General features: G+C 41.3%; 1 protein-coding gene across 1 annotated transcript; it reads left to right on the top strand.

The window, feature by feature from the left end:
• The first annotated feature begins 25,131 nt into the window (after positions 1 to 25,131).
• On the top strand, positions 25,132 to 66,105 carry HPSE (heparanase). Its single transcript, XM_019025063.4, has 12 exons — positions 25,132 to 25,480; positions 37,642 to 37,787; positions 40,534 to 40,659; positions 46,740 to 46,913; positions 49,121 to 49,289; positions 49,936 to 49,983; positions 50,519 to 50,612; positions 51,063 to 51,169; positions 53,725 to 53,839; positions 57,776 to 57,894; positions 58,939 to 59,085; positions 64,247 to 66,105. Exons 1-12 carry the CDS (start codon positions 25,254 to 25,256, stop codon positions 64,404 to 64,406), a joined length of 1,632 nt encoding a protein of 543 aa, XP_018880608.3. The 5' UTR covers positions 25,132 to 25,253; the 3' UTR covers positions 64,407 to 66,105.
• The last annotated feature ends 5,984 nt before the right edge of the window (positions 66,106 to 72,089 follow it).

The following is a 72,089-nucleotide window of genomic DNA, read 5'->3' as shown; positions in this document are numbered from 1 at the left end:
ATTTGAAAGGGGCATCCATTTATTCAGGCCACTAGGGCACCATTTAAGAAATTATTATTCCGGTAAATGAGGGTAAATAGGACCCTAGTGACCGAAAAATTTGAGGTTATTTCCAAAAGCACTAATTTGTACCCAGGGAGTACAAAGAAGAATCTGGGTGGAATAAATAGCTGGATAAATAATGCAAAAGCAGAGAGTCTGGGCCAAGGTGGAACCCTATTTGAAAGATCAGGTACTGATGGTAAGTTTTAAAGTGTCTTTTACAGAAAGATGATAATAGCAAATTGATTGACACAGTGCTTTGACATTTGGGTGTCAGTATTTAGGGCAGGTACCGTATGAATTCACAGATAAATTCACAGCTCAAGCTAAGTTTGAATTTGGGACTGAAACCAAAAAATGGCAATGTGAGCTTTGGGCAAGAGGAGCAGGCTCCTGTTCTCACACAGTTCCTGGTATCGATGCTTTCTGCAACCTGCCCTCCTCACTGCTTATCTAAAGCAGATCCACTGTGGCACATATATTGTTAGTGCAAGGGTTTTTTTTCCCTATGTCCACATGGGTGATTTTTGTGCACAGGAAGTTATTTTTATTTAAAAATTAACATTCAAATTGTTCAAAATCTAATTATTTCTTTAGCTTTCAAGAAGTCACAGTTGTTTTTTGTTTTCTGTTTTTAGATGGGGGTCTCACTCTGCCGCCCAGGCTGGAGTGCAGTGGCATGATCATAGATTACTGCAGTCTTGACCTCAGGGACCCAAGTGATTCTCCCACCTCAGCCTCCCAAGTAGCTGGGACCACAGGCGTGCACCACCATGCCCAACTAATTACTTATTTTTTTCATTTTTTTTGTAAATATGGAGTTTTCCTATGTTGCCTAGGCTGGTCTTGGACCCCTGGGCTCAAGCAGTCCTCCCACCTTGGCTCCCAAAGTGCTAGGATTACAGGCATGAGCCACTGCATTCAGTCAGAAGTCACGGTTTTAAAAACATGTAATACTCCTTATAAATCTAGACAATTTCAACACTTACTTTAAAGAACAAAGGTTAATTTAATTGAGTAAATTTCCTTAAATATTTCCAACTATATTTATACATTTAACATATTTGATTTTCCTTTCAAGTACTGCTTAAACAAAACTTTCCCATTTTCTTAGGTAAGTTAATATCTAATAAATTAAACCAATAATATTTCAACTTAAAATCATGAGCTAAATCAATTGCTCAATTACACAGTTTATTGAGAATTACAAAGCTAAAGTATTACTCTAATCGGCCAAATTCTCTTAAATATTTCCATATCAAATATGTACAGTTTCTTTAACCCCAAAATATTCATGTATAGGTGTAATTTCTCGTAAACATTCCTATACTTAATGCTCTCTGAGGTTGAAAGATGCTTACTCACCAAGGAAAAGATTATGTCATTCCACATTCTTGCAGAACAACCAGAGGTTTTAGCTAGGACATTAGGCCTGGACTGCAGACCTCCAGGATGGCTTTCCTCACAAGCCTGACCTAGGTTGAAGTCCCTTTTGTAATTTCTATAGTTTTTCATGCCATACCTTAAAAGGGGCATGGTCACTTACAGGGCTGACTTACTCAGAATTAGGCAGAAGGGCATAGTGTCTAGAGCCTACGATACTTACAGATGCCCACAAATGTGTTCTAATTTTTATTTCTTTTTAAATCAGGACAAAAATTAATAAAATAATAATGCACATATAACATTGAATCCATTTGGATTATGTTTATCTGTATACCAATGCAGTGCTAAAATATAATTTCTAATTCATTTTCCCACAAAGGCAAAAGTGCCCAGAGCCCATGAGAGTCATAATGTGGCCCTGGTCACTTAGCCCACATCCCTGAGTGTGAATCCTATCATGACCTAATTATTATTATTATTATTATTATTATTATTATTATTTGAGACAGAGTCTAGCTCTGTTGCCCAGCCTGGAGTGTAGTGGTGCAATCTCGGCTCACTGCAAGCTCCACCTCCCAGGTTCACGCCATTCTTCTGCCTCAGCCTCCCAAGTAGCTGGGACTACAGGCACCCGCCACCATGCCCAGCCGTTTTGTTGTATTTTTAGTAGAGACGGGGTTTCACCGTGTTAGCTACGATGGTCTCGACCTCCTGACCTCGCGATCCACCCGCCTCAGCCTCCCAAAGTGCTGGGATTTCGTAAAGCAACTTACAGAACTCTGACACCCCACTTAGACTGGCCCATTGTGCCAATGCACTTTGCATTTCTTTGGCTCTGTAGATATTTATGTATCTGAATTCACAGAATTCTGAATTCCTTTTAAATTTTTGCTATCTTGAAGGGTATACAACCCTTATATATGTTAAAATGCTATCCAATTAGCAAAAAATTCAACAGTCATTTCATAAAGGAACCTATTCAAATGGCGAATAAGCACACAAAGCACATTATTAGTCATCATAGAAATGAAAAAGAAAACCACAATGAGGTGGATTATACACCCACCAGAATGGCTAAAATTTTAAAAACTGGCAACATGAAGTGTTGCTCTAATGGAACCACGAGAGCTCTCATACATTGTTCATGGGAGTGTAAAATGATACAACCACTTTGGAAAAACTTTTGGCAGTTTCATACCAATCCTATGACTCAGAAGTTCCACTCCTAGTTATTTACCCTTGAGAAATGAAAACATAGCTCTACAAAAAGAGTGAGATAAGAATGTTCTTAGCAGCTTTATTCATAATACCAAAACTTGTCAACAACCTCACATGCCCATCAATAGGAAAATAGATAAACAAGCTATGATATATTCACGCAATGGAAACTACTTAGAAAAAAATGAATAAACTCAGATACATGCAATAGCCTGAACTAATTTCAAAAAACATTGTGCTGAGTAAAAAGAACTTAACACAAAGAGTGTGTAACCTGTAATTCTTCTTCCTCTTCAAGTTCTAGAGCAAGCTAAACTAATTTATGATGGACAAAGTCAGAACAGTGCTTGCCTCTGGGTATGGGGGCGGGGATTTACTGGGAAAGGGCTTAAAGGGACTTTCTGGAGTGATAGACATTTGGATTTATGAATTTGTCAAAACTCATCCAATGTTACACTCAAGATTTGTATATTTTATTGTAGGTAAATTTTACCTAAAAAGCAAAAAGAACCATAAACAAATGTTGAACTCTAGTTAATAATACGAATGTTGGAGTCTTTTTTTTTTTTCTTTGCTTAGAGATAGGGTCTCACTCTATCACCCAGGCTGGAGTGCAGTGGTGCAATCATAGCTCACTCTAACCTTGAACTCTTAGGCTCAAGCAATCCTCCCACCTCAACCTCCCAAAGCGCTGAGATTATGATTACGGTCAGATGGAGCAAGAACCCTCTCTTAGGAGCCTGTGAGCCTCCAAACATGGAAATAAAGGAAAATTCTGAGTTCCTTCAAATGAAATTCCAGGCACTTAGCTAGCCCTGAGAAGTAAATAAGCAACTTGACAAGCAGAAGGTAACAGTAGCCTAAAACAATAGACAAGGAAGTTAGAGTCAGATGCTTGGTTCCTCTATAGAAACTAAAGATATCAACTTTCTTTTTTGTTTCTTCTTTTTTTTTTTTTTTTTTTTTTGAGACAGGGTCTCACACTGTTGCCCAGGCTGGAGTGTAGTGGCACGATCTCAGCTCACTGCAATCTCCGCTTCCCAGGTTCAAGCGATTCTCCTGCCTCAGCCTCCCAAGTAGCTGGGATTACACGTGTGCACCACCAGGCCTGACTAGTTTTTGCATTTTTAGTAGAGATGGGGTTTTGCCATGTTGCCCAGGCTGGTCTTGAACTCCTGAGCTCAGGCAATCCACCTGCCTCCACCTCCCAAACTGCTGGGCCTGGCCCTAAATATAACATCTTAATATATATCCCTGAGTTGTTTTTCAGAAACCTGGATCTCCACCAAATGGATCCACTGACACATCGACCTCAGATAAGCAGGAACTGAAGACTGAACTCTGAGCACCGTTCTTTGTTCTAAATTTCTTCCTGAGGGGTCTGAAGGGAGTTGCACCCATAAGCCAGAGCTAACATTCTTTTCTGCTGATCCCAAATTTTTAAATAAAGCTTCCCTTCCGGCCAGGCACGGTGGCTCATGCCTGTAATTCCAGCACTTTGGGAGGCCGAGGAGGGCGGACTGCCTGAGCTCAGGAGTTAGAGACCAGCCTGGTCAACATGGCAAAACCCCATCTCTACCAAAAAATACAAAAATTAGCCGGGTGTGGTGGCGCACACCTGTAATCTCAGTTACTCAGGAGGCTGAGGCAGGATAATTGCTTCAACCCAGGAGGTGGAGGCTGCAGTGAGCCCAGATCGTGCCACTGCACTCCAGCCTGGGCGATACAGTGAGACTCCGTCCACCACTCCCACCCCGCCCCCCGAAAAACTTCCCTTCCTTAACCAATTGCAAATCAGAAAATCTTTGAATCTACCTCTGACCTCTAAGCCCCATCCACCCTTCAAGATATCCCACCCTTTTAACGCAAAACCAGTGTGTTACCTTCATGTATTGAGTTACAATTTTGCCTATAACTTCTGCTTTCCTGAAATTTACCCCTGCCTTTAAAAACCCTTACTTTCAAGCCATCCAGGAGGTCAGGATTTAAGCATTAGCTGCCTGATCCTCCCTGAAAATAAATGTCTTCCTTACTTTTTTTAAATTTATTTTTTTAATATGGAGATAGAGGTCTTGCTATGTTGTCCAGGGTGGTCTCAAATTCCTGGCCTCAAGCGATCCTCCCACCTCAGCCTCCCAAAGTGCTAGGATTACAGGCATCAGCTACCACACCTGGCCCACATCTTCCTTGCTACTGCTGTAAAACCTCAGTGTGGATATCTGGTTTCACTGCTCCAGGCAAGTGAACCCCACTTTGCTTCTCTTTTTTTCACCCTTTTTTGAGATAGGATCCCATTCTGTCACCCAAGCTGGAGTGCAGTGGCTCACTGCAGCCTCAACCCCCTGGGCTCAAGTGATCCTCCCACCTCAGCCTCACAAGCAGCTGGGACTACAATCACATGCCATCACGACCAGCTATTTTTTTTTTTCGGTAGAGACAGGGTCTTGCTATGTTGCCCAAGCTTGTCTCAAACTCCTGGGCTCAAATGATCCTGCTGCCTCGGCCTCCCAAAGTGTTGTGGTTACAGGTGTGAGCCACCACACCTGCCCCAAGTTCAGTTCTGTAACAACAGGCATGAGCCACTGCACCTGGCCTGAATGTTACGGTCTTTGAGGGTAAAGTATACTAAGGTCTACAGCTTATAGATATTCAAATATTTCAAAAAATAAGATAGTCGACAAATAATATAAATAGATATTTCCCCCAAAGAAGAATGGCCAATAAGCACATGAAAAGATCAGCATCATTTTTCACTAGGGAAATGTACATCAAAACCACAATAAGATATCAACTTGGTAAAAGAGTTCAGAACATAACGCACCAAAATATACCACTTTTGCATATTGATTATTTTGAACTAAAAGCACTTGAGTAACAGCAGATGTAGGAATTCTCTGATCTCCCCCCGCTTTTTTTTTTCACCAAATAGCAGATCATAAAGCTTCCTGTGAGAAAGTTGTCCTCCTTGTAGCAGGAAGAAAAGAACATTCTTATCACCAGAAACTAAGAGTTACCCTGAAAAGGATCTGTACAATTCTGAACATACTAAAATAGCTTTTATCTTCCACTAGTTTACTCATATTTCCTAATCTCTATACCACAATTTACTGCTCTAGCCCGAGCCCCTTTGTCTTGTTACATCTCCACTAATTTAGTATTCTTTGTGGACAAAGGCATATAAGCTTTAGGGCCCAGTGGCTTCTTTGGGTCTTCATTACCCTTGTGAAGACTCCTATGTACATGTAAACATATTGAATGAACTTATATGCTTTTCTCCTATTGATCCATCTTATGTCAGTTTAAGTATTAGGCCCAGTCACAGAACCTAAGTAGGTAGAAGAAAATTTTTCCTTCCCTACGATGGATACAATTTAAAAAGACACATGATAATAAGTGTTGATGAGGATGTGGAGAAAATAGAACCCTCATATATTGCTGGTGGGATTATAACATGGTATAGTCACTGCAGAAAACAGGTTGATATTTCTTCAAAATGTTAAACGTAGAGTTATATGACTTGGCAATTCCACTCCTAGGTATATATCCAAAAGAATTGAAAATCTTGTACATGAATGTTCATAGGAGTATTACACATAATAGCCAAAGAGCAGAAGAAGCACAAATGTCCATCAACTGATAAATTGACAAATCCAAGTGGTATATCCATATAAATGGAATATTATTCAGCCACAAAAAGGAATAAAGTACTGGTTTATGCCATAACATAGCATAACCTTGAAAACATTGTGCAAAGTGAAAGAAGCCAGACACAAAATGATACATATTGTATGAAATGTCCAGAATAGGCAAATCCATAAAGACAGAAGGTAGACAGCAAGTAAGAATTACTACTAATGGATATGGAGTTTCTCTTCAGAGTGATGAGAGTGTTATGGAATTAGATAGTATTGATGGTTGCACAACCTTGTGAATATACTAAAACCCCTGAATTGTACACTTTAAAATGGTGAATTTATGCTATGAGAATTGTATCTCAATTTAAAAAAATAAGACAGATTGATGAATAGAGAGAGGGATGATTGAATCGATAGACACATAGTTAATTGTAGAATCTAGGTGGCAGTTACAAACTTTTATGTATGTTTGCAATTTTTATTATAATAAGAGGATAGAAATGATAGAAAACTTAAAATGTTTCCCTGTTCCGCAGGGTTGTGTCTGAGTTCTGGGGCACTTGCACAGTGCTGAGGAGTGATGCATGTCAGGAGTGAGGCCAGGAGCAGGCAGATGACAGGAGGAAGTGATCTTCCACTCACCTGTCCAACCAGGTATCACCTGGAACATCTATTGGTCCACCTGCCCCTGGGCCATCTGCAAGCCCTTTCTGTCAATTGCAGCTTCATCACTATTTTACAATATGTAATGTGAAAATGTTCAATTGTATCTAAAATTCATTTACTTTATCACAAAAAATTTCAACATTGTCTTTTTTAAGATTTGACTCTGGGTCAACATTATCTCTCTCATGAAAGAAAGGAATTGCTGTGAGATTCTTTTAATAAATACAACTGTTAAAATTTTTAAAATTGTTTATTACCTACTTGCATGAGCAAAGTTTTTATTAGGAATTTGAAGAGATTATTGAAAATCATTAATTAAGATGGTGGACAGACATTTCAAATACACTGAATATTAAAAAGTTATGTTCTAGCCAGACATGGTGGCTCACACTTGTAATCCCAATACTTTGAGAGGCCGAGACAGGAGGATTGCTTCAGCCCAGGAGTTGGAGACCAGCTTGGGCAACATAGCAAGACCCTGTCTCTACAAAAAAATTTTAAACTTAGCAGGGCATGATGATGTGCACCTGTAGTCCCAGTTACTTGGGAGGCTGAGGCAGAAGGATTGATTGAGCCTGGGAGACTGAGGCTGCAGTGAACCATGATTGCACCACTGCACTCCAGCTTGGGTGACACTGTGAGACCTTGTCTCAAAAAAAAAAAAAAGTTATCTTCATGAACTCAAGCTTTTATTAAGAAAATGTAAGAAACAGCATTTGGAGGTTGTTTACAAATAAAATATTTAGCAAACGTGTGGTCTGTATTTTATGTTTCTTATCATAATTATATAACATACAAAATGTATTTTACACCAAGGGTGTGCGGATTCCCTCAAAAGCATCAGCTTTCCCAGAGTGCTCTACAAATGCTGTCATTTTCTATGTGTGTCAAGGTGTGCAGTAGGTTAGGAAACTGCACCATGGTGAGGTGTTAACTCTGATGCACCTCACAGAATCTTAATGGATTTAGGTTTAGGCTTTTGAAAATAAAAGCTTGTTCTCTGCTTCCCCTCCCCACCCCCCCCCCCCCCCCCCCCCCCCGCTGTGTCACATCCTACATTTGAAACAATGAGCCAAGCTTGCTACTTGTTCAAAAAAGAAGACTAGAAAAAAAAGAGGGACATAGAGTAACATCTCTAAAACAATTCCTAAGATGTGGTCCACAGACCTCCTAAGAGTCTGGAGACCCCTGCAAGGGGTCTGTGAAGTCAAAACTCTTTTCATAATAATATTAAAATGTCATTTGCTCCTTTCACCCTCATTCTCTCCTGAGAGGACAGTGCAATTTTCCAGACACTACATGATGTATTATGATGTAACAAATTTACTGTTGACATTCATGTAAGAATCCAGCCACCTTTTAAGTGAGAATCCAGCCGCCTTTTGTTAAGTGAGACACTAAAGTGATTTGCAGATAAAACAATGCCACTTTTCTCGCTGATTTTCTTGTTTTAAACATAGTTTTTTAAATAAAAATATGCTATTTATATTAATATGAAATGTGTTTATGGCCAGGTGCGGTGGCTCGTGCTTGTAATCCCACCACTTTGGAAGGACAAAGCAGGAGAATCACTTCAGGCCAGGAGTTCGAGACCAGCCTTGGCAACATAGCAAGACCCCCATTTCTACAAAAGATGTTTTTTAAAAATTAGCCAGGAGGAGCAGAAAACCAAACATGGCATGTTCTCACTCATAAGTGGGAGCGGAACAATGACGATACATGGACACAGGGAGACATCACACACCGGTACCTGTCGGGGGGTGTGGGAGCTAGGGGAGGGAGAGCATTAGGACAAATACCTAATGCATGCAGAGCTTAAAACCTAGATGACAGGTTGATAGATGCAGCAAACCACCATGGCACATGTATATCTATGCAACAAACCTGCATGTTCTACACATGTGTCCCAGAACTTTAAAGTAAAATAATAAATACATAAATAAGCCAGGTGTGATGGTACTTGACAGCAGTCCTAGCTACTTGGAAGGCTGAGGTGAGAGGATTGCTTGAGCCCAAGAGTTTGAGGTTACAGTGAATTATGGTCATGCCACTGACCTTCAGCCTGGGTAACAGAACAAGATCCTGTCTCTAAAAGAAAAAAAAGTATTTGTTATAGTTACTTTTAATTATTTAACAAATATTTTTTAAATGTCTCAGTTTTAATTTTTAGTGCATCAAATATTGCAGATGTAACCCATGTGAAAAAAACTCTTTGGAATCCCCAGTAATTTGTAATAGTGTAAATGGTTCCTGGGATCAGAAATTCTGAGAACTGCTGCCAAAGTTTTACGCTGCCACACATCTAATATGTGAAAAACTCTGCAGCTATTAAAATGGAGCATGAAAACATGTTTATTACAATGGAAAGATATCCTTTTCTATTGTTAAGTGGGTATAGTGTGATCCCATATTTAATTGAAATAAATGTGTGTGTTTGTGTATGTATGTGTCTATTCATAGGGAAAAAAGTATGGAAGAACACATACCAATAATGCTAATTATTTCTAGCCTGTAAGATTATGACAATATTTGTTTTATTCTCTATTCCTTTGCTATGTATACTAAATTTTAAAGCTTTTAAAAATCGTGGTAAAAAACACATAAAATTCACCATCTTAACCGTTTCCAAGTGAACAATCTAGTAGTGCTAAGTATCTAGTAGTGCTAAGTATATTCACATTACTGTGAAACAGATCTACAAAACTTTTTTATCTCGTAAAACTGAAACTCTATAACCATTGAAAAACAACTCCCCTTTTTGCCCTCCCCATCATGCCTGGAAATCACCGTTTTACTTTCTGTTTCTATGTATTTGACTACTTTAGATACCTCACATAAATGGACTTACAATACTTGTCTTTTTGCGACTGGTTTATTTCATTTAGCATAATATCCTCAGGGTAGTAGCATGTGTCAGAATTTCCTTCCTTTTTAAGACCGAATAATATTTTGTTGTGTGTACAAGAGGACTTCAAAAAGTTCTTGGGACCATGCGTGGTGGCTCACGCCTGTAATCCCAGCACTTTGGGAGGCCAAGGCAGGCACTTGAGGTCAGGAGTTCGAGACCAGCCTGGCCAACATGGTGAAACCCTGTCTCTACTAAAAATACAAAAATTAGCTGGGTGTGGTGGCATGCACCTGTACTTCCAGCTACTTGGGAGGCTGAGGCAGGAGAGTGGCTTGAATCCGGGAGGAGGAGGTTGCAGTGAGCTGAGATTATTGGATTAAAATACAAAAATAAAAAATGTAAACTTTGACCGGGCATGGTGGCTCACGCCTGTAACCCCAGCACTCTGGGAGGCCGAGGTGGGCAGATTGCTTGAGGTCAGGAGTTCAAGACCAGCCTGGCCAACATGGTGAAACCCTGTCTGTACTAAAAATACAAAAATTAGCCGAGCATGGTGGCACGCACCTATAATCCCAGCTACTCGGGAGGCTGAGGCAGGAGAATTGCTTGAACCCAGGAGGCGGAGGTTGTCATGAGCCGAGATCATGCCACTGCACTCCAGCCTAGGTGACAAAGTGAGACCGTGTCTCAAAAAACAAACAAACAAACAAACAAAATATATATATATAAACTTTATTTCTCAACATAAGCTCCAGCAAAGATACCCTTCATTTAGTTTATCCCTAAAGAACGGAGGGTCCTGGGAATGTAACCATGTCAATGCAGTCTTTTTAAAATTATTGACTGAAGAAAAATGGGTGCCCTTGAAAAATTTTTTAAGATTAGGAAACAAAAAGAAGTTAAAAGGTGCCAAACGGGACTTTAAGATGGATACCTAATGATTTCCCGTAGAAGCTCTCACAAAATTACCCTTGTTTGATGAGAAAAATGAGTAGGAGGATGGTCATGGTGGAGAAGGACTCTGTGCTAAAGCTATCCCAGGCATTTTTCTGCTAAAGCTTTGGCTAATGTTCTCGAAACACTCTTATAATATGTAGATGTTATTGTTCTTCGGGCCTCCAGAAAGTCAATAAGCAAAATGCCTTGAGCATCCTCAGAAAAATGTCGCCATGACCTTTGCTCTGGCCCAGTTCACTGTGCGTTGACTGGACCACTTCATCTCTTGGTAGCCATTGCTTTGATTGTGCTTTGTCTTCAGCCATGTTCCATGTCCTGTTACAATTTTTTGAAGAAATGCCTCAGGATCTTGATCCCACTTGTTTAAAATTTCCATTGAAAGCTCTGCTCTTGCCTGCAGCTGGTTTATGTACACACCAAGTGGAAAGTTAGCTCAACTTTACTTTTTCAGTCAGAATTGTGTAAGCTGAACCAATTGAGATGTCTAATGGTGTTGGTTATTTCTCCTGCTGTTAATCATCAGTCCTCTTCAGTTAAAACATGAACAAGGTTAATTTTCTTTTTTTGCAAATTGATGTGGATGGTCTGCCACTGTGGACTTAATATTCAACACTGTCTCAACCCTTCTTACAACAAGTAGTCCACTTGTAAACTGTTGATTTCTTTGGGGCATTGTCCTCATAAATATTTTGTAAAGCATCAGTGATTTCACCATCCTTTTATCCAAGCTTCATCATAATTTTTTTTTTTTTTTGAGACAGAGTCTTGCTCTGTCACCCAGGCTGGAATGCAGTGGTACAATCTCAGGTCACTGCAATCTCCACCTCCTGGGTTCAAGCAATTCTCCTGCTTCAGCCTCCCAAGTAGCTGGGACTATAGGCATGTGCTACCGTGCTTGGCTACTCTTTCTATTTTTAGTTGAGATGGGTTTTTGCCATGTTGGCCAGGCTGGTCTCACATGCCTGACCTGAAGCGATCCACCCACCTCAGCCTTCCAAAGTGCTGGGATTACAGGCGTGAGCCACTGCACCTGAGTCATACATTTTGTGTCTGTTCTTGTTTCAATTTTTGCAGAATTCATGTTGCTCTGATAGGGCTTGATATGGTCTGACTCTGTGTCCCCACCCAAATCTTATCTTGAATTGTAATCTGAATTTTAATCCTCATGTGTTACGGGAGAGACCTCATTGGAGGTGATTTGATCATGGGGTGGTCCCCTCATGCTGCTCTTGTGATAGTGAGTGATTTCTCATGAGATCCCAATGGTTTTATATGGGGCTTTTCCCCTCTTTGCTCTGCACTTCTTTCTCTTGTCACCATGTGAAGAAGGATATTTGCTTCCCCTTCTGCCATGATTGTAAGTTTCTTGAGGCCTCCCTGGTCATGCAGAACTGTGAGTCAATTAAACTACTTTTCTTTATGAATTACCCAGTCTTGGGTATGTCCTTATAGCAGCATGAGAATGGACTAATACAGTAAATTGATACCAAGGTAGTGTGGTCCTGCTGCAAAGATACTCAAAAAAGTGGCAGCTACTTTGGAACTGGGTAACAGACAGAGGTTGGAACAGTTTGGAGGACTCAGAAGAAGACAGGAAAATGTGGGAAAGTTTGGAACTTCCCAGAGACTTAGAAGGCCCAGAAGGCAGGAAGATGTGGGAAAGTTTGGAACTTCCTAGAGACTAGTTGAACGGCTTTGACCAAAATGCTGACAGTAATATGGACAATGAAGTCCAGGCTGAGGTGGTCTCAGATAGAGATAAGGAACTTGTTGGGAACTGGAATAAAGGTCTTCTTGCTATGCTTTAGCAAAGAGACTGGCAGCATTTTGCCCCTGCCCTAGAGATCTGTGAAATTTTGAACTTGAAAGAGATGATTTAGGGTATCTGGAGGAAGAAATTTCTAAGTGGCAAAGCATTCAAGAGGAAGCAGAGCATAAAAGTTTGGAAAATTTGCAGCTTGACAATGCAATAGAAAAGAAAAACCCATTTTCTGGGAAGAAATTTAAGCCTGCTGCAGGAATTTGCATAAGTAACAAGGAGTCGAATGTTAATCACCAGGACAATGGGGAAAATGTCTCTAGGGCATGTCAGAGACCTTCAAGGCAACTCCTCCCATCACAGGCCTGGAGGACTAGGATGGAAAAATGGTTTCATGGGCTGGGCCCAGGGCCCCCTTGCTGTGTGCAGCCTAGGGACCTGGTGTCCTGCATCCCAGCAGCTCCAGCTGTGGCTAAAAGTGCTCAAGGTACAGCTAGAGCTATGGCTTCAGAGGATGCAAGTCCCAAGCCTTGGCAGCTTCCACATGGTGTTGAGCCTGCAGGTGCACAGAAGTCAAGAATTGAGGTTTGGGAACCTCTGCTTAGATTTTAGAGGCTGTGTGGAAATGCCTAGATGTCCAGGCAGAAGTTTGCAGCAGTGGCAGAGCCTTCATGGAGAGCCTTTTCTAGGGCAGTGCAGAAGGGAAATATGGGGTTGGAGCCCCTACACAGAGTCACCACTAGGGGCACTGCCTAGTGGAGCTGTAAGAAGAGTGTCACTGTCCTCCAGACCCCAGAATGGTAGATCCACCAACAGCTTGCACTATGCACCTGGAAAAGCTGCAGGCACTCAACACCGACCCACGAAAACAGCCAGGAGCAGGGCTGCACACTGCAAAGCCACAGGGGAGGAGCTGCTCAAGGCTATGGGAGCCCACTTCTTGCATCAGCATGATCTGGATTTGAGACATGGAGTCAAAGGAGATCATTTTGGAACTTTAAGATTCAATGACTTCCTTATTAAATTTCAGACTTTCATAGGGCCTGTAGCCCCTCTGTTTTGGCCAATTTCTCCCATTTGGGATGGATGTATTTATCCAGTGCCTGTACCCCTATTGTGTCTAGGAGGTAACTTACTTGCTTTTGATTTTACAAGTTCAGAGGTGGAAGGGACTTGCCTTGTCTCAGATCAGACTCTGGATTTTGACTTTTGGGTTAATGTTGAAATGAGTTAAGGATTTGGAGAACTGTTGGGAAGGCACAGTTGTGTTTTGAAATGTGAAAAAGATGAGATTTGGGAGATCAGGGGTGGAATGATACAGTCTGGCTGTGTGTCTCCACCTAAATCTCATCTTGAATTGTAATCCCCACATGTTGGGGGAGGTACCTCATGGGAGGTGATTAGATCATGGGGATGGTCCCCCATGCCATTCTTATGACAGGGAGTGAGTTCTCACAAGATCTGATGGTTTTATAATGCACTTTTCCCAACTTCATTCTGCACTTCTCCCTCCTGCCACCATGCCAAGAAAGAAATGTTTGCTTCCCCTTCCACTATGATTGTAAGTTTCCTGAGGCCTCCCCAGTCATGCAGAACTGTGAATCAATTAAATCACTTTTTTTTAAATAAATTACCCAGTCTCAGGTATGTCCTTATAGCAGCATGAGAATGGACTAATACAGGACTCTTTTCAAAGTGATGTCTTATCCTTCTTAGTGCATCGTACTAGATTCTGTCCAGACTTGTTATAACAAGTTAGTAGGACTTTATTTTGGTACAAAAAATTCAAAATCTATGCATAGTTTTTTCATAATATGTATTTTCCATGAATGTTTTGAAGACCTTTTATATATACCACATGTTCTTTATTCATTCATCCATCTATTGACAATTGGGTGGTTTCTAAATATACTAACTTTTTTTTTTTTTTTTTTTTGAGACGGAGTCTTGCTTTGTCACCCAGGTTGGAGTACAATGGTGCAATCTCGGCTCACTGCAACCTCCACCTTCTGGGTTCAAGTGATTCTCCTGCCTCAGCCTCCCGAGTAGCTGGGATTACAGGCACCCACCATCACGCCTGGCTAATTTTTTGTATTTTTAGTAGAGACGGGGTTTCACCATGTTAGCCAAGATAGTCTTGATCTCCTGACCTCATGATCCGCCCACCTCAGCCTCCCAAAGTGCTGGGATTACAGGTGTGAGCCACCACACCTGGCATAAATAAACTAACTTTTTAAAAAGAACATGTATTCACTTTATAAACAGAAATAAAATAAAGCTATTTCCATTTTGGAAAAATATAAAACATACTCCCTCACAAAGCACAGGTAACAAAGGGAAAAAAACAGAAGTATATAGGTCTTCAACTTAGTTAATCAGCCCTTTCTGCAGGACTCCTAGGAAGTTAATCAACCATGGTGGGGTGGGGAAGAAAGACTGTCCTGAATCCCAAAATCCATGAAGAAATAAGGGTTTGGGCTAATTTTCTGCATATAAAATCTAGCAAGGCACCTGGAAGCTGAAATTTATTCTAATTTGACCCTTTCACTTTGAATATTGTATTCTCCCTGCTGGCTACTCACTGTAGTCTCTTCTCTCCCATTTAATACAAATAAACCCATCCAGACAGTCACTGACTTTCACACATGCTGCAATGTGTATGACTGAGGAGTCTGTAAAAGTTTTCCGTACTGTAAGGAGGACTCTGTCTCCAAAGAGCTAAAATCATTGTAAAATTCCCAATCGTATCTCACCTTTTAGAAAAGTCTGATGGTGTATTTCTAGCATTCTTTATTAATGGCCATACAAGTTTTTAAAAAATGTTTTATTACAGACAATTTCAAATATATACAAAAGTAATAAACAGAATGGCATAACACATCCCAATTTCATTTATATTTTGCTATGTAACAAGTTACTCCAAATCCATGATATAAATCAAGAGCCATTATGCTCATAGATTCTGAAGATCAGGATTTGAGCTGGCAGAGATGGCTTCTTTCTGCTCCATGATGTCTGGGCTTCCCCTGGAAAGACTAGAAAGGCTAGTGTAACTTGAATCACTAGGACCAGAATCATCTGGAAGTTTCTTCAGTCTTATGTCTGGTTCCTGGGTGGGATAACTTGAAGGCTGGGCTTGGTTGGGACTATGGGCTGGAACATCTACATATGGTTTGTCCATTTGATTTGAGCTTCTTTCTTCCTTAAATAAAGTTTTTCTTTAAAATAACTTTTAAAAGTTTCTTTAAAATAACTTTTTTCTTTTTTCCCTTTTTTTCTTTTCTTTCTTTTTTTTTTTTTTTTCTCAAGAGATGTGGTCTTGCTATGTTGCCCAGGCTGCTCCTGAACTCCTGGGCTCAAGTGATCCTCCTGCCTTGGCCTCTCAAAGTGTTGGGATTATAGGCATAAGCCACCATGCTCAGCATGATTTGAGCTTCTCATAATATGGCAGCTGGGTTCCCAGACAGAGCATCCTCAAAAGAAGTGTCCGGGGAATAAGCATGCCAAGAGAATCAAGGTGGGAGCTGCGTGGCCTTTCATAGACTGGCCTCAGATGTCACATTGTGTTATTTGTTTTACTTTATTGATTAAAGCCTGCCTAATATTCATGGGGAAAGGGCATAGATCCTTGCCTTTCTATGGGATGATGGAAAAGTCAAATTACAGACGAACATGGATGGAAAACATTATTGCTACATTTAAAAAATAAAATCTGCCACAACCATCATGTACTCATCACCCAGCTTCAATAATTGTTCACTCAGAGTCAATCTTGTTTTATCCATATCTGTACCTACTCCCTTTCTCCCTCAGAAATTATGTTGAAGCCAATCCTAAACATCATATCAGTTTACCTATAAATACTTCAGCAGATATCTCTGAAAGACAAGCATACTTGAATAGCCACAATGCCAATTTTCTATCCTTAAAAAATTAATAATAACTTGTTTAATATCATTCAATATCCAGTCCATGTTTCCTTGATTGCCTCATAAATGGTTTTTAATAAGGTTTATTGGTTTGAGTTGGTATTGAAATAGGGTTATTTCTAGCATTCTTGAATAGGTTCTTTAGTATGAGTTTTTCTTCAGAAGTGAAAACACATTTCATTTCTGTTTTAAATCTTGAGTATCAGACCGAGGATAAAGATTTGTCTCTACTAGCATACCTAATGCTTTTCCACCTGGTTGCAATTGAAATAAGTTAATGAGACTCATGTTTCTTATCAATAGCATTTTCCATTTTCTATTCATTTTATAAAATAATGACAAAGTCTAATACAATATTCAAACAATTGGACAATCATGCCTATCTTAGTCTGTTTTATGCTGCTGTAACAGCATACCCGAGATTGGGTAATTTGTAATGAATAGAAATTGATTTCTCACAATTCTGGAGGTTGAGTAATCCAAGATTGAGAAGCCCACATCTGGCGAGCTCATTTTTTGCTGCATCGTCCTATGGTGGGAGGTAGAAGGAGAAGGCGAGAGAATGATTAAAGGGAACTATATTTGTTCTTTTATAACAAGTCCACTCCTACAATAACAGCATTAATCGATTAATAGTCTAATCATCTCTTAAAGGTCCCACCTCCTAATAGTTACAATGGCTATTAAATTTCAACATGTGCTTTTTGGAGGACACATTCAAACCATAACAATGCCTGAATCAACTATTCAATTAAAGTTGTAAAAGCAATTGCCTATCCAGTTCTTTGGCCACTCCAACATGCACCTTGGCTGAATCTGGATGCAAAGGGTAGCCATTACAAGGCCTTAGTCACCAGTGATAAAGGAGATCTTTCAAAAGGAGTGTTTCCTACACAGTCCACTTCCCTTATTGACTCCTTATTTGGAGTCCACAAAACAGAAAGTATTTTTGCCCTACTTCGAAGCACATGTTTCTTGAGAGAACCAAAATACTGACATCTGGCCAAAAGCCAAGCACATAGCAGAAGTCTAGTCTACATATAATGTCAGGATGGGACAATTTCTCCCAATCTACCCACCCCAACCACTTCTTTATGTTCAACGCACTTGGTAGAGTTCTTCCTTCTATGCTGTGATGTTATGATATATACTGGTTTTCATTCATGGTTCCTGGCTCATAACTCCGATAGCCCCTCTTAGAGTCTTTTGTCATAATGTTGGGTGCGTTAGGCCTCAGGGGTAGGCCTCTGACCTTCTCCTGCCCTCGTTTCACCTGACCCAAGGAAGGACCCTAATGTTTCATAATATGGTTTGGATCTATGTCCCCACCCAAATCTCAGGTCGGATTGTAATCCCCAGTGTTGGAGGTGGTGGCTGGTGGGAGGTGATTGGATCATGGGGGCAGTTTCTTATGAGTGGGTTATCATGATCCCCTCAGTGCTGTTCTCATGAAAGTGAGTGAGTTCTCCTGAGATCTTGTTATTTAAAAGTCTATATCCCTTCGCCAGTCTCTCTCTTCCTCCTACTCCGGCCATGTGAAGTGCCTCGCTCCCTCTTTGCCTTCTGCCATGATGGTAAGTTCCCTGAGTCCTCCCTAGAAGCTGATGTTGCTATGCTTCCTGTACAGCCTACAGAACCATGAGACAATTAAACCTCATTTCTTTATAAATTACTGAGTCTCAGGTATTTCTTTTTCCTTTTATTTTCTTTTTCATTCTTAGGTATTTCTTTATAGCAGAGTGAGAAAGGACTTATACATTCTGCCTTTCTGATTGTGGGTGTTAAGACCCTCTCCAGAGAGACTCCTGCGGTATACCTTGGGGGACGGAATGCTGACATCATAAAGTTTCCATAAAAACCCAAGAGGACTGCGTTCAGGGAGCTTTCAGATAGCTAAATGTGTGAGGGTTCCTGGAGGTGGCACCCAGGGAGGGCATGGAAGCTCTGACCCCTTCACGTCTCTTCACCTGTATCCTTTGTAATATCCTTTATAATAAACCAATAACACTTTAAGATTGCTAAATATTGTCTTCATGAGAAGTTGATAAAGAATTTTGGGTGGTTGATCTCTTTCTAGCTGCAGTTTAGTGTATGCTGAGGCCAGATATTTTCAAGCAAAAGTAAGATACCTGAGAAACTGCCTGGCCAGAGGACAATCAGATTTTGGCTGGCTCAAGTGACAAGCAAGTGTTTATAAGCTAGATGGGAGAGGAAGGGATGAATAAACAAATAAATATAAGTAAGTGTTTTCTTGAGTCCTGTGAGCCACTTCAGCAAATTAGTCAAATCCAAAAAGCGGGCCATGGAAGCCCCAGCTTGAAGCAGGTTGGTAAGAAGTTTCAGAGGCCCAGACCTGTGACTAGTGTGGAAGGGGGAGGCAGTCTTGGGGACTGAGCTCTCAACTTGTGGAATCTGACACTATCTCCGGGTAGATAGTGTCAGAACTGAATTAAAGAACACCCAGCTGGTGTCTGCTGCTTGGTGTGTGGGGGAAAAACCACACACACCTGTGGTCACAGAAGTGGTCTTATGTTGATGATTGTTGTGGTTTGAGAGTAGAGGAAGAAGCACGGTTAGAGAGAGAGTTTTCCATACACACATATGCCCTCTGTTTATACTGTATATACATTTACAGAGCCTGAGAGCAACATAAACAATGTCCCCCTCAATTCACTTGATTATGCTTTTTTTGGAATGAGTATAATTAACATCTTGCAGGGCCTTCATATGCCAGAGACAGGTGACCAAACTCGGGAAGTCAGCTCTTTAGGGACTTTTGAATAACCCCTCAGCCTACAGGATAATAATCTATCTGGTTAGAGTGTGTGGTCACTGAGTTTATTAGTTCTTGCTGTAGGGATGCTTCCTGCTTTCGCTGTCATCCTCTAGTTCACTTGCTGATTCCCAGTACCCAACTGCCCACAGGCACAGAGAGAAATAAATATTAATTGTGTGTGTATAAGCTTATGTGTATACATGTGTATGTAGGTATATATATATATACATAAAAGCATAATTTAAAAAATAGAGACTCTATATCTATAGAGAAATGCACATCCATGTTCTATGAACAGGCATCTATATAGCAGAGGAAACAGAACATTTATAGTTTACCCTTTTAAAATATGAATCTGAGGCAGAGTATGATGGCTCACACCTGTAATCCTAGTACTTTGGGAAGCCAAGGTGGGTGGATTGCTTGAGTCCAGGAGTTCAAGACCAGCCTGGGCAACATGGCAAGACCATGTCTCTACAAAAAACACAAAAATTAGCCAGGTATGGTGGCATATGCCTGTGGTCGCAGCTACTCTGGAGGCTGTGGCAGGAGGATCATTTCATCTCGAGAGGTGGAGGTTGCAGTGAGCTGAGATCATGACACTGTATTCCAGCCTGGGTGACAAAGTAAGAGCCTGTCTCAAATAAATAAATAATTTAATTTAATTTAATTAAACATTAATCTGATCCTATCACTGCACCCACCCCAGGCTTGAAGCCCTTTCAATGGCTTCTCATTGCTCTAAAAATATTGCAAGGCTCAGCAATGTTTGTTCTTACATCCTCAGCTGCCCCCTTGCTCTCTCTAATCCAGACACCCCAGCCTTCTCTCAGTCCCCTCACTATCCATGCTCTCACACACCACAGGACCTTTCCACAGGCCATTCCCCTAGCCTTGAATGATTTCCCTCTACCTAGTTGTCTACTCATCTTTCAGATCTTAAGTGTCACATCCTCAATGGCCCTCTCCCCAAATCAAAATTCTACCTCATACACACGTAAAGCAGCATGATCACCTTCGGAGCACCTACCACACTTGCAATTTCACTTTTGCGTGATATTTTTAAATTCATTATTACTATTATTGTTATTATTATCATTATTATTTTGAAACAGAGTCTGTCTCTGTTGCCTAGGCTGGAGTGCAATGGCGCAATCTTGGGTCACTACAAACTCTGCCTCTCGGGCTCAAGCAATACTCCTGACTTAGCCTCCTGAGTAGCTGGGACCACAGGCACATGCCACCATGCCAGCTAATTTTTTGTATTTTGGGCAGATATGGGGTTTCACTACGTTGCTAACGCTGGTCTTGAACTCTTGGAGTCAAGTGATCCACTTGCCTCAGCAGTTAGATTACAGGCGTGAGCCACCACCATCCTGTGATTTTTAAAATACTTTCTACTTCCCCAGTAAGACTTCAGAGCACAGGAACAATCCCTGCTTGCTGCTTACAGTTGCCTAGCTCAGTGCTTGGTACATAGTAGGCGCCCAATAACTACTTGAATGAATAGATGAATAAACGAATATGTGAAAGCACCTTGTAGAACACCATGCATGCAATAGATGTTAACTTCCTTCCTTTCACCATTCAGCAAAAATTTTCTCTTAATTTCTCCTTGCTTTGAAATACAGTTTGATTGGCAAATAATTAAAAGCAAAACTTAACTTTAGAAAGTCATAACCCAATAACTCAAAACAACACATTTGTAACTATTTATTTGCCTGGAGATAACTACAAATGCCTAAAAGTTTGCCCCCATTCAGAGATTTCTACATTAGAAAAGTCTTAATTTTCTAAACAGACAAGTGATAAGACTATCATTTTCTGAAAATATCCTGAAATCAGTCTGTTGTTTTACAAGTGTTTGTAATTGTTGACCAGGTAAACCTTGCGTGAATCCCTAAAAACCCAATGCCAGTACTGAAAATCAATCCACAGACCACATGGAAATGAGATCACACTATAATTATTTTTTGTATTTTTATGCATTTATTTTTTATTTATTAATATTTTTTGAGACAGAGTCTCACTTTGTTGCCCAGGCTGGAGTGCAGTGGCATGATCATGGCTCACTGCAGTCTCTATCTCCTGGGCTCAAGCAAGCTTCCCACCTTAGCCTGTGAAGTAGCTGGTACTACAAGTGCATGCCACCACATCCAGCTAATTAAAAAACATTTTTTTTTTTAGAGATGGGATCTTGCTATGTTGCCCTGGCTGGTTTCAAACTCCTGGGCCCAAGAGATTCTCCCTCCTCAGCCTCCCAAAGCACTGGGATTACAAGTGTGAGCCACTGCACCCAGCCCTATAATTAATAAAGCGTTCACATAAACTTTCTAGTTCATTTAAAGTTATTTATTTCTAAATCATTTTCATCACATAATTTGTGAGTCCCTAAATCTGCGTGAGGTAGTGGAAAAACTCTGGGCTTGGAATCAGAAAGCTGTAAATCTACTTTACAAGGTTATTGCAAAGATTAAGTGGGGGTAATAATTTTTTAAAAAATAATCTGTCATCTGTTAAACACATACCTCACATTGCAGATGGAGCTAGCTGTGTTACATTACTGTCAATTAATTCTTTAAACAAAGACTACGGGCCAGGCATGGTGGCTCATGCCTATAATCCCAGCAGTTTGGGAGGCATAAGTGGGTGGATCTCTGAGCTCAGGAATTTGAGACCAGCCTGGGCAACATGGAGGAACCCCATCTCTACCAAAAATGCAAAAAATTAACAGGGCATGGTGGGGCACACCTGTGGTCCCAGCTACTTGGGAGGCTGAGGTGGGAGGATTGCTTGAGTGTGGAGGTGGAGGTTTCAGTGAGCCAAGATCACACCACTGTATTCCAACCTGGGTGACAGAGTGAGACCCTGTCTCAAAAAAAAAAAATCCTATGAAATATGTATTATTACCCCTACTATATAGATGAAGAAATTGAGGCTCTTGGAAATTGACGATCTGGCCCAAGATTGTACATCCCATCAAGCTGCAGGGCTAAGATGTATGAAAAAGGGCTCTAGCTAGGATGTATGTAGCTGTAACTTGCTATAAAAATTAAGGTGTCTTATTATAAAATATCTCTGAAATGATAGTTCCTATTAATATTCCTATATGTTCCTCCTTCCTATGTATCCATATCATACATCCTTATCAGACATTGTAAATCAAACCAAATTAGAAGCAGGAGCAAGATCTCAGCCAACAGATCATCATGTGTGCAAATTGCTTCTCTGCCCCCTCGTTTTTTGTTTTCCCAGTTTCTTTTCTTTTTATTTTTTATTTATTTTTTTTTTGACGGGGTCTTGCTCTGTCTCCCAGTGTGCAGGGGCATGATCTTGGCTCACTGCAATCTCTGCCTCCCACGCAATTCTTATGCATCAGCCTCCTGAGTAGCTTGGATTATAGGTCTGCGCCACCACTCCTGGCTACGCCATGTTGCCCAGGCTGGTCTTGAACTCTTGGGCTCTAGTGATCCCCCCGCCTTGGCCTCCCAAAGTGCTGGGATTACAGGTGTGAGCCATCAAACCCGGCCCCCAGTTTCCATATTAGTAACTCACATGTAGACCACAAGGATGCACTATTTAGAAAACTTGCAATGGTCCACTTTTCAAATCACCCAAACATGTTAAAGAAATTGGTATGACTGGGCATGGCACAGTGGCTCATGCCTGCAATCCTAGCATTTTGTGAGGCTGAGACAGGCAGATCACGAGGTCAGGAGATTGAGACCATCCTGACAGACATGGTGAAATCCCATCTCTACTAAAAATACAAAACAATTAGCCGGGGGTGGTGGCAGGCCCCTGTAGTCCCAGCTACTCGGGAGGCTGAGGCAGGAGAATGGCGTGAACCCAGGAGGCAGAGCTTGCAGTGAGCCGAGATGGTGCCACTGCACTCCAGCCTAGGCAACAGAGCGAGACTCCATCTCAAAAAAAAAAAAAAAAGAAAGAAATTGGTATGACTGTTGACTCACAACAGGAGGCAGGGGCATGGGGTGGGGTGTAAGATTAATGTCATGACAAATGTGGAAAAGAAACTTCTGTTTTTCCAACTCCACGTCTGCTACCATATTATTACACTCTTCTGGTAGTGTGGTGTTTATGTGTGAATTTTTTTCTTATATATACAGTAATTGTAGGATATGAACCTGATTCTAGTTGCAAAACTCACTATGAGCTTAGCTTTTAAGTTGCTTAAGAATAGGTAGATCTATGCAAATAATGATAATAATTATTATTATTTTAAGAGAGGGTCTCACTTTGTCACCCAGGCTGGAGTGCAGTGGTGTGATTAAGGGTCACTGCAACCTCCACCTCCCAGGCTCAAATAAACCTCCCACCTCAGCCTCCCCAGTAGCTGGAACCACAGGCACAGGCCACCACGCCTGGCTAATTTTTTGTATTTTTTGTAGAGATGGGGTTTCATCATGTTGCCCAGGCTGGTCTTGAATTCCTCGGCTCAAGCAATCCTCCCACCTTGGCCTCCCAAAATGCTGGCATCACAGGCATGGTGGCATCACTGGCATCACATACCATGCCTGGCCTGATTTATGCAAATTAGATATGCATTTCAAAATAATCTATTTTTATTTGTTGCCTTATTGGTGGTACAATCTCAAGTGGAAAAATCTAAGGGTTTTGGTGTTATTTGCTTACTCAACCAATATTTATTAGACTCTTACTAAGCACCAACATGGTCACATGCCTGAGCTATGGCTAGCATAGCGTGTGAGACAAACTTAATCTCTGTTTTCGTGGAGCATATAATCTAGTAGATGAAGCCAATGTTGAGCAACATCGCAATACTAACAAATTGAGGATGCTACGACAGTGTCTAACAAATTGAGGATGCTATGAGAGTGTGCCACGGAGAGCTGCCTGGAGATTGAGAGAAAGCTTCCTTGAGGGAAGTTACATTTCAGCTGAAACACACTGCCATCTGCTCGAGGTTTTGTAACTGCATTCACATCCCGATTCTGACACTTCACCCAGTTACTGTCTCAGAGCTTGGGTCCGCATGTGTAAAACAAGGACAGTATGCACTTGGCAGGGTAGTGAGAAGGGAAGAGAACACAAGTAAAGCACCTGTATCAGCCATACAGTAGGCACTAAGCGTGCGATGCTTGCTATGATTATACATCAGTGTAAGCATCAAGGAAAAGCTGAAGAAAAGTCTGACCAACAGCGAAAGATAAATGCGCAGAGGAGAAATTTGGCAAAGGCTCCAAATTCAGGGGCAGTCCGTACTCCACACTTTGTATGGGGGCTTCAGGTCCTGAGTTCCAGACATTGGAGCAACTAACCCTTTAAGATTGCTAAATATTGTCTTCATGAGAAGTTGATAAAGAATTTTGGGTGGTTGATCTCTTTCCAGCTGCAGTTTAGCGTATGCTGAGGCCAGATTTTTTCAAGCAAAAGTAAAATACCTGAGAAACTGCCTGGCCAGAGGACAATCAGATTTTGGCTGGCTCAAGTGACAAGCAAGTATTTATAAGCTAGATGGGAGAGGAAGGGATGAATACTCCATTGGAGGTTTTACTCGAGGGTCAGAGGGATACCCGGCGCCATCAGAATGGGATCTGGAAGTCGGAAACGCTGGGTTCCCACGAGAGCGCGCAGAACACGTGCGTCAGGAAGCCTGGTCCGGGATGCCCAGCGCTGCTCCCCGGGCGCTCCTCCCCGGGCGCTCCTCCCCGGGCGCTCCTCCCCAGGCCTCCCGGGCGCTTGGATCCCGGCCATCTCCGCACCCTTCAAGTGGGTGTGGGTGATTTCGTAAGTGAACGTGACCGCCACCGAGGGGAAAGCGAGCAAGGAAGTAGGAGAGAGCCGGGCAGGCGGGGCGGGGTTGGATTGGGAGCAGTGGGAGGGATGCAGAAGAGGAGTGGGAGGGATGGAGGGCGCAGTGGGAGGGGTGAGGAGGCGTAACGGGGCGGAGGAAAGGAGAAAAGGGCGCTGGGGCTCGGCGGGAGGAAGTGCTCGAGCTCTCGACTCTCCGCTGCGCGGCAGCTGGCGAGGCTCGGAGCAGCCAGGTGAGCCCAAGATGCTGCTGCGCTCGAAGCCTGCGCTGCCGCCGCCGCTGATGCTGCTGCTTCTGGGGCCGCTGGGTCCCCTCTCCCCTGGCGCCCTGCCCCGACCTGCGCAAGCACAGGACGTCGTGGACCTGGACTTCTTCACCCAGGAGCCGCTGCACCTGGTGAGCCCCTCGTTCCTGTCCGTCACCATCGACGCCAACCTGGCCACGGACCCGCGGTTCCTCATCTTCCTGGGGTAAGCGCCAGCCTCCTGGTCCTGTCCCCTTTCCTGTCCTCCTGACACCTATGTCTGCCCCGCCAGCCGCTCTCCTTCTTTTGCGCGGAAACAACTTCACACCGGAACCTCCCCGCCTGTCTCTCCCCACCCCACTTCCCGCCTCTCATTCTCCCTCTCCCTCCCTTACTCTCTGACCCCAAACCGCTTTTTGGGGGGTATCATTTAAAAAATAGATTTAGGGGTTACAAGTGCAGTTCTGTTCCATGGGTATATTGCATTGTGGTGACATCTGGGCTCTTAGTGTAACTGTCACCCGAATGGTGTACATTGTATCTAATAGGTAATTTCTCATCCCTTATCCCTCTCCCACCCTCCCACCTTTTGGAGTCTCCAGTGTCTACTATTCCACTAAGTCCATGTGTACACATTGTTTAGCGCCCACTCTAAATGAGCCTTTTTGTTTCATTCATTCTGTAAGTGTTGAATAAGCACCACCTAAGGTCAGGTGTAAGTGGAAATTTGAAAAAGAAACTGCCCACTTGCCCCAGTACTTCCCTAGCCAAGAGGAGGGAAACCAGGCAGGTGCACCTGAAGGCCTGTGAGTGCTTGATTTGCTGTGCAGTGTAGGACAAGTAAGATTGTGCATAGCCTTCTGTATTTAAGACTGTGTTAGGAAGATTTCTTTTTCTTTTCTTTTTTTTTTCTTTCTTCTTTTCTTTTTTTTTCTTTTTTTTTTTTTTTAGGCAGATGAAAAGGGCTTCACAGAACAGGAATAAAAATCTAAATATTCAATAAATGAGACCTAGGAGACTACTGCAGTGACTTACAAAGTCCTAATAAAAAGATGTCTCTCCAAAATGGGGCTGCAAAATGTGGTGCTGCCTTATCAGCTCTAAGTTTTTTTCTTACCTGAGAAAGAAGGAACCTGATGCAGGTTCAGGGCTCCTGCCCCATGAATGCAGGCTGACTCCAAGATGGGGAGCTACAGGGACAATCCCAGGTCTTCTAGGCCTCTTATTTAGGCCCTGGGAGCCTCCAGAGATGGCCACATCTTGACCAGCCCAGATAGAGGGAAAGATCACCATTATCTCACCTCTGTGTCAAATACCTAGATGCTGTCCTCCCTCAGCCCACACTATAGTTGCCAGCGCTAATTTAATGGGTAGTGTACTGGTTAAGAGATGGACAGACCATCCTGGCTTGACTCTCAGCTCTGGCAAAGATGAGTGACTTGGTTTTTCCATGTCTCTTGGCCACACCAACCTTGATTTCTTCAGCTGTAGAATGGAATTTCTCAAGCTTGCCTCAAGGATTATTGCCCGAGGATTTGATGATATGGTAAGAGCTTCTCAGTGTTTGACCCATAGTAAGTGTTTGACGTTTCAAACGAATTGTTTCTTTCTAGGACATGGTGAGCATTTGGTAGCCATTCACCGGTTTTCTGTTTCTTTGGATCATAGTTAACCTCTCCTTTTCCTTGTGGCACTACAATTTTCTGGTGGGGAAGAATCCTCACTTTCTGCCCTTCCCCTTAAGGATAGGAAGCTGATACTAGGCAGCAACTAGTTGGGGGATAGGAAGATTGTTCCAGAGAAATGCTGAACCATAGGGCTCCAGATCGCAGGACCCCAGTCTTAGCTTGCTGGGGTGTGGGGTGGGGGGGGCAGTTACTGAACATGGGTATGAAGTAGATGTCCATTTACTGAAATGTGAGGATCTGAGGCCTCTTCTATTGCTGCAGCCAGCATATTCCCCAACCTCTCCCCGAGAAAGGACAGATGGGGGTTCCCCCCTGGAGTAACAGGTCCAAAAGAAAAAACATACAGTGGGACTTCCAGGATCTGGGCCTGATCACCCAGCAGTCAAGCTCCCCGCAATTGACTAATACCCCCCTAACACGTAGAAATTCCAATCTGCAATTTAGTGAGGATGATACCTTTATTCTTCTTAAATACATCTCTTCATTTCCCAGAGCACCCTTTTTTCCCCTCCTCTGCACCTTTTTGTTAAAGACTGGAGTATAATGAAATACCAAGAGAGCATAACATGTGATACATAAAACTTTTTTTCTGGTTTACAAAACAGTTTATTCTTGTCCATACGTGCTTCTCTCCAAGGCTGGCTGCTGTCTGTTCCAGCCCGCTTCGCTTGGAGAGGCCATCTGCCATACCTGCTCCCCAGACGCGTCGACAAGCACACCCAGAGTGTTATCTGCTAAGACCTAAAAGAGGGAGGAACCCCCTCTCCTCATCTAAGACCTAGCTTCTAAATTAGAGTGTGAGGATCCATCTGCCCAGGAGGGGCACAGGGCCCAAACAGCCCAGCCATCTCAGAAGACAACACTAAGCTTTGTAGGGGTCCACAGTAGAGGAGAGTAAGACGCCTGTTGTTTAATTCATTACAGTTCCTCAAAAGTGAAGATGTGTGGGCGGGATGGCAAGAGCTGAGCAGACGAAAGCTGAAGGAATAAGGAAAGAGAGGAGGACACAAACAGCTGACACTTCCTCAGTTCTTGTCATTTGCCTGGCCCTGTTCTAAGCACCTTCTAGGTATTAATCCATTTAGTCTTGGCTACAACACTGTGAGTGACTAGTTTTGTCACCCCCATTTTAAAAATGAAGAAAGTGAGGCTCAGGGAGGTTAAGTAACTTGGCCACAGTTTGAAACTAGACTCTGATCACATGAGATAATAGTGCCCATAAAAAGGGAAAGCAGATTATATTTTTTAAAGGAAAGAGAGTAGGATATGGTAGAAAAAGATTGTTTGGAAAGGAATTGAGAGATTGATATAATGAAAAGAAGCATTCACATGACAGTAACAGTATCAGGGCCCAAACCTTCATCTAAGGTACTTCAAAGAGGCCTAAGCAAACTTAGTCACTGGCGTGGTTCTAGTCTCCATGATGGCAAATACACTGTGTACAGCCCAACTCCACACAAAACTTAAATACCAATGATAGAGCAATCTAAAATTTGAAAAAAAAAATCTTTCAATTTGTCATCTTCCCAGAGGGACTTAATCAAGAAACCAATCAAAATACTTCCTAAGCCTAACTGTGTGCAGAACTCCAAAGAGCCCAGCCCTAAATCAACACTGTCCAATGGAAATATAATATAATGTGGGCCTCATATGCAAGGTCATATGTAATTTTAAATTTTCTAATAGCCATATTAAAAAGGTAAAAAGAAACAAGTGAAATTAATTTTAATAATTTTATTTAGTTCAATAGATCCAAAATGTTTTCTCAGCATGTAATCAATATAAAAATATTAATGAGGTATTTATTATTCCTTTTCTCAAACCAAGTCTATTCTATAATCTGGCGTGTATTACTTACAGCACTTCTCAGACTATATTTCTTTCTTTCTTTTTTTTTTCCGAGACAATTTTGCTCGTCACCCAAGCTAGAATACAATGGCGTGACCTCGGCTCACTGCAACCTCCGCCTCCCGGGTTCAAGTTATTCTCCTGCCTCAGTCTCCCAAGTAGCTGGGACTAGAGGCATGCGCCACCACACCTGGCTAATTGTGTATTTTTAGTAGAGACAGGGTTTCACCATGTTGGCCAGGCTAATCTCAAACTCCTGACCTCAGGTGATATGCCCACCTCGGCCTCCCAAAGTGTTGGGATTACAGGCGTGAGCCACTGCACCCGGCCTCAGATTAACTATATTTCAAGCGTTCAGTAGCCACATGTAGCTAGTGCTATGGTAGTGGACAGTACAGATCTGCATTTCAATTAAGACACATATACAAGCATAGTTCACTAATGCATGGTAAAAAAAAAGTATAGTGCTGAGTCGGTGGTAGAAATCCTAACTACTGCAGAGCAAAAGTGGTACGAACAGCAATCTCAGTGATAATGCAACCATGATTGCTTATTTTCCTTCAGCAAAGTTTATCCATTTTTGCCAATTCAATAAATATTTACTGATAAAAACTTTCAATATTAGATTCTTGCATCTTCATAGACAGAGTTGCTTTTCACATTTAGAAAATTACTTATCAATGTTAAACACACGTTTTGATAACCAGTGTTGGAAAGAGGTGCAGACTCCCCATGTGCCTACTGATGGCAGAAATATTCACGGCCAAAGGGAAACAAAGGGCTGGGGACAATCACACACCTCATGTCTCCTAACTCCTGGGAAGTGCTGTCCCTCTGATTGAGCTCTTATTATTGCCTTCCCCACTAACCCTATCCACTGTGCCCTGGAGCCCTTTGCAGGGTTACCTGCTCCGTCCTCCTCACAGAATATCTCCTCTACCTCCCTGTCCAAGCTACAACTTGGCTCTTCTCTGATGACACTGTCTTCCCTGTAGCCCTTTTGAATAATGGCTGCATATTCTCCCATAGTCCAGTTCTTTTCCTGTTCTCCAGTCTGGCTTCTGGATGACAGCCCACTAGTTTGAACTCCATACTGCTATAGTTCAAATCCCTTTTGACTTGTTACCTTGGGCAAATTACCTTGGGCAAATTACCTCCTTTTGTTCAGGTTCCTTGTTTGTAAAATGGCGATAATAATGCCATGTGCTTCAGTGGGTTATTTTGAAATTGAGTGAAAGAAGGTGGGTAGCTTCCCTACACACTCAGTGTAGACTAGCCTGATGTGCATTACAGGTGATGCCATGACTCGGTGTGTGGTTCCTCATCTCCACATCTGGCTCTCATCCAGTGCTCCTGCTTACGGCACTCTGTCCCACTCTTACTTACTCTCCCTTATTAACTGAAGACTGGCACTGATCTCACAGTTTCCTCTCCACTTCCTAGTCTCACCATCATCCTAGATGACTTCAAGTCACCTAGATAAACTGTCTCAGTTTCTTCACTCACATTTTTTTATAACAGATAATGTTGCACTCAAGTTGTAACAGAACCAGCTTGTCCAGCTCATGAAATGTATGCATTTCATCTCAACTCTGTATTCAGTGACATCCTGTGGGTATCTGGAAATCAGCCATGGTGAGAATATTTACCATGGAAATTGGCAAATACTAAAAAGCAGAGCACCTTTTTTTCTGAGAGCCAGACCACAGCTCTTCTACTCCATAGCACCCATCGTAACAATTTTTAAATACCTCCACCGAACAGCTTCTTCCTCTCTCTACTTCTTCCATGTCTGATTTGAGCTTCTTAATTTATCATGTGAACCACTCTTGTAATAATAACCCCAAATCCCTGTTCCATTGTTCTTCCTGCTAAAATACTAAACCTGGTTTAGTCCAACCATATTTTCTGTCTTTGGAATCTACAGGGTGGCCCAAAAACCTGGAAATGGAAAAATATTACTTATTAATTTTAATGTATATTAATAAGCAATTTTAATGCTTCATTTCCAGTCTCAGTGGCCACCCTGTATAGCTGGGCTATTGAGCTCTTGCGGGAGGAGGGAGTGGACAGTCTCCCAGCCACATAGACTGATGTTGCACCAAACATTTTTTAGCTTCCAGACTTCCCTCGCCCTTAGTGTTAACCCTTAACTCTCCGTTTCTCTGCCTTTCACATTCTCTACTTTTAAAAAATCTCTGACTCCACCTTCACCTTATCATTCTTAGCACATGACCGTACTCCTGCTTCCCAAAGAAAATGAGCAATTACTTCCTTTTCCTTTTCCTCCTGTCATCAAATCTGCAGACATGTCATGCCTAAGTCCAGCGTTCCTCCTTTCTCTGATCTCAGTCTGCTTCTTCCATTTCTGCCCTGAATCCCATCCCCTCCCCAACCCCCAAGGACTTCGCTCTATCAGTCACCTCTTCCCTCTCCTGTATCTTCAACTCCTCCCATTTTACTGGCTTCTTCCTCAAGCCTTTCCCCAAGCCTTTCCCATCTCAGTTACCTCCTCGCACACGTGCCTCTGCAGAAACCACCCCGTTTCTTCCCTCCCCTCGGCAGCCTGTTCTTCCTGTTCTGCCCTCATGATGGCACCATCATTGTGTCACTAAAATCAATCTCTCCGACATCATCAATGGCCTTCCTTTGTTGGGAAACCTAATAAACACTTTATCTTATTTGGTCTTTGTTATGGGTTGAATGAGGTTACCCCGAAATCCATATTAGAAGTCCTAACCCCCAGTACCTCAGAATGTGACTTTATTTGGGAATAGGGTCATTGCAGACGTTATTAGTTAGGATGAGGTCATACTGGAATGTAATGGGCTGCTCATCTAATATGACTGATGTCCTTATAACAAGGAGAAATTTGGAAACAGACACGCACATAGGGAGAATACCATGTGATGACAGGAGTTATGGAGTTGGAGTCAAAAAGCTATGGGAACTTAGGAGAAAGACCTGGAACAAATCCTTTCCTGCGCCTAGAGAGGGAGTATGGCCCTGCCACTACCTTGAATTCAACATTTCGGCTTTTCAAAACTGTAAGACAATACATTTCTGTTGTTCAAACCAATTAGTTTGCAGTACTCTGCTACTGCAGCCCTAACAAACTAATACAGTCTCTTGGAGGCATTTGGCAAGGTTGACAATGGAAGCACTTTCTTACCCCTTTAGGTCTGTCACCTTTCTTGTTGTGGGGTGTTCTCTAACAATTCCTCTCCATCTCTCTCTCTCTCGTTTGTCTTAAACATTGGTGTTCTTCAGACTTCTGACCTAGGCCTTCTTTTCACTTCACATATTCCCCTGGGTGGTCTCACCCACTTCCAGAAATTACTTAAATTACTGCTCATGCAGTACTGTGCTGGAAACTGTTTAACAACTGGCTCTCTGGGAAGAGGGGAGACTGGTTGATGGTTTTTGCTGATTTCTGTGGTGTAAATACTCCCTCCACGGCCAATTCCAAACTGCCAACAGTTTAACAACTGGCTCACAAATTTTCTCCACATTTAACATTTGGCTTTCACAGGCCGACAACGTGGTACAGCCGACTCCAGCACACCTCTGCTTTTGTGTCAGAGAGAAGTAACTTATTTTTGTACAAAAGGTAAAATAAAAACACCTGCAGGCCCCCTTTTTTTCCTTAACAAACTGCTCTAGAAATAGAATAGCTGAAGCTTCTTTTATGCGTTCATCTGTTATTTCCATGTCACTGTGGTGGTGGGATTATTTTTCCTTTATTTTTCTTGTATATGATTGAAATACTGTACCTTTGATCAATTTTAGTTTTATGGCATGTTTTGCACCCATATTAAATCTAGTTTTTGTCAGAGGGCGTCAATATTATTTTCTCAAAACAAGAAAATATTTCATTGCAAAGGAGACAAACAAAAAGGTCCTTAATACCAAAACTTTGAAATGTGATTTCTTGTACTTGGCAGTGTCCAAGTGGTAAACCCAAACAGTATTGGGTTTTCATTTTGTTCAGGAAACAGTCTTTGTCTGGCAGCGACTTACCCTTACATCAGGCGGGCCTTGCTCATTCATTCACTTAAGTATTTATTAAACACCAGCGGTGTGCCAAGTACTTATCTAGGTATCGGGTAGATTCTGATAAGTCAGTCAGGTCCCTGCTCTCAGGGAGCTTGCAGCAGAGATGGGGGCTGCAATAGAGAGTAAGCCAAGGAAATGAAAAAGGAAGTTGATTTCAGAGAGTGGTGAATGCTATGAAGAAAATGAAGGCAGGACAGTGTGATGGAGAGTGACCCAAGGTGGTACAGTTTGTACCTCTAAGGACCAGGCTGTGACCCAGGTCACTCACAGATGCCTGTCATGTGATGGCACAGCAACTTTTCCAGGTGCTCGTTTCCTCCCACTTCCCAGTCTCTTGCCCAGCCGCGACTCTTACAAATACAGCTAGAGGAATCTAAATGAGGTTCCTCTATCATCAAACCCAATCAAAATGCCAAGGAACAGAATCAGTGCCTGGCTGAAGGCAGTGGAACAGGGCCAGCCTGGAGTGGTTCTCTCTGAGGAAGTTCCTCATCTTGGTTTTAGGGCCATACCTTGTGACCTGTGAGCTAGGGGTTGCCAGTCCCTGACATTTCTACTGAGGACTTGCCTGTCTATATTTCCAGCCTGTATGTGTCTCCTGAGTTCCAGACACACAGGGCCAAGCACCTGATGGATGGAAGTACGTTTTTTGGTGTTCCATTGGTATCTCAAATTCTACAAAACTTAGCGCCCCTTCTCCTCCCTGTTCGTCCCCATCTTCAGTCTATCACCTGTTTCTCATCCAGCAAATGATATTACCATCTTCCAAGGAGCTTCCCAGGAGTAATCCTTGACTCCTCTTCAACATCCAATTAATAATCAAATCTAGGCCAGGTACAATAGTTCACGCCTATAATCCCAGCACTTTGGGAGGCTGAGGCAGGTGGATCATTTGAGGCCAGGAGTTCAAGACCAGCCTGGCCAACAAGGTGAAACCTGTCTCATTTTTAAAAAGTTATTTTAAAAACTCAAATCTATTATTTCTACCTCTAAGTGTGTCTTGAATTTATCCATCTCTCTCCATCTCTGAGCTGTTACCTTACCTCAGTCCATCACGTTTTGTCTACGTTAACATGACCAGAGTCTTGTTCTTAGTCTGGTGAGGTCACTCCAGCTGCTTCAGATCCTTCCATGGCTCACCATTGCCCTCATATAAAGTTGGCACTCCTGGACATGTGGCTTACGGGGCCCTCCGTGATGTGGCCCTATTCGCCTCTCCATTCTGTTCTCTCCCAGGCTCTCTGCCCCCATCTCTAGGCACCAACTACGCCCTTCTGCTCGTCAATGGTGCCAGCTTCTCTTCTATCTCTGGACTTTGCGCAGACTTTTCCCTTCACCTGGAATGCTTTCTTCAATCCTACCCCACTCTCTTTAATCTAGATAAGGTTTATTCTTTTTGAATGTCTAGCAGTGAAACCATTTCCCCTGAAAAACCTTCTCTAACCAACTCCCTACCCTTAGCCCAAGGTCTAGATTAGGAGTCCCTCTGAATGTTTCCATAGCATTTTTAAAGAATTGCCTATTTACTTGTTCGTATCTATCACTAAACTACAAATTGTATGAGAACAGCCACTATCTCTGCCTGGTTCACCATTCATCTCCAGCAACTAGCATAATGCCTGGCAGAGTCAGCCTGCAACAAATATTTGTTGAATAAATTAACAGATGGCTTTATCTCCTTAAGTAAATCTTGCTTTTTTCACCTATTAAAACAGACGCGCAGGCCAGGTGTGGTGGCCCATGCCTGTAATCCCAGCACTTTGGCAGGCCGAGGTGGGCGGATCACCTGAGGTCAGGAGTTCAAGACCAGCCTGGCCAACATGGTGAAACCCCATCTCTAATAAAAATACAAAAATTAGCTGGGCATGGTGGTGGGTGCTTATAGTCCCAGCTACTAGGGAGGCTGAGGCAAGAGAATCGCTTGAACCCAGGAGGCAGAGGTGGCAGTGAGCCGAGATCATGCCACTGCACTCCAGCCTGGATGACAGAGACCCTGTCTCAAACACACACACACACACACACACACACACACACACACACACACACACACCAAGTTGTATAATTTAAAATATAACGTGCTTGTTATGGAACACTTGTAAAATGCAGGAAAGTAATGAAAAAGTCTACCATCTAGCTCACCACATAATGACCATTGCTATCATCCTGGCATAATTCTCTCCTGTATATAAATATATATTCTTTTATTGTTAAAATTACACTATGAGTACTATTTATTTATTTTATTGTGGCAAAATACGCAAAACATAAAATCTTGCCATTTTAAGGTGTGCAGTTTGGTGCATTCAACACACTCACATTGTTGTGCAAATGTCACCACTATCGATCTCAGAACTTTTTCGTCTTCCCAAACTGAAACTCTGTACCCATTAAACAATAGTGCATCCTCTGTTTTCCCCTCCCTACAATTTATTTTTATTTGGGTTTGTACCAAACTGAAAATAGCTGCTTCTTCCTTACTTAGTTCAGATTAGCATTTCCATTTATTTAGCCGTGGTTTTGAGGATGCCATGGCAGATGCCATCCTTCCTAGAGCTCTTTGGGGCTGTCAGATATTTCAGTCAGGGTGAATTCGGGTTGATAACATTTTAAAATCTCACTTTATTCTGAGGTTCCTAGTGTCAGAGCCCACCATATTTTTAGGGGCTCCCAAGTTACAAACAAAAATATGGTGAGGAGGAATCACTGAAGTTTTAACACAAGAGACTTACATTTTGTTCAATTTCTATCTTTTAGTTTATTTCCTAAGCATAAAGAAATACTTTGAAAATTTTACGTAGCATTATACATATTTAATTAAGCATGAGCACATCTTAAAACTTTAAATTTTAGATCAGATCTTTAATTCCTAGGATATTAAGAGGTACTGGCAATTTGGCCAGGTGTGGTGGCTCACGCCTATAATCCCAACACTTTGGGAGGGTGAAGTGGGCGAATTGCTAGAGCCCAGGAGGTGGAGGCTGCAATGGCCTGAGATCACGCCATCGTACTCCAGCCTGGGTGATGAGAATGAAATTCTGTCTCAAAAAAAAAAAAAAAAGAAGAAGAAGAAGAAGAAGAAGTATTGGCAATCAGTGCTCCAGGAATAATTTCCTGACTTGAAATAAACCTACATGTAGACAAACTAATTAGGCCATTCCAAGAGTTGCTAGCATGGTTTAATATGTTTTCAGAGCATTCCAGGAAGCAGTGTGGCCAGCATTGCACGTTTGATACTTCAGAAATGTATGACAGGTGTTTCTCTTACCCAGGTCTTCTGTTTTCTTAGTTTTGCTCATGTAAATATTTATGAACATCCTCATCTTTTTGAGAGAGGGGATTATAGATCATTCTAATTCCATTTTCTAGCATTTGGTACCATTCTAAGCACATAATAGGCACCCATTCGGAGCATTTTTGGCTTGACAGAATATGCATTTAGAATTGTTCAAATTAGAGGTGTCAATGATGGGAATTAGAATACTATATAATTCTAAGTCATTTGACTTAAATACAAAAGAATGATTTTCCTTGGTGGGGAATGGTGAAGGGAGGCAGGAGTTAAGAAGAGAAGAGATCCTAAGTCATTTATAAACTTCTCTGGAAAGACAGGTGTGTGAAGACTTTTTAAAAAGTCATTCACCAAATTGTGTGTGTGTGTGTGTTTTAAATAGACTTTATTTTTTAGAGCAGTTTTAGGTTCACAGCAAAACTGAATGGAAGGACAGAGATTTCCCATAAACCCCCTGCCCACACACATGCATAGCCTCCCTCATTATCAACATCCCCACCAGAGAGGTGTTTGTTCTAGTTGATGAACCTACACTGATGCACCATTATCACCCAAAGTCCATAGTTCACAGCAGGGTTCACTGTTGGTGTACATTCTATGGGTTTGAGCAAATGTATAATGACATGTATCCACCATTATAGTAACATACAGAGTATTTTCAGTGCCCTGCAAATCCCCTGTTCTCCACCTATTCATCCCTCCCTCTCTGCATTTCCACCCCCAGCCCCTGGTAACCGCTGATCTTTTTACTGTCCCATAGTTTCGGACGATCTATTTTTCAGACAGACACAGAGCTGTCTTTCCCTTAGTTTCTATTCTATATTTCTTTCTCCCCATCAATCATAAAAGGCTATGAGTTTTTTTTAAGTGTTGAACACTATCCTACTTGTCAAGTTAAAACATAAGCTCCTGGCTGGGTACAGTGGCTCATGCCTGTAATCTCAGCATTTTGGGAGGCTGTGGCAGAAGCATCACTTGAAGCCAGAAGTTTGAGACCAGCATGGGCAACATAGCAAGACCCCATCCCTCCACACACAAACACACACACACACACACACACACACACACACACACACACACACACAAGCTCTTGCCAGAATTAGAGCTACAAATTGCCCTCAGGTTCCTAGATCAGTCCTTCAATTAGATTCAGATTGAGATGCTTCCTCTTTTAAACAATGATTCCCTTTCTATCATGCCCAATAAGAAAACAAATAAAAATTAAACAATACTGCCTGTAATCTCAGCTACCCAGGAGGCAGAAGCAGAAGAACTGCTTCAACCCGGCAAGCAGAAGTTGCAGTGAAGTGAGATCGCGCCACTGCACTCCAGCCTGGGAAACAGAGCAAGATTCTGTCTCAAAAACAAAACAATGTGATTTCCTCCTCTAAGTCCTGCACAGGGAAATGTTAAGAAATAGGTCCACCAGGAAAGAAGGAAGTAAGAATGTTTGACTAGATCGTCTTGGAAAAAATAGTTATACTTTCTTGCTTGTCTTCCTAACAGTTCTCCAAAGCTTCGTACCTTGGCCAGAGGCTTGTCTCCTGCGTACCTGAGGTTTGGTGGCACCAAGACAGACTTCCTAATTTTCGATCCCAAGAAGGAATCAACCTTTGAAGAGAGAAGTTACTGGCAATCTCAAGTCAACCAGGGTGAAAATTTTTAAAGATTCACTCTATATTTTAATTAACGTCAGTCCGTCATGAGAATGCTTTGAGAAAACTTATTTCTCACACCTAACAATTAATGAGATTAACTTCCTCTCCCCTCATCTGACCTGTGGAGGAACCTGAACAAGAGGAGGAGGCAGTGGGCAGGTTTCCTCACCATGATGCTTGTCATGTTCAGTGTGAGGCCTCACAAAAAAAAAAAAAAAAAAAAGGCGTCCTGGATATAACTGAGAGCTCATTGTACAGTAAATATTAATAAAACAGTGATTGTAGCTGAAGGACAGAACTGCTTGGAGGGAGCAAGTGGGTAGAATCGCGTCAAACTAAAGAGAGTATTTCTAGCCGAAGACACAATGATAGATTGAAGGATATTTATTCTAAAAATAGAATATGGGTGAAAGAGATCTGTGGACTTCTGGGCTCCAACGTTAGATTCTGATTTTAGCAAGCTTGTCAGGGGATTCTGATATTGAAAGGCTGTGGCCTTCACCTGAGAAACCTGCCCTAGGGAGCCATGAAAATTTGTCCTGTCTTTCAGAAGTGCTATCAGACATCAAATGGAAGTTAAATCGTATCTTAACAATTACTAGGATGGGCGCAGTGACTCACACCTGTAATCCCAACACTTTGGGAGGCTGAGGCAGGAGGATCACTTGAGCCCAGGAGTTCGGGACCAGCCTGGGCAACATAGAGAGACCTTGTCTCTATTTTTTAATAATTTAAAAAGAAAAAAATACTGAAAATATTGTATACACCACTGAATTATAATAATGTGTATATAATGTATATATTCATTTTGAGGAATATTTGATTATTTCATATATTATATCTTTTCCTTCTGTTTATTTTATCCAGTTATGAAGTATTTAGAACAATTCATCAGTAATTGGGGCTAAATTGACAGAATAGTAATCAGAGAAAATAGAAAAAGACAGATGAGTTATCGTTGAATACCAGGTTGGAGTTGTTTATGGGTTTGTTTTTTGTTTTGGGGGCGTTTTTTTAGACAGAGTCCCACTCTGTTGCCCAGGCTGGAGTGCAGTGGCACAAGCATGGCCCACTGCAGCCTTGACCTCTTGGGCTCAAGCAATCTTCCCACCTTAGCCTCCTGAGTAGCTGGGACCACAGGTGCATGTCACCACACCCAGCTAATTTTTTTATTTTTTGTAGAGACAGTCTTTCTATGTTATCCAGGCTGATCTCAAACTCCTGCACTCAAGTGATCCTCCTGCCTTGGCGTCCCAAAGTATTGGGATTATAGGCATAGCCACCACACCCAACCTAGTTTCTATTTAGACTTGGCCCTTTCCCACCAGTCATTTGTGTCCAAAAGATCTCATAAGTGTAGACAGGAAACTGTCCTTTGCTCATCAGTTTTCTTCATCCTGTGTCTAGGGGGATAGTCAGTGGGGGAAACTGGGGTTATCCAAGTTCCTCTGAAACATCCTCTGTGAGCCCAGGGATGGATGAGGCACCAGTCACCAGCGAGTCAGTGTGCAGCTTTCCAGAAAGGAAGTCATCAGCCAGTCAGCCGGCCCTGGCAGCCAGCACCCGCCAACCCTGCTGTCTTGTGATAAAGAAATGGTCTGCCTGACAGGATGGTGTGGATTTTTCTTTTTTCTTTTTTTTTTTTTTGAGACAGGGTCTGGCTCTGTCGCCCAGGCTGGAGTGCAATGGCGGGATCTTGGCTCACTGCAGCCTCTGCCTCCCAGGCTCAAGCCATCCTCCCACCTCGGTCTCCCGAGTAGCTGGGACCACAGGCACATACCACCACGCCCAGCTAAGTTTTCATATTTTTAGTAGAGGCAGGGTTTTACTATGTTGTCCAGGCTAGTCTCAAACTCCTGAGCTCAAGCTATCCATCTGCCTTGGCCTCCCAAAGAGCTGGAATTACAAGCGTGAGCCACTGTGCCTGACCAGGGTGGATTTTTTCAAGTGCACATGTTGTGGTCCCAGAAGCTCTGATGGTACCAAATTCAAAGTGAAAAAAAGTCAACGGTTCCCACCCATCCTACCTCCCACGATGGCAAGAGGAAATCACCACACTGCAGATACAGTCCATGTAAAACAAATTGCTATGGATTTTGAAAGTGAGCCTTAAGAGAATTGCACTATGTTTTCTTCATTGGAGTTCTCTGGTAATTTCCAGCTTTTTTTTTTTTTTTTTTTAGACAGTGTCTTGCTTTGTCGCCCAGTGTCACCCAGGCTGGAGTGCAGTGACGTGATCTCGGCTCACTGCAACCTCCGCCTCCTGGGTTGAAGTGATTCTCCTGCCTCAGCCTCCTGAGTAGCTGTATTTTAGTAGAGACGAGGTTTCACCATTTGGCCAGGCTGGTCTCGAACTCCTGACCTCAAGTGATTCACCCATCTCAGCCTCCCAAAGTGCTGGGATTACAGGTGTGAGCCACTGCACCCGGCCAGTAATTTCAAGCTTCTGAGGAGCTCTTTGAATTGTTAAATAACTTGTAGCTATGTCCAACATATCCATGTTCAGTGTATGTTCAATATTTCTTAGGAAACCTGCCCTTGGTTGTTTTCTTTGTGGTAATTCATGAGCCAGCAAATTTGACATGTGTTACAGAATATACCTTTTCTCTGCTCTCCTACCTCATAACCAGAACTTAATTATCCTGCTTTAGTCACATAAATAGCTAACTAAATAAATATATGGGATTTCAGCCTGCTCACTGTGAAAATAGACCTTCTAAATGATCTCTTCCACTTGCAGATATTTGCAAATATGGATCCATCCCTCCTGATGTGGAGGAGAAGTTACGGTTGGAATGGCCCTACCAGGAGCAATTGCTACTCCGAGAACACTACCAGAAAAAGTTCAAGAACAGCACCTACTCAAGTAAGAAATGAAAGGCACCCTAGAGATGTTCCAGCCCCAAAGATATTTGAATAGGTTGGACTTGGGCACCAATCTAGCAAGTCCTACGGAAGTTGTATAAAGCTGAAAATACTGAAGCATTTCCCAAATGGGAAATCCTAAACTCAAAACTTGCTTTTTGGTTTTTGTTTTTGTTTTTTCTTCATCTGACATTGCTTAGTAGCCACAGAATGAAAGATAAATCAATCATTCATGATCTAACAATGACCTTCAGTGCTCTAAAAAACTACGGAGTCAAGGAAAACATGAATATATTCCTCATGTAAAATTAAAATACAGACATATAAAGGGCAAAACGTGAACATCATTCATACCTTGAGGTCCATCCCCCTCCCAGAAATAACCCCCAGTATGCCTTGGTTTAGAGCATTAGGCAGGAGGGCCCTGAGTCACTCCAGACAGTCTTGGCCACCAAGCAGCATTCTCTTTTTGTTTCCTCTGTGGCTTTTGCAAACACAGGGCTAGCTCAGCTACCCATTAGTATGTTTTCAGTCACTAAAACAGTCTTCCAGTCTTCAAATTAGGATGACATTGTCACATGGGGCTTTAAAGCAAGTGAAAGAAGGAACCTCCTTTTTTTTTTTTTTTTGAGATGGAATCTCCCTCTTGTCACCCAGCCTGGAGTGCAATGGTGCAATCTTGGCTCACTGCAACCTCCGCCTCCCAGGTTCAAGAGATTCTCCTGCCTTAGCCTCCTATTCATTATGAGGAATATTTGATTATTCAGTTCCTGTAGGGTAAAGATATTACCCCCGATCATATTATTGATTATTGAGTAGCTGAGATTACAGGTGCCTGCCACCACAACTGGCTAATTTTTTGTATTTTTTAGTAGAGACAGGGTTTCACCACGTTGGCCAGGCTCCAGGCTCGTCTCGAACTCCTGACCTCAGGTGATCCACCCACCTCAGCCTCCCAAAGTTCTGGGATTACAGGCGTGAGCCACCACTCCTGGCCACAATCCTTTTTTAACTATGAAATATATTTTTATCTGAAGTTTGATGTTTATACCCAACTGAGGAATGATGTTCCCATATCTCAGTTAAAGAAATAACCTGCTCAGATACTTTAAGCTCTTCTTTTGACTTTTGAAAATAAATTATCTTGAAGTTACTATACTTTGTTTGGGTTAGTTAACATTATTTAAAGTATATTATTTTAATTAATTATCTTTGTAAGATTTTACTGTATACTACCTGGAGTTCAATGTATCAGATGGATTTCACATTTATATACATTTTTTATGTATATGGTACAGAAAAAATGTGATCCATAAGAAATCAGAAAATAGCGCATATGCTAATAGCTAATGCTGTCCTCTAAAAAACTTTTTTTTGCATTTTTAAGAGGGGGATCTACTCTGACACTTTAATAAGTGTAATTAATTATTGACTGGAATTTGGCATGAGGCAGGGCCATTTCAGATCCCATTAAAGGAATGACACATACCAGAGAACCACAGAAGTAAGGCCACATTTGTAATAAATCATTATAGCTCTGCTAGGAGGAGACCCAGTTGTATTAGGTAATTAATGGATTTGCTCTTAAAACACATGTCCCGGAAGATATAGGTGAGTCTTGGGGGGGTCACATTAAACATTATACCAATGTATCTTACATTTCTAAGAAAGTTTTACTACTTCACAGGATCTTTCTGTTACCAAAATGGTAGGTTTCCAACTCCAGGACTTGGCTTTCATAGTTCCCACACCAGGGGAAATGCCTTCCTTTGCTAACTATGCAACCAGGTCAGTTAGTGTAAGTCCAGCCACCCTGTTGGCAATGCTAAAATGTACAACAAACACAGAATTTTATTTGCATTTGTAAACATTTGATTTCTGGCTCGAAATTTTCAGTTTTCATGGGCACGTCATGGAAACAGAAATCTTCTGTGTTTAGTTTGGGCACCTACTCATTGTAGTGACAAATATTTCAGAAGCCAATAGGGGATTCCACACATTGTTCTGAACCTGTGGCTGAGATTGGTAATGGCTGAGTGACATGGGGACATACCACAAAGGAAGAGGTAGCAAAAGGCTGCTGAGATAAGGACATGTTCCTTGCTTAGCTAGTGGCCTGCACCCTTAAAACACATGTCCCAGGCTGGGTGCTGTGGCTCACGCCTGTAATCCCAGCACTTTGGGAGGCTGAGGTGGGTGGATTACCTGAGGTCAGGAGTTTGAGACCAGCCTGGCCAACATGGTGAAACCTCATCTCTACTAAAAATACAAAAATTAGCCAGGCATGGTGGCGGGCGCCTGTAGTCTCAGCTACTCAGAAGGCTGAGGCAGGAGAATTACTTTAATCTGGGAGGCAGAGGTTGTGGTGAGCCGAGATTGTGCCACTGCACTCTAGCCTGGGTGACAAAGTGAGACTCTGTCTCAAAAAAACAAAAACAAAAAACAAACAAACAAAAAACAAAACAAAACAAAACAAAAACAGGTGTCCCAGAAGATATAGGTAAGTTTTCTAACACAGGTCCTCTTGAATGGTGCGTTCCACTTAAGTAGAAGATGACAAAAACATTTGTCATGAGAATGTAGACTCACATTTTAAACCTGTTTGAGCAGGAAAAGGAAGCAATGTTATAAATGTAATTCTGGGTGTGACTGCAGAAAGGATGACTCCCTTATTAAAGTAATCATCCTGAGTGAGCTAACTCTTTGTACTTCCTCTTCTCCTCCTGTTCCCCTCATCACCCCATTCTTCCGTTGCCTACACCCAGGCCCACACTGGATGCTGACATAGACTTACATGGTACAGTCCAAGGGAAAGATCTGCCATTTTTTTCAATGTGTCATCTTGGTTATCTTCATTCCAAGGATCTCTCCGCTCTTTATACAGTAAGAGATGAGAGTCTGGAAAGGATTGGGAATAGGATAATTAATTGTAAGTTTTTAAATTTTCTTTGTATTTTGGGGAAGGAGTAGGCTAGGTGGCCCTTCTGGTTTTTTTGTTTGTTTGTTTTTTTTAAAGTAGATGTGGCCAGACGTGGTGGCTCACACCTGTAATCCCAGCACTTTGAGAGGCTGAGGCAGGTGGATCACTTGAGGTCAGGAGTTCAAGACCAGCCTGGCCAACACAGTGAAACCCCGTCTTTACTAAAAATACAAAAACTAGCCAGGCTTGGTGGCATCCACCTGTAGTCCCAGCTACTCCAGAGGTGGAGGCAGGAGAATCGCTTGAACCCGGGAGGTGGAGGTTGCAGTGAGCCAAGATCATGCCATTGTACTCCAGCCTGGGCGACAGAACAATACTCTGTCTCAAAAAAAAAAAAAAAAGAGAAAAGAAAAGAAAAAAAGAATGGATTTGAACTCAGTCGTCAATAGCCTCTATTCCAGGAGATGTTACAGTTGACTATGTTATAGGGGGTGTATAATAGAATTTTGAGCTATGTAAATTCCAAGTGCATTTGGAAGAATGAAGAAATGGAGGAAGGGTAAAGTATGAGTGCAAGCATTCCAGGTTTTTTGAAAATGCTATAATCTTTGTTCAGGGCTAGTACAAAGTGCTATTTAGCTGTAAGGGTTTTTTGTGATTTACAGACAGTTTTCACATGTGTCATTTCAACCTTGGTTTTATGGCGAAGGCATGTGATGGTGCTTGTCCCAGGACTTTAGATCCATATCTGAGGTTCCTGTTGGGCAAAGATATTACCCCTGATCATATTATAGTCTATAAGTGGGAGAGTTGTGCCTGGAGCTCAAGTCTTATGATTTCTGATCCAGGGCACTTCCTACAACATGATTTTGCAATATAAAAGCCTATAATGTGTGACTAAAGCAGGTCACTTACCCCTTGTAACAGACTCTAGTAATGGTACTGCCACCAAACGGCTGCGTGATATTGGGCAAAGACTTACCTTGTTTGAATCTCAGTTTCCTCCTAGAAAAATGAGAGTGGAGGTTAAGCATAGGCTGATGATCCTAAAGCCTCCATACTGCCCTAAACTGTGGCTCTAAGATCCAGTAGAATGCCGGGTCACAGGACTCTAGGGAGCTTTTCAAACCCAAATGTCTGTCATTCCTTGATGGTAGGCAGCAGTTTATGGAAGTGGGTGACACAGCAAATATCAAAACACCTAAAGCAGCTTGCAAGAGTTGTTTCTGCCTAGTGGTCTTTATAGTTAATATTAAATAGTTAATTTTTTGTTTTTTGTTTTTTTTTTTTTGAGACAGAGTCTTGCTCCCTCACCCAGGCTGCAGTGCCGTGGCACAATCTCGGCTCACTGCAACCTCCACCTCCCGGGTTCGAGCAATTCTGTCTCAGCCTCCCAAGTAGCTGGGACTACAGGTGCATGCCACCACACCCAGCTAATTTTTGTATTTTTAGTAGAGACGGGGTTTCACCATATTGGGCAGGCTGGTCTCGAACTCTTGACCTCAGGTGATCCACCTGCCTCAGCCTCCCAAAGTGCTGGGATTACAGGCATGAGCCACCGCACCCAGCTTAAATAGTTAATATTTAATATTATTCTATAGTTATTCAAGTAATTCAGGCCAAAGACTTAGAAACAAAACAAAAAGCCACTTTTAAGGAGAAAGGGTGTAAGTTTGCCAGATAGATAGAGATCTTTCTTTTTTAACTACAAGAGTTCAGGAATGAATTACTCTTTAACAAATGACCATAGATATACATGAAAATTGGAAGGACTTATTATGCATATGATAATCAATTTAAAGACAACACTTAAAATTATATTGTTGCCACTCTCAAAAAGTGGTAATAGAACAGCTAATGGTTTAAAAAGCAGAGTACAGAAGTTCCCAAACTTATGGCACCTTAATATCGCAGAAAACTTTTTAAAGCATGACTAGGCCACAAAAAATACCTGTATTTTGATTATTAAATTGTAAGGTCTACACAACCTAATAGTAATAGGTCCAATAGTAATGCTGTCCGATAGATGTTGATGTTTTTTTCCTTGCAAACTTAAAAGATCCTACAGTGCCTCTGTAAATAGCACTGCCTGGTTAGAGTTGAATTTCAGATAAATAATTTTTTTCATGTTAATTATTTTTCTTTTCTTTACTTTTTTTTTTTGTTTTTTTTTGTTTTTTTGGTTTTTTTTGAGACAGGGTCTCATTCTGTTGCCCAGGCTGGTGTGCAATGGCATGATCATGGCTCACTGCAGCCTTGACCTCCCTGGGCTCAGGTGATCCTCCCACCTCAGCCTCCCAAATAGCTAGCTGGGACTACAGGTGCTTACCATCATGCCCGGCTAATTTTTGTGTTTTTTATAGAGATGTGGTTTTGCCATGTTGCCCAGGCTGGTCTTGAACTCCTGGGCTCAAGTGATCCGCCCGCCTCGGCCTCCCAAAGTGCTAGGATGACAGGCATGAGCCACTGCACCTGGCCCCTGTGCTAAGTATTTCTTAACGGTTACATAGGACATACACTAAAATTATTTATTGTCTATATGAAGTTCAAGTTTAACTAGGTGCCCTGCACTTTTAGTTGCTAAATCCTGCAGCTGTACCCATGCATTCACTGGTGCTCCCCAGCTTGCCTTGCACAGAATTTGGAAACCACAGTCCTATAACTCTAGGCCAATTTTTTAATGTAAAATTTGATTCATTTTAAATTAATAAATCATATACAGGAATTTTTTTAAAAATTGTTTTAAATATAATTAAAATTATCAAAATATTTTTTAACTGAACTTGTGACTAGAGATATTGAGATTATGAAGAGTGGGGTTTATGCTAACTAATGACAGTCTGGCTATGCATGTGGAGCACTGAGCTATAAATTGTGGCTTCCCCAATTCTCCTGATGTCACTTGAACAAAACCTAAGTGTCAGACCAGAGCTTCTGGTATCTTCCATGGGACTTCATTCGACAGCTGGAACAAATGAAGTCAGATTGATTTTTTTTAATTTGTCCAATTTTGTTGTCTCAAAAACATAATCATAATCATTTATTAGAACTAGAATTTCTTCAGTTTAACAACAGAAATAGTTATTCATTATGAAAAGCGAATCTGGAGGCCTTCATTGTGGTGCCAATCTAACCATTAAATTGTGACGTTTTTCTTTTAGGAAGCTCTGTAGATGTGCTATACACTTTTGCAAATTGCTCAGGACTGGACTTGATCTTTGGCCTAAATGCGTTATTAAGAACAGCAGATTTGCAGTGGAACAGTTCTAATGCTCAGTTGCTCCTGGACTACTGCTCTTCCAAGAGGTATAACATTTCTTGGGAACTAGGCAATGGTGAGTACCCCAGGGAACAATTCATTAATAAGGAGATTCCCCACTAGCATTATTTCTTTTCTTTTTCTTTTTCTTTTTTTTTTTTTTTTGAGACAGAGTCTCGCACTGCCGCCCAGGCTGGAGTGCAGTGGCGCCACCTCGGCTCACTTCAAGCTCTGCCTCCCAAATTCACGCCATTCTCCTGCCTCAGCCTCCCGAGTAGCTGGGACTACAGGCACCCGCCACCGCACCCGGCTAATTTTTATTTTTATTTATTTATTTTTTTTTTTTGCATTTTTAGTAGAGACGGGGTTTCACCGTGTTAGCCAGGATGGTCTTGATCTCCTGACCTCGTGATCTGCCCTCCTCGGCCTCCCAAAGTGCTGGGATTACAGGCGTGAGCCACCAGGCCCGGCTAGCATTATTTCTTATGACACTTTTTTTTTTCTTTTTGAGATGGAGTCTCGCACCGTCGCCCAGGCTGGAGTGCAGTGGCGCCATCTCGGCTCACTGCAAGCTCCACCTCCCAGGTTCACGCCATTCTCCTGCCTCAGCCTCCCGAGTAGCTGGGACTACACGCACCCGCCACCACGCCCGGCTAATTTTTTTGTATTTTTAGTAGAGACGGGGTTTCACCGTGTTAGCCAGGATGGTCTCTATCTCCTGACCCCATGATCTGCCCGCCTCGGCGTCCCAAAGTGGTGGGATTACAGGCGTGAGCCACTGCGCCCGGCCAACACTCTTTTTAATATTAGCAAATATACTTCTGCCTGGGCACATTCTTGCAAGTGCTCAACAATGCAACTTTTGGAAGTGCATGTGGCAGAAACTCCTACTGTATTTATTCCAGAACCTATTATTGCTAATCCCAGTTTATGTTACATTTGAAGTGAGAACCAGTTGGAGCCAGCAACGTTCCCAGCTCCAAAGTTCCCTTGAGATTTTCAGAATCACTTAACCCTATTATGCTTGGCAAGCTGGACTCAGCAAAACTGGGAAGTCAGCAGTTTGTTTTATTCATCCCTTCCTTTCTCAGTTTCTCAAATGTGTCAGTTAATCTCAGTAACCCCATTGCAACCTTCATTACCTGCCCAAGCGGTCTAGAACTTGCCAGTATAGAATCCTACGTGGGTCAAGCTCCTGACTGTCTCCTTCTTCACTCTTTTTTTGCAAAGAACTTGTAAATTTTAAGTATTCATGATTCGCCACATTTATTCAAAACATAGAGTGCTTTTTCCACATATCAACCAATGGAAATAAGGATTAAATGGGAAATGAAATGTAGTAATAGGATAAGCATAAGTCTTCTTCCTGCTCATACTTTTCTTTTTTTTTTTTTCAGACAAGATCTTGCTGTTACCCAGGCTGGAGTGCAGTGGTGTGTTCATAGCTCAATGTAACCTCCAACTCCTGGGCTCATGCAATCTCTCACACCTCAGCCCCCTGATTAGCTAGGACTACACTATGCCTAGCCAATTTTTTTTGTTTTGTCTGGTTGTGTTGCCCAGGCTTGTCTCGATCTCCTGGCCTCAAGTAATCCTCCTGCCTCGGCCTTCTAAAGTGCTGGGATTATAGGCATGAGCCACTGTGCCCGGTCTCAAACCTTTTTTTCCAAAGTAAATGAAGTTATTAGATATGGAATATAGTCTAGTTCCCAGATATCCATATCCATTGGTTTATTACCCTCATTATTAACTTCAAATTGTTTAATAGACCCTCATATCTCAGTTATACAGTTAAAATTTTTGTTTTGTTTTTCTGGAGTATCTTATTTATAACTATGAGTTTTACTTTACTTATTTATTTTATTTTTTGAGACAGATGCTTGCTCTGTCACTCAGGCTGGAGTGCGGTTGCGTGATCATGGCTCACTATGGCCTCGACCTTCTGGGCTCAAGTGATCCTCTCCCTCAGCCTCCCAAGCTGAGACTACAGGCATGCACCACCACATCTAGCTAATTTTTTTTTTCCCCCATGGAACAGGGCTTTACTATGTTACCCAGAGTGGTCTCAAACTCCTGGCCTCAGGGGATCCTCCTGTCTCAGCCTACCAAAATGCTGGGATTACAGGCATGAGCCATAGCGCCAGACCTGGTTTTACTTTTCTTGACTTTGAATTACAAGTTTTTGTAATTTGGAAAATGTTTTGTTGCTTTTATATACTGCTGTATGTTTGCTTTTAAATACAACATTTCTCGATATATATTTTGAGAATTGCTGTCTTTCAGAACCTAACAGCTTCCTTAAGAAGGCTGATATTTTCATCAATGGGTCGCAGTTAGGAGAAGATTTTATTCAATTGCATAAACTTCTAAGAAAGTCCCCCTTCAAAAATGCAAAACTCTATGGTCCTGATGTTGGTCAGCCTCGAAGAAAGACGACTAAGATGCTGAAGAGGTAGGAACTAGAGGATGCAGAATCACTTTACTTTTCTTCTTTTTCCTTTTGAGACAGAGTCTCGCTCTGTCAGCCAGACTGGAGTGCAGTGGTACAATCATGGCTCACTGCAACTTCGACCTCCCAGGCTCAAGCAATCCTCCCATCTCAGTCCCACAAATAGCTGGGACTACAGGTACACATCACCACACCTGGCTACTTTAAAAAAATTTTTTTGTAGAGATGGGGTCTCCCTGTGTTGCCCAGGCTGGTCTCTTGAATTCCTGTGCTCAAGCCGTCCTCCCACCTCAGCCTCCCAGAGTGCCAGGATTACAGGCATGAGCCACCACACCCAGCCACCACTTTTCTTAAAAAAAAAAAAAAAAATTCTGTCTGGTAGACAATCCTCAATAGTCCACATGTTATTAAACAATCTGCTGCCTGAATACATGATTTACCAAAAAAAGGAAATTTTGACGGGCTCAGAATATCAAGGGATCTGAGGCAAATGTCACCTATGATAAAATTTGCTATCAAAATTAGGAAGTTTGTGTTTACCTGATCCTAAAGCAGTAACCAGCCCATTTCTCGGGAATAAAACTCTCATGCGTATATTGTGCATATATATGTATTATATGACTGAGTGATAACAAAATTTTTTTTCTAGCTTCCTGAAGGCTGGTGGAGAAGTGATTGATTCAGTTACATGGCATCAGTAAGTATGTCTCCTATTCTTAATACTAGGAAAGTAAGGCTAGCTTTATTTATTACCTAGTATTCAAAAAGTTAGTTCATTTAACTGCCAATTGACTGCAGTTCAAATAAGAAACAAATAGTGTCTCAAGTAGCACTGTACTCCAATTTTAATATTAATTAAAAAAATTTAAAGTTATTTTAAATAATGTAGTGGTTTCTATAAAGATCACTTTATACAGAAGAACAGTGCCAATTAACCCATGGAACATATAAGTAGCTAAAACCAATTACTTGCCAAAGAACCAGTAACCCAGGAGTACATGTACTTGCCACTGTGTTTTTTCAAGACAGAGTAACTGATTTCTAGTTACTTGCATAGGATGGACTCCTCCTCATAACTCCCTTCCATCTTGGTCTTTCCCTAGTAGAACTTCTACCTTTTTTTAGTAACAGCTGAGTGGGAGAGGTAAGAAGGAGAATAAGGTCAGCAATTAACCTAAAAGCAGAAAGTAAAGATTGTTATTTTTTTTCTGAATATTTTCTGTGTAATTTAGCTACTATTTGAATGGACGGACTGCTACCAAGGAAGATTTTCTAAACCCTGATGTATTGGACATTTTTATTTCGTCTGTGCAAAAAGTTTTCCAGGTAATAGTCTTTTTAAACTTTTTAATGTAAAACCAGAATCCTTATTTTATAGTCTAGCTAGTTCTAAATTCTATAGGTATGTATATTTACATGTTTTTCTAATTTTAGAGAACAAGCACTATGACTTATCCACTGTTAGTTTTCCCCTTAGCATTGGGTCTTACCCCATGTACGTGATTAGAAATTTGAAATATTTCCAATAGCCTTTAGTAGAATTAACTCACATAGATGATAAGAATGGGTTGGTTCACTTCATGTTCCTTCCACAGCCTACTATTTCAATAAAAGAAAGTTTCCCAAGACCTAAATGACTATGAACATATTTTATAACTATATAGGAGGGGTGGGTCTAGGAATACAAAGTTTTGAATGCTGTTAATCTTCAACACCACAGTTGAAACCACAGGTCAGCTTTTTTGCAATTACCATGGATACTTTTCTGTTCTATAGGTGGTTGAGAGCACCAGGCCTGGCAAGAAGGTCTGGTTAGGAGAAACAAGCTCTGCATATGGAGGCGGAGCGCCCTTGCTATCCGACACCTTTGCAGCTGGCTTTATGTAAGTGAAGCAGCGCTGGCCTTAGGGGTCAGAGTGCAGCTCTTCTCCATCCTTCTATTCTGCTGAAATAGCTCCCCAGCCAAAAAGCAGATCAAAGACAGTTTCAGTGGCTGAGCCCCAAAATTCATGCCAGATTTTGCAAGAAAATGATTTACTAAAGCTTGAGGGACATCTTTAACAAGTGTTCCAAATTAATCACTATAAGGATGAATTGTTTTAGAAATTTTGGCCTTTAATTATGGCCCATAAATATGTCAAGTAGTCCTTACTCTAAAGAAGTACACTGTAAAAGAATGCATATAGCCGGATATGGTAGTTCCCTGTAATCCCAACACTTTGGGAGGCCAAGGTGGGAGGATTGCTTGGGCCCAGGAGTTTGAGGCTGCAGTGAGTTATGATGGTGCCACACTGCACTCTAGACTGGGCAACAGAGTGAGACTCTGTCTTTTTTTTTTCCCCTCTGTCACCCAGACTGGAGGGCAGTGGCACGATCTCACCTCACTGCAACCTCTGCCTCCCGGGTTGAAGCGATTCTCCTGCCTCAGCATCCTGAGTAGCTGGGACTACAGGAGTATCACCGCACTGGGCTAATTTTTGTATTTTTAGTAGAGACGGGGTTTTGACATATTGCCCAGGCTGGTCTGAAACCCGTGAGCTCAAGTGATCTGCCTACGTCAGCCTTCCAAAGTGCTGGGATTACAGACATGAGCCACCACGCCTGGCTACACCCTGTCTCTTCAAAAAAAAAAAAAAAAATGCAAGTTAGAGCATATTACAGCTTTGTCTCTCAGGAGGATACTTAGTGTATGTAGCCATAATTCATAGATTCCCAAGAAGTTTAGAGCCTAAAGTATGAGGTCCCACCAGAGGGGCTATCATTAAATTTAAAGATTTGTTAAATCATCTCATTGTCCAACACCACAAACTTGATTGCTTTAAAATACTGGTTTAGTTACATTTAGTAACTCTATTAGTGCTTTTAATCTATACTGCTATATCCTCACATTGAGATTTTTTTTCTTTTCTCTTCCATCTTCATTCTTTTTTCTCTCATCCTCATTCTTATAAGCCTAGAATACATCACAAATCCTTTATGCCCATGGAAGCAAGAGGAATAAAGAATGGAGATGTTTGTTTTGCCATTAACTAAAGATCTGGGGTGTCGGGGAGAAGGGGGATAGAGAAGGAGAAGTGGGAAGAGGTATCCATAGTAGCTTAGGTGCAATTCTGCTTATTTTACATTTTACCCCCGCTGACTGCCACTTTTTCTTCAGCCCTCACACATTGTTTGTGCAGGGACCTCATAGGACCAGGAATTGTCTATAGAGGTGGGAATTTGTCTACTCTGCTTTGTGGAAGTTGTCTCACCCTGAAAGGGATACCTCTAGCATGGTAATAGTCTTCTAGGATTTGTTATCATATGGAAAGATGTAAAGGGAGGGATTCTGCTGCTGCTGCTGCTGCATGCAGTTACCATTTCATTTAAATGACTTATTTATAATTGATGACACTTTTCTGGCTTCCTGTTAATTCCTCCCTCAAAGATCAATAAACCAGAACCAGGCATGGTGGCATGCACTTGTGGTCCTGTAACCACCCAACAGGTTCACCTTGCCTGCTGTCTAGATAGAGCCAATTATCAAGACAGGGGAATTGCAAAGGAGAAAGAGTAATTTATGCAGAGCCAGCTGTGCAGGAGACCAGAGTTTTATTATTACTCAAATCAGTCTCCCCGAACATTCGAGGATCAGAGCTTTTAAGGATAATTTGGCCGGTACGGGCTTAGGAAGTGGAGAGTGCTGATTGGTCAGGTTGGCGATGGAATCACAGGGAGTGGAAGTGAGGTTTTCTTGCTGTCTTCTGTTCCTGGATGGGATGGCAGAACTGGTTGGGCCAGATTACCGGTCTGGGTGGTCTCAAATGATCCATCCAGTTCAGGGTCTGCAAGATATCTCAAGCACTGATCTTAGGTTTTACAACAGTGATGTTATCCCCAGGAACAATTTGGGGAGGTTCAGACTCTTGGAGCCAGAGGCTGCATTATCCCTAAACTGTAATCTCTAATGTTGTAGCTAATTTGTTAGTCCTGCAAAGGTAGACTTGTCCCCAGGCAAGAAGGGGGTCTTTTCAGAAAAGGGCTATTATCATTTTTGTTTCAGAGTCAAACCATGAACTGAATTTCTTCCCAAAGTTAGTTCAGCCTACACCCAGGAATGAAGAAGGACAGCTTAAAGGTTAGAAGCAAGATGGAGTCAATGAGGTCTGATCTCTTTCACTGTCATAATTTCCTCAGTTATAATTTTTGCAAAGGCGGTTTCAGTCCCAGCTACTTGGGAGGCTGAGATAGGAGGGTTAATGGAGCCCAGGAGTTTGAGGTTGCAGAGAGCTATGATCACGCCACTGCACTCCAGCCTGGGTGACAGAGTGAGACCCTGTCTCTAAATAGATAAATAAGTAAATAAATAAATACATAAATAAAATCAAGATGGTGTGCAATTAGAATTGAGCGATTTTGTTTCCAAACCTCAACAAAGCTTGGTCTCGCTCTGTCCCAGGTGGCTGGATAAATTGGGCCTGTCAGCCCGAATGGGAATAGAAGTGGTGATGAGGCAAGTATTCTTTGGAGCAGGAAACTACCATTTAGTGGATGAAAACTTCGATCCTTTACCCGTAAGTGACCGTTATTTTCCTAATTCTAGTAGAGTAGATTAAAGTCAACTCAGGACCTCTGGTGTTAACCTCCTATGAATAGTCAATCCTCTCAGTAACTAGCCAAATCATGACATGATGAATTAGAAGGAGCCTTAGATATCATCCAATCTAACATTTTTTTGTGTGTTTGAAGAGAAGAAATCAAGAGCTAGGAATAACTTTTTAAAGGTAAGCCATTTGCAGTATAGTGTGGATTTTGTTTAAAAGGGGATAATTTGAAATTTTATGACTCATTATACAAGACAAAATAAGTTGGATTTTCAAATGTTTTACAAAGTAAATCAAAGTTGTAATTGCCTACAGTACGCAAAGCTTCAAAACATTTTTTATGTTATGAAATTGTAATTTATTTAGCCTTAAAATGAGCCAGTACCATGTGTTTGCTTAAAAATCTCATGCTAAGAATTTACTATGTTATTAATAATCTTCAAGATATTTATGAATAAAGTCTTATTTCTAATCCTTCCTCCAACTGTATCTGGTGCTAAATCAGGAAATGTTTCTTCCCAAAAGCCTCGTGGAAGATCTGTATGTCTAAATATATGTCAGGGATAATACAGATGTAGCCCTGAGAAGCATGACCTTGATTTTTATAGTCTAAAATGTCATTTGCAGATATCTATTTTCTAAGAATAATTCCTAAAAGAATTATTTGAATGTTGAAAGCTAAGAAATTTTGCAAAGAGCATATGTGAAAATATAAGCTAGGCTTTTGTGGTTTGTGGATAGACTTCCCAACAAAATTGCTTTTTATCTATAGTGGTCCAAGCTTGTGGAACACATTACTCATCTTTTTTTAGAAAATTCTTAGAAAAGTGATCTTGCAAAAATGGAATTTATCTTTCCCCAAGTATATTCTGTCATGTATAGAGTTAAACTAAGCATAGTAATTTCACTAGACAAACATTCAAAATCTACTCCTGACCTTTTTATCTCATCCAAATTTTCCCAGGGCCCAGACATAAACCTTTGCCTTACGAACTCTTTGTATATGCACTAAATATGCTTCTCCTTCAAGGTTCTCAGTCAGCTAGAAAAACGTGCAAGAGTAAATGGTACCCTTCTCACTTGTAGATCCAAGAGAATTGGACTTAAACTCACTCTACATGTCTGTGACTTTATTTTATTTGCATGACAGTCCTGTGAGTTGGCAAGGCAGGTATCTTGGATCCATTTTTTACACAAGGAAGTTCAAATTGAGAAGAGGTTGCATGATTTACAGGAAGCCACACTGTAGTCCTATGTTACTCTTAAAAATCCCATTCAAATCCTGCCTCTGAGGCCTGCATACTTTCTACCCTACCAGTCATTGACCCATGCTTATGTCTCCTTTGAAAACATTGATTCCACTCTTGTCTCCAGTGAAAAAGTGGAATTTAAGCAGAGAAACAAAAGCCATTTGTCTTGTTTAGTCTACTTTCCCTCTACTTTCAAGAAGGAAAGTTGGGGTATGTGTTGAATGGTGATTTATTTATTTATTTATTATTTTAAAAATTGAGACAAGGTCTTACTGTATTGCACAGGCTGGTCTCAAACTCCTGGGCTCAAGTGATATCCCACCTCAGCCTCCCAGTGTTGGGATTACAGGCACGAACTATTGTGCCCACCACCGATCCGCAGTTTTTTAAGAAAAACTTTTACTATAGAAAATTTTAATCATATACAAAATACAGAGGAAAGTATATGAACCCACTTTAGGAGACTAGAATATGCCACCCCAAAATATGCCACTTTGGCATAAGGATTATTTCGAGCTAAAGGCAACTGGGAAGAAACACATAGAAGAAAAGTTCTCTGTCCTCCTCCATTTGCCTAAAAGCAGGACATGAATCTTAAAAGTCCCCCTCCTTCCCTTTCTACCAGGAAAAACAAGAGTTAATCACTGAAGATAACTTCAGACCCTTATCAGTGTAGAGATGGCACTAGAAGAATCTATATTACATACTCATTTATTTTCCTTCCCACAACTTGCCACCCCAGAGACTAAAAATCCTTTTCCTTTGTCATGTCTCTTGTCCAAAAATTTGCTCTATAAGCTGGAGTTCTAAGCCACCTCTTTGAGAATTACTTGTTCCCTGGTATTTTCTGTTAACATACATGTATTAATATACATGTTAACAAGCTTATGTTTGTTTTTCTCCTGTTTTCTGTCTTGTTACAGAGGTCCATCCCAACTAAGAACTAAAGAGTAGGAGGAAAATATAATTTCCTCCTGCATACTTTGATCTTGTTTAATTTGTAATCCTTCCCACTTTTCACCTCCTACCTATTAGATTACTTTGAAGCAAATTTCAGATATATTACTTTATCTATAAATATTTCAGTATGTGCTAGGTGTGGTGGCTCACACCTGTAATCCCAACACTTTGGGAAGCTGAGGCAGGAGGATCACTTGAGCCCAGGAGTTCAAGACCAGCTACGGCAACAAAAAATCAAAAACTTATCTGGGCATGGTGGCACATGCCTGTGGTCCCAGCTACATGAGAGGCTAAGGCAGGAGGATCGCTTTAGCCCAGGAGGTTGAGGCTGCAGTAAGCTGCGTTCACACCACTGCACTCCAGCCTGGGTGACAGAGTAAGACCATGTCTCAAAAAAATACATATTTTAGTATGTATCCTTTTTGTAAAAACACAATACTTTTATCACACTTTAAATAATAACAATAATTCCTTAGTATCACCAAATATTTTGTCAGTGTCTCACATTTTCCTTATTGTCTAAAATATTGTTGATAGTTATTCAAATCAGAATCCAAACAAGGTCCATATATTACATTTGGTTGATAAGTCTCTTAAGTTTGTTCATCTTTAAGTTCTTCCTCCCTCTCTTTCATCTCTTGTAATTTATTAATGTGAAAAAACAGGTAATTTGTTCTATAGTATTTCCTACATTATAGAGTTTGCTAAATTTATTCCCTATGATATCATTTAGCATGTTCCTCTGTCCCCTGTGTTTCCTGCAAACTGGTAGTTATACCTAGAAGCTTGAGTTTATTCAGGTTTTTAATTGTATTTTTTTGGCAAGAATTCTTTATTATCTGCTTCTGGAAGCACAGAATGTCTGGTTGTGTCTGGTTTTGATCTTGATAGCTAGTGATGACCATTGCCTAATCCATTACGTTATTGGGGTGGGGGGAATAAGGTTTTAAAATAAATTTTTTTTTAAGATTTTTTTAACTGTTATTTTGAGACAGTGTCTCATTTCGTTTCCCAGGCTGGAGTGCAGTGGCGCAATCACGGCTCACTGCAGCCTTGACCTCCTGGGATCAGGTGATCTTCTCACCTCAGCCTCCTGGGTACCTGGAACTACAGGTGCACACCACCACATCTGGCTAATTTTTTGTATTTTGTGTACAGAATGGGTTTCATCGTGTTTCCCAGACTGGTCTTGAACTCCTGGGTTCAAGTGATCTACCCACTTCAGCTTCCCAAAATCGTGGGATTACACTTTGGCCACTGTGCCTGGCCTAAATGAAATTATTTGTCTCTAAACAGACAGAAGTTTTACTTTAAAAATTTGTCTTTGTGTGTACATGTGTTTGTGTATGTGTGTGTGTCTAAAAGTTTGGCTTTGAGCTTTGCTTTGAATTCTTGGATGAACGATAACCAAGAATACTTAAACTCTGATCATTCTTGACAGATATCCCCTACAGGCTATGGCCTTTTGAATTGTGTCCTCCAGTGATAAAAAGCAGCAAGCAAGATACTGCTCTCAGATTCATGGTGGTCACATGTGAGGAAAAAAAAAAAAAAAAAAAGATGAATCCTATTTAAGTGCCCCCAGGATAACAGTGATACTCTTTGTAGGATAATTATTTGCTTGCCACTGGTTTCGTTAAATAAGGACATAAGTAAGATCTATTTTTGTCTCTTTCTCCCCAACCACCACAACTAGGATTATTGGCTATCTCTTCTGTTCAAGAAATTGGTGGGCACCAAGGTGTTAATGGCAAGCGTGAAAGGTTCAAAGAGAAGGAAGCTTCGAGTATACCTTCATTGCACAAACACTGACAAGTAAGTATGAAACACACCCTTTACCAATCATCAAGTTTTAGTGGGTAAGCCTGTAACTTTACTCAAACACCCTGTTGCATGTGTCTATACATTGCATAAGTATAGGCAGTTGCAGTTTAGTAAAGTTTTATAGAACGATTTTATTTTATTTTATTTTTAGAAGAAAAATGATACTTTTGTTGTTGTTGTTTTTTGAGACAGGGCCTTGCTCTGTCACCCAGGCTGGAGTGCAGTGGTGCAATCTCAGCTCACTGCAACCTCCACCTCCCGGGTTCAAGTGATTCTTGAAGAGGAGAACAATAATAACAACAATATTATTTTCAAAAGTTGTGACCGCAGTTTCTGGAGTTGAGAAGACATCGAGATTTTTGTAGCCTCATACTCTTGCTTTAGGTAGCAAAAAATGTTCCTAAATCTCAGGAATATTCTCTAGATAGGTTTCAATCTATCATTCCTGATAAGATGATGCTGAAATACTAATTCTAGCCAAAAAAGACCAGCTACCATTTCCGATTGTTGGTGACTGGGAACTCTGGATAGTGAGGACCCCAGTGGGAAGTAGCGAGGGGAATGGTTTGAATGGATAAATTCATAAAAAATGTCAGTAGATTTAATTTTCTTATACATTTCAGTCTTTTTATAAGGCTAGGAAAAGCCCCTGTTTTTATGGTTTATAATTTGAATTCACATGAACCCACAAAATTTGCCTTTTACCTTCCTGTGTCTGAAAATGGATAGTCTGGCTGGCCTCTTAACAACCCAGCAGGTAGAGCTGTGAGGATCTCAGTGTGCTCTAGCCCAGACATTGGTAGCATGAACGGCAACGTTTTTAATTGTGTTTTCAAAATAGGAGCACACTAGCGGTCTAAAACGATCATAAAAGAAGGATACTAAGAGGGCCCACTGTCATTATGGATCCTAATACTTAGGATGCATTATGGATTGTCATTATGGATACTAATACTTAGGATCACATTTGTAATTGAGTTTTTAATTGCTTGAATTAGATACATATTTTTATTAAGTTAACCTCTTTGCTTTTAGTCCAAGGTATAAAGAAGGAGATTTAACTCTGTATGCCATAAACCTCCATAATGTCACCAAGTACTTGCGGTTACCCTATCCTTTTTTTAACAAGCAAGTGGATAAATACCTTCTAAGACCTTTGGGACCTCATGGATTACTTTCCAAGTAAGTAATTTTCCTTGTTCATTCCAAACTTTGAATAAATTTATTGGTGTTTATCAGAATAGAGAGTTTGGACAGGGAGCAAAAGACAAAGTCAACTATTTCAAGTTCTAATAATTCTTAATATTCAGGAAATTTATGTATGAATACTTACTAATATGAGTATAACTCACCCTAAGAGTCTAAAGCAAAAGGATGTGAACACAAACTAGCAGTTATCTTAGAGAATAAGTTTGCATTTCAAAATAACTTGATATATCAAGATCCACTCAACGCATTTAAATTATTTACTCTAAAAAGACATAATTCTTGGTAACACATTCACTAAAGCAAAATATACCTTTATATAATTGCTATCAAAGGTATGTGGGTTGGTATAAAATATCATACCATGTGAAATCAGTGTGATTCTTTTACAGCATTAATTTTTATTGGTTAGAGTAAGAAAAAGAATAGCTAGAGTATACTTCTTAAGTAGATTCTCATACACTTTGGTTTCAAAAACCAGTTATTGACTACATCTTATAAAAGCCTGTATTCAATGGAGTGCCAAAAAATGACTATGAGTCTTGAAGAGTTAGGCATATAAATATTTTAAGGTTTCTGTTCAATGTATGTTGGAAGGAGTTCCTTTCTCATGACTATTCTCATATTGGAGCATAAAAAGAGTTTACAGGCTTGGCGCAGTGGCTCATGCCTATAATCTCAACACTTTGGGAAGCTGAAGCAGGCAGATCACTTCAGCCCAGGAGTTTGAGACCAGCCTGGGCAATGTGGCAAAACTCTCTCTACAAAATATACCAAAATTAGCCAGGAGTGGTGGCGTATGCCTGTAGTCCCAGCTACTTGGGAAGCTGAGGTGGGAGGATTGCTTGAGCCCAGGGGGGTCATGGCTGCAGTGAGCTGTGATGGTGCCTCTGTCACCCAGCCTGGGTGACAGAGTGAGACCCTGTCTCAAAAAAATAAATAAATAAAAATTAAGAGTTTACAAAATTCTCACCATCTCCTCTCATCTTTGCAAATGCCACATAAGTGATGTGTTCCAGGACTACTAGCCTCGGAACCTGAGGCAGTACAGTAAGCAAGCTTTCTCCAAAGTCCTGTCCCCCACAGACAAACATTATTTACACTGGGTACTGCTCTTTTATTTTTTCCCCTCTATGCTTTATTTTACTATAACTATAATCATATAACATGTAATAGGAAAAAGGCAGGGTCGGGGGAGAGATCCAGAAGTCTTCCCAAGAGCCTTTCCAACATAGCCTCTGTAGACATTTTTTCTTTCTTCTTCTTTTTTTTTTTTTGAGACAGAGTCTCACTCTGTTGCCCAGGCTAGAGTGCAGTGGCATGATCTAGGCTCACTGCAACCTCCGCCTCCTGGGTTCAAGCAATTCTCCCACCTCAGCCTCCCTAGTAGCTGGGATTAGAGGCATGCATCACCACGCCTGGCTAATTTTTGTATTTTTAGTAGAGATGAGGTTTCACCATGTGGGCCAGGCTGGTCTTGAACTCCTGACCTCAAGTGATCCACCTGCCTTAGCCTCCCAAAGTGCTAGGATTACATGAGTGAGCCACCGTGCCCTGCCCCTATTACATTCTGATCACACATTTCATGTTTTATAATTGGAAAACTGGTGAAATTATAGACAATGTTTTGTTCCCCTAAATTCTCTTTGATGAGTATATATTACTTACACTCTTCTATCTTTAAAATTTTGCAAAATAGTATCCTAGATAAGTTTATGAGTGCACAGTCTGTATGCTTACTCATATTAATGACCTCGGAGAGTTAAACAACAGTCACCTTTAAAAATTATTACTATCATTATCATTATTTTTGAGGCGGGGGTCTCATTCTGTCTCCCAGGCTGGAGAGTAGTGGTGCGGTCACAGCTCACTGCAGCCACCGCTGCCTGGGCTCAAGTGATCCTTCCTCCTCAGCCTTCTGAGTAGCTGAGACCACAGGCTTATGCTACCACACCTGGCTAATTTTTTAATTTTTTGTAGAGACAAGGTCTCATTATGTTGCCCAGGCTGGTCTCAAACTCCTAAGCTCAAGTGATCTTCCTCAGCCTCCCAAAGTGCTGGGATTACAGGCATGAAAAACTGCACCCAGCCCTAAAAATTATTAGGGTCCTGCATAGTAAGACTTTAATAAATATTTAAATGAACATATGGTTTTTTTAAAAAAAAAAATAGAGACAAGGTCTCACTATGTTGCCCAAGCTGGTCTCGAACTCCTGGACTCACGCAATCCTGCTGCCTTAGCCGCCCAAAGTGCTGGGATTACAGGCATGACCCACCTCATCTGGGCTGAGTGAACATATTTTTAACATAAAGACAGTATTTTATATTTATCTCATACATTTTGCCCAGCATCCCCATTTCCGCCGAATCTGTTGCTTGCTAATTCCTTCCAGCTTCATTTCATCTGAAATTTGACAAACATCTTCTATCTCTTTGTCGTCATGTTATTGACTTCAGAATATAAAATAAGACACTACACCCAAATTAAACCCCACCCTCATTGCCCAGCCTGATGTGAAAATAATCAGCATACATTAAACTTACCCTTGATATATGTGTAGCATCTTTTAGATAAATACACAGCTGATTAAGCAATATAGCCGGATGGTATAATATCTTGCCCATGTACCTCATCTTATCCCCAGCAGGATTAATTCACAGTGATCAGATTTACCTTTAAACTTTGTAGCAAAATATCCTCTCCAAAAGCATATCTAAAACTTTTGTGTGTACTCTTGCAAGGTTCTTAATTTCATGCAGAACAGGCTCTTACCACTGTTAGCTGGAGATATTTTCAAGACTTATTTTTGTTTGTGGTTTCCTGATGATGGTCATGGCATTTCCCCCTTCACTCCATCTAAAAATTGAGGTGATAGAGGCTTTTAAACAAAACCAACTCATATAAACTGAGTACAACTGCAATGCAGGCATGCTAGCTTCTTCTACAATGATGGGCGTGCTATTGATATGTCTTAAGTTACAGAACACAGGGCTGAGCGTCTCATTAGGTCAAAATGGAAACCAGTTTTTCTGCTCACTGATACTTAATGAGGACAGGGTGTGAGGGATTTCTTTAAGGAAAAAATATATATAATAATGCTACATGGAAAAATATCTAACATTAGAGAATTAAGTAAATAAACTAATATACTCACACCATGGAATCCTGTGCAGGATTAAAATTATGTAGTGGATGAATGTTTAATGGTGTGAGAAAAAGTTAGGATGTGCTGGGGTTGGGGGAAGAATCAAGTTTTAAGAAAATACAGTATACCCATACTTAAGTAAAAAAAAAAAAAAAGGTATGTACAGTCATGTGTTGCTTAATGATGGGGATACATTCTGAGAAATGTGTCGATAGGTGATTTCATCCTTGTGTGAACATCATAGAGTGAACTTACACAAACCTAGACGGTCTAGCCTACTATATATCTAGGCTATATGACTAGCCTGTTGCTCCTAGGCTACAAACCTGTAAAGCATGTTACTGTAGTGAATATACAAATACTTAACACAATGGCAAGTTATCATTGTGTAAGTAGTTGTGTATCTAAACATATCTAAACATAGAAAACTAATGTGTTGTGCTACAATGTTACAATGACTATGACATTGCTAGGCAATAGGAATTATAATTTTATCATTTTATGGAACCACACTCATATATGCGGTCCGTGGTGGACCAAAACATCCTTATGTGGCATATGACTGTATACATGTACATAAAAAATAGATGAAAGAATGAATATACATCAAAATGTTTAAAATGGTTATAATGACTTAGGTTACTTTTCTTATATTTATCTTAGTAATAATAATGATGATAGATAATACTTTTATAGTGTTTACTATATAAAAGACACTGTTATAAGTGTTCTACATACTTTACATGTATTACCTAAATGATGTAAATATAACTCTGACAGTAACTAATCTTATACGTTCTCTTTTCTTTTTTTTTTTTTCTTTTTTTAGACAGAATCTTGCTCTACCAGGCTGGAGTGCAGTGGTGCAATCTCGGCTCACTGCAACCTCCGCCTCCCAGGTTCAAACGATTCTCATGTCTCAGCCTCCTGAGTAGCTGGGACTACAGGCACACATCACCATGCCCGGCTAATTTTTGTATTTTTGGGTGGAGATGGAGTTTTGCCATGTTGGCCAGGCTGATCTTGAACTCCTGGCCTCAAGTGATCTGCCTGCCTCAGCCACCCAAACTGCTGGGATTACAGGTGTGAACCACTGTGCTCAGCCTAATCTTACAAGTTTTCAATATTTAAAGAGTGCTAACTTTGTTCACAATATAAAACATATTTGAGAAAAAGAGATATAAGCATCTTATTTAGAATTATGAAAATATCAATAGACCTACAGCCGACTAAAGCTTTTCTTCATAAGCTCTTGCCTATATTGATTTGCTCCTGTGAATATGCATTAATTTGATTTAAATAATAAGTATGTATAAGAAATAACACTTTTCCTTAATTTTTAAGAACGTTCAACAGTTTTTAATTTGAATTCCAATAGTGAAATACATAGAAAATATAAAATTTTCTGTAGTTTAGCCAAATTGTTTTTGTTTCACCACAGCATTCTACCAAAATTTCTTAATAACAGTAAGAAAATGAATGCATACCCCCTGCAGGGAGAGGGGAGTTAGGCAGTTTATGGGCATAGTTACAAATGAGAAATTTCATTGGCTACCATTTATGTTAAATTCATAAAAACTGCATTCAATTCTATATATCTATTTTCTTTACATAAAAAAGGTTTCAATTATTGGCCATTAAATAAAATAGCCACCATTCCAGAAGTTGTGTCATGTTTATCCTTTTTATACCACCATCATATTGCCTAGTATAGATTGTGTGTGTTCCATTTTCTGTAATGGGCCAGACAGTAAGTATTTCTGGCTTTGGAGTCCATATGGTCTCTATCATAACTACTCATCTCTGCCATTGTAGCTTAAAGATTATCTAGGTCAAATGCCTAACTGATATAGTGTTGAAATACAAGTTATATAATATAGGCTGCCACAAAAAAAAATTTATTTGGTCTAAAAAAGATTTCATGACTTTTGTAGCAGCATGGGTGGGGCATGCACCACTTGGTTAACTCGGTGTATCTTTCTCCTTTGCAGATCTGTCCAACTCAATGGTCAAACTCTAAAGATGGTGGATGATCAAACCTTGCCACCTTTAATGGAAAAACCTCTCCGGCCAGGAAGTTCACTGGGCTTGCCAGCTTTCTCATATAGTTTTTTTGTGATAAGAAATGCCAAAGTTGCTGCTTGCATCTGAAAATAAAATATACTAGTCCTGACACTGAATTTTTCAAGTATACTAAGAGTAAAGCAACTCAAGTTATAGGAAAGGAAGCAGATACCTTGCAAAGCAACTAGTGGGTGCTTGAGAGACACTGGGACACTCTCAGTGCTAGATTTAGCACAGTATTTTGATCTCGCTAGGTAGAACACTGCTAATAATAATAGCTAATAATACCTTGTTCCAAATACTGCTTAGCATTTTGCACGTTTTGCTTTTATCTAAAGTTTTGTTTTGTTTTATTATTTATTTATTTATTTATTTTGAGACAGAATCTCTCTCTGTCACCCAGGCTGGCGTGCCATGGTGCGATCTTGGCTCACTGCAACTTTAAGCAATTCTCCTGCCTCAGCTTCCTGAGTAGCTGGGATTATAGGCGTGTGCCACCACGCCCAGCTACTTTCTATATTTTTTGTAGAGATGGAGTTTCGCCATATTGGCCAACCTGGTCTCGAACTCCTGTCCTCGAACTCCTGTCCTCAAGTGATCTACCCGCCTCAGCCTCTCAAAGTGCTGGGATTACAGGTGTGAGCCACCACACCCAGCAGTGTTTTATTTTTGAGACAGGGTATCACTCTGTTGCCCAGGCTTGAGTGCAGTGGTGCAATCATAGTTCACTGCAGCCTTTTAACTCCTGGGCTCAAGTCATCCTCCTGCTTAGCCTTCCAAGTAGCTAGGACCACAGACACATGCCATCACACTTGGCTATTTTTAAAAAATTTTTTGTAGAGATGGGGTCTCGCTATGTTACCCAAACTGGTCCTGAACTCCTGGACTCAATTGATCCTCCCACCTTGGCCTTCCAGGTGCTTGGATTTCTTTGGGAGTACAGCATGGTACAGCAGGAGATCATTTGATGTTACCTCTGTGCAGTGTTGCTAGTCAGCGAAAGACTATAATACCCGTGGGGACAGTGATTAGCCACCGTAACCAGTCTTTATTTAAAGTTATTAAAAATGGCTGGGCGCAGTGGCTCACACCTGTAATCCTAGCACTTTGGGAGGCCGAGGCAGATGGATCACCTGATGTCAGGAATTTGAGACCAGCCTGGCCAACATGGTGAAACCCCATCTCTACTAAAAAATACAAAAATTAGCTGGGTGTGGTGGTGCACACCTGTAGTCCCAGCTACTTGGGAGGCTGGGGCAGGAGAATTACTTGAACCCAGGAGGCAGAAGTTGCAGTGAGCCGAGATTGTGCCACTGCACTCTAGCCTGGGTGACAGAGCGAGATTCCATCTCAAAAAAACAAGTTATTAAAAATGTATGTGAATGCTCCTAATATGGTCAGGAAGCAAGGAAGCGAAGGATATATTATGAGTTTTAAGAAGGTGCTTAGCTGTATATTTATCTTTCAAAATGTATTAGAAGATTTTAGAATTCTTTCCTTCATGTGCCATCTCTACAGGCACCCATCAGAAAAAGTGTACTGCCGTTACTGTGAAACTGGTTGTAAAAGAGAAACTATCTATTTGCACCTTAAAAGAGAGCTAGATTTTGCTGATTTTCTTCTTTCGGTTTTCTTTGTCAGCAATAATATGTGAGAGGACAGATTGTTAGATATGATAGTATAAAAAATGGTTAATGACAATTCAGAGGCGAAGAGATTCTGTAAACTTAAAATTACTATAAATGAAATTGATTTGTCAAGAGGATAAATTTTAGAAAACACCCAATACCTTATAACTGTCTGTTAATGCTTGCTTTTTCTCTACCTTTCATCCTTGTTTCAGTTGGGAAGCTTTTGGCTGCAAGTAACAGAAACTCCTAATTCAAATGGCTTAAGCAATAAGGAAATGTGTATTCCCACATAACTAGACGTTCAAACAGGCCAGGCTCCAGCACTTCAGTACGTCACCAGGGATCTGGGTTCTTCCCAGCTCTCTGCTCTGCCATCTTTAGCGCTGGCTTCATTCTCAGACTCTGGTAGCATGATGGCTGTAGCTGTTTCATGGGCCCCTTCAAACCTCATAGCAACCAGAGGAAGAAAATGAGCCATTTTTTGAGTCTCCTTCATAGACTTGAATAACTCTTTTTCAGAGCTTCTCACAGCAAACCTCTCCTCATGTCTCCTCATGTCTTATTGTTCAGAAATGGGTAATGTGGCCATTTCACCAGTCACTGCCAACAACAACGAGGTTCCTATAATTGTCTCTGAGTAACCCTTTGGAATGGAGAGGGTGTTGGTCAAACTGAACACTGCAGTTCTGCACTTTTTACCAGTGAAAAAATGTAATTATTTTCCCCTCTTAAGGATTAATATTCTTTAAATGTATGCCTGTTATGAATATAGTATCTTTAAAATTTTTTATTTTAATAGCTTTAGGGGTACACACTTTTTGCTTACAGGGGTGAATTGTGTAGTGGTGAAGACTCGGCTTTTAGTGTACTTGTCACCTGAGTGATGTACATTGTACCCAATAGGTAATTTTTCATCCATTACCCCCCTTCCGCCCTCCTCCCTTCTGAGTCTCCAACATCCCTTATACCACTGTGTATGTTCTTGTGTACCTACAGCTAAGCTTCCACTTATAAGTGAGAACATGCAGTATTTGGTTTTCCATTCCTGAGTTACTTCCCTTAGGATAACGGCCCCCAGTTCCATCCAAGTTGCTGCAAAATACATTATTTTATTCTTCTTTATGGCTGAGTAATAGTCCATGGTATATATATACCACATTTTCTTTATCCACTCATCAGTTGATGGACACTTAGGTTAATTCCATTCAATTTCATTCAATTTAAGTATATTTGTAAGGAGCTAAAGCTGAAAATTAAATTTTAGATCTTTCAATACTCTTAAATTTATATGTAAGTGGTTTTTATATTTTCACATTTGAAATAAAGTAATTTTTATAACCTTGATATTGTATGACTATTCTTTTAGTAATGCTAAAGCCTACAGACTCCTACATTTGGAAGCCTTGTTTTCCTTCACTGCTTTGTTTATACCTGGAAACAGGATATAGAACCACTAGTGTGTTGTTTCACCCCTTGTTATACTATCAGGATCAGAAGTGGGGGTTTTCCAATGCACAGTCTGAGACAAGGACTTGGGTCAGGTGGGTTATTTGGGAATAAGGAATGAAAGAACAGGGAGTGTGAGAGGGAAGAGAAGAAAAAAACAATATTAATTTTTGCTGTTGAGTTTGCTGCTGTGGGCAATGAGCGTTCAGTTCCACCAGTACTACCGAGAATTGTAGGGGATGCCTCCCAAAATTTGTCTCTTATTATTCTCTTATTTCTCATCAGCTATCATTTTATAGTCACATTATTGTCAATTACAATTTCTACAAAGAACACCAGTTTCATATAAAATTGTTTTAAGGCCGGAAGCAATTATAGTTAATGATTGTATTTGTTAAGCTTGAAAGTCACTTTAACATCTCATTTGGGAGTCAAACAATAAATATTTTCTTTTCTATTTTCTCTTTTTTTGAGAAAGGGTGTCACTCTGTCACCCAGTCTGGAGTGCAGTGGTATGGCATGCTCATGGCTCACTGCAGCCTAGGCCTCCTGGGCTCAACCCACCTCAGCCTCCCTAGTAGCTGGGACTACAAGTGCATGCCACCATACATTTTTGTATTTTTTGTAAAGACAATGTTTTGATATGTTGCTCAGGCTGGTCTTGAACTCCATGGCTCAAGTGATCTGCCTGCCTCAGCCTCCCATAGTATTGGGATTACAGGCATAAGCCACCACACCTGACCAATAAATATTTTTTGAACCTAAAACATCTTCTCTAGGGCCAACCACAAAAATCAGATGAAACATAGTAGAGATGAAAAATATGAATGTAGAAGTGCTTCAAACATGTAAATCTGCTAAAATGAAGGGTACATGTAAAGTGGAATGAATGTTCTGGTTGACGCACCATTTAAACAAATATTTGTGGGATGAATGAATTTATTCTCCATCCACTAGGTGCAACATTTCTGCATTAGGGTTCTCTAGAGAAGAGAAACAGTACCAATAGGATATATATAAAGATATAAAGAGTTTTTTTTTTTTTTTTTGGAGACAGTCTTGCTCTGTCACCCAGGCTGGAGTGCAGTGGCGTAATCTCGGCTCACTGCAAGCTCTGCCTCCCGGGTTCACACCATTCTCCTGCCTCAGCCTCCCCAGTATCTGGGACTACAGGCGCCTGCCACCAAGCCCAGCTAATTTTTTGTATTTTTAGTAGAGATGGGTTTTCACCATGTTAGCCAGGATGGTCTCAATCTCCTGACCTCGTGATCCGCCCACCTCAGCCTCCCAAAGTGCTGGGATTACAGGTGTCAGTCACTGTGCCCAGCTGATTTATTTTAAGGAATTAGTTCAAGCAATTATGGAGGCTGCTGAATCCACAATCTGCAGGGTAGGCTAGCTGGCAGGCTGGAGACCCAGGAAAGGACCGATGTTGCAGTTGAAGTCCAAGTCCAAAGGCCATTTGCTGGGAGAATTCCTTCTTGCCTGAGGTAGGTCAGTCTTTTGTTCTATTCAGGCCTTCAACAGATTGGATGAAGCCCACTCACATTATGGAGGGCAATCTGCTTTACTCAAAATCCGCCAATTTAAATGTTAATTTCATCCTAAAACACCCTGTATTAGTCTGTTCTCATGCAGCTAATAAAGACATACAGCAGACTGGGTAATTTATAAAGGAAAGAGCTTTAATTAACTTACAATTCCACATGGCTTGGGAGGCCTCACAATCATGGCAGAAGTTGAAGGAGGAGCAAAGGCACATCTTACATGGTAGCAGGCAAGAGAGCTTGTGCTGCGGAACTCCCCTTTATAAAACCGTCAGTTCTCATGAGACGTATTCACTATCATGAGAACAACACAGGAAAGACCCACCCCCATTATTCAATTACCTCCCACTGGGTCTCTCCCACAACACATGGGAATTACGGGAACTACAGTTCAAGATGAGATTTGGGTGGGGACACAGAAAAACAGCATCATTCTGCCCTTGGCCCCTCCCAAATCTCACGTCCTCACATTTCAAAATCAATCATACCTTCCCACAGTCCTCCAAAGTGTTAACTCATTTCAGCATTAACTCAAAAGTCCACAGTCCAAAGTCTCATCTGAGACAAGGTAAGTCCCTTCCCCCTATGAGCCTATAAAATCAAAAGCAAATTAGTTACTTCCTAGATACAATGGAGGTACAGGCATTGGATAAACACACCTGTTCCAAATGAAAGAAATTGGCCAAAACGAAGGGGCTACAGGTCCCATACAAATCTGAAATCCAGCAGGGCAGCCAAATCTTAAAGCTCCAAAATGATCTCCTTTGACTCCATGTCTTACATCCAGGTCACACTGATGCCAAAGGTGGGTTCCTATGGTCTTGGGCAGCCCCAGCCTGTGGCTTTGCAGGGTGCAGCCCCTCTCCTGACTGCTTTCATGAGCTGGCATTAACTGACTGAAGCTTTTCCAGGTGTGCAGTGCAAGCTGTCAGTGTATCTACCATTCTGGGGTCTGAAGGATGGTGGCTCTCTTCTCACAGCTCCACTATGCAGTGCCCCAGTGGGGACTCTGTGTGGGGGTTCACACTGCACATTTCCCTTCTGCATTGCCCTAGCAGAAGTTCTCTTATGAGGGCTCTGCCCCTGTAGCAGACCTCTGCCTGGACACCCAGGCATTTCCATATATCCTCTGAAATCTAGGCAGAGGTCCCCAAACATCAGTTCTTGACTTCTGTGCACCCTCAGGCACTACAACACATGTAAGCCACCAAGGTTTGGGGCTTGCACCCTCTGATGCAATGGGTTGAGCTGTACGTTGGCCTCTTTTTGCCACAGCTGGGATGCAGGACACCAAGTCCCAAGACTGCACAAAGCAGCAAGGCCCTGGGCCTGGCCCACAAAACCATTTTTCCTTCCTAGGCCTCCTGGCTTGTGATGGGAGGGGCTGCCATGAAGACCTCTGACATGCCCTGAGACATTTTCCCCATTGTCTTGGTGATTCACATTTGGCTCCTCATTACTTATGCAAATTTCTGCAGCCCCCTTGAATTTCTCCTCAGAAAATGGGTTTTTCCTTTCTATCATATCATCAGGCTGCAAATTTTCTGAACTTTTATGTTGTGCTTCCCTTTTGAACACAAGTTCCAATTCCAAACCATATCTTTGTGAATACATAAAACTAAATGCTTTTAACAGTACCCAAGTTACCTCCGGAATGCTTTGTTGCTTACAAATTTCTTCTGCCAGATGCCCTAAATCATCTCTTTCAAGTTCAAAGTTTCACAAATCTCTAGGGCAGAGGCAAAATGCCACCAGTCTTTTTGCTAAAATATAGCAAGAGTCACCTTTGCTCCAGTTCCCAAGTTCCTCATCTCCATCTGAGACTACCTCAGCCTGGACTTTACTGTCCATATCACTATCAGCATTTTGGTCAAAGCCATTCAACAAATCTCTAGGAAGTTCCAAACTTTCCCACATCTTCCTGCCTTCTGAGCCCTCCAAACTGCCTGTTACCCAGTTCCAAAGTCACTTTCACATTTTCGGGTATCTTTACATCAGCACCCCACTATACCAGTACCAATTTACTGTATTAGTCTGTTCTGATGCTGCTAATAAAGACATACCTGAGACTGAGTAATTTATAAAGGAAAGAGATTTAAGTGACTTACAGTTCCACATGGCTGGGGAGGCATCACAATCATGAAGTTGAAGGAGGAGCAAAGGCACATCTTACGTGGCAGCAGGCAAGAGAACTTGTGTAGGGGAACTCCCCTTTATAAAACCATCAGATCTTGTGAGACTTGTTCACTGTCTTAAGAACAGCATGGGAAAGACCTGCCCCCATGATTCAATTACCTCCCACTGGATCCCTCCCACGACAGGTGGGAATTTATGGAGGCTACAATTCAAAATGAGATTTGGATGGGGACACAGCCAAACCATATCACACCTTCATAGAAACAACCAGAATAATGGTTTACTTGTCTAGTTTTTTTGAGACAGGGTCTTGCTCTGTCACCTAGGCTGGAATGCAGTGGTGTGCACTGCAACCTTGACTGCTCAGGCTCAAGTGATCCTCCTACCTCAGCCTCCTGAGCAGCTGGGACTAAAGGAGTGCACCACCACGCCCAGCTAATTTTTTTAAAGATTTTTGTAGCGATGAGGTCTCACTTTGTTGCACAAACTGGTCTTGAACTCCTGGGCTCAAGCAATCCTGCCTCAGCTTCTGGACCTATATTGGAAAGTCATGGATGCAATACATGGCTGATATTACACCCTTTTCAGGTTTGAGTCAGATCTAAATCATCTCCAATCTAACAACTAGGAGTGTTACTAAATTGCCTGTTGGCCTTTATTCTTTGCAGGCAGGAGAAAAGCTAGGTACCCCCTGCCTCATTGCACCAAAGTGGCCAGGCATCCAACTTGCTGTACTCGAGCCATGCAAGAAGTCACAGAATCATTGTACATGTTTTACAGAAATGAGCCTAAGGACTAAGTCAACTTCCTAGAATATTAAAATCCAGATGAGTGACTTGCCTAGGGTTACGCAGTGAGAGGTTAAATGAGTTGATACATGTAAAGTGCCTGGCACACAGCGATATACAGAGTTGCTTATGAATAAGAGTGCTGACCATCTGAGGCAGGAGGATCTCTTTAGCCCAGGTGTTCAAGACCAACCTGGGCAATATAGTGAGACCTCCTATGAA

The sequence above is a fragment of the Gorilla gorilla genome, chromosome 3 (genome assembly GCF_029281585.2).
Source record: "Gorilla gorilla gorilla isolate KB3781 chromosome 3, NHGRI_mGorGor1-v2.1_pri, whole genome shotgun sequence".
Taxonomy (NCBI): domain Eukaryota; kingdom Metazoa; phylum Chordata; class Mammalia; order Primates; family Hominidae; genus Gorilla; species Gorilla gorilla.
This window is presented reverse-complemented; position numbering and strand designations above follow the sequence as displayed.

What these genes read in the sequence shown, in the direction of transcription:
- HPSE (XM_019025063.4), top strand. Translation starts at nt 25,254, where the DNA reads ATGCTGCTGCGCTCGAAGCCTGCGCTGCCGCCGCCGCTGATGCTGCTG. An exon ending in CAAGAACAGCACCTACTCAA is followed by an intron (nt 40,660 to 46,739) that starts GTAAGAAATGAA and finishes TTTTTCTTTTAG; the next exon opens with GAAGCTCTGTAGATGTGCTA. An exon ending in ACGACTAAGATGCTGAAGAG is followed by an intron (nt 49,290 to 49,935) that starts GTAGGAACTAGA and finishes TTTTTTTTCTAG; the next exon opens with CTTCCTGAAGGCTGGTGGAG.